The sequence below is a fragment of the Wolffia australiana genome, chromosome 3 (assembly GCF_029677425.1).
Source record: "Wolffia australiana isolate 7733 chromosome 3, ASM2967742v1".
In the NCBI taxonomy this organism is placed as follows: domain Eukaryota; kingdom Viridiplantae; phylum Streptophyta; class Magnoliopsida; order Alismatales; family Araceae; genus Wolffia; species Wolffia australiana.
In genome coordinates, this window is record NC_135837.1 from 5,960,600 (window position 1) to 6,032,688 (window position 72,089).

Sequence of the window (72,089 nt, forward strand, 5' to 3'; positions counted from 1 at the left end):
TAAGAAGAGAAAAGAGAGACAGGAGAAATAAAGAGAGGAGAGAGACCAGTGAGAGAGATATAGGGAGAGAAGAGAAAGGCGGGAAAAAAGAGAAAGAGGGGAGAGAGAGGAGAGAGTGGAGAGAGATATATATACAAGGAGAGAGGAGAGAAAAAGAGAGAGTGGGAGAGAGAGCGATAAAGTGAGAGAGGAGTGATAGGGAAGAGAGAGAGTGTGGGACAAAAGAGAGGAGAGAGATACATAGGGAGAAAGAAGAGTGAGGGAGGAGATAGAGATAGGGAGAGAAAAGAGAGAGAGAAAAGAGATAGGGAGAGAGAAAGGAGAGAGATAGGGGACAGAGAGAAACGAGAGGTGAGCGAGATAGGGAGAAAGGAGTGAGAGATGGGGGAAGAGAGGGAGATATGTGAGAAAGAAAAGAGAGTGGAGAGAGAAGAGAGAGAAGAGCGAGGAGAGAGGTGAGAGAGATAGTGAGAAAGAAGAGAGAGAGAGAGAGATAGGTAGAGAGGAGAGAGAGAGAGAGGGAAAAGAGAGATAGAGGAGAGCCTGAGAGAGAGCGAGCAAGAGGAGGTCGAGAGAGGAGAAAGAGAGAGAGAGAGAGAGAGAGAGAGAGAAGAGAGAGGAGAGCGTGAGAGAGAGAGAGACCAAGTGGAGGTCGAGGGAGGAGAGAGAAAGAAAAGAGAGATCGAGTAGAGAAGAGAGAAGAGAGAGAAGAGCGTGAGAGAGAGCGAATAAGAGGAGGTCGAGAGAGGAGAGAGATAGAGGAGAGAAACATAGGAGAGAGATATAGAAGAGAGATAGAGGAGAGTTATAAAAGCGAGATAGAGGAGAGTGGTAGAACAGAGAGATAGGGGAGAGAGATAGAGGAGAGTGGTAGAACAGAGAGATAGGGGAGAGAGATAGAGGAGAGTGGTAGAACAGAGAGATAGGGGAGAGAGATAGAGAAGAGAGATAGAGCAGAAAGATAGTGGAGAGAGGCACAGGAGAGAGATGTAGAAGAGAGATAGAGGAGTGAGATATAGAAGAGATATAGAAGAGAGATAGAGGAGAGAGATATAGAAGAGATAGAGGAGGGACAGAGAGGACATAGATATAGGAGAGAGGTATAGAAGAGAGATAGAGGAGGGAGATATAGGACACAGATATAGGAGAGAGAGATATAGAAGAGAGATAGAGGAGAGAGAGATAGAGGAGGGAGAGATAGAGGAGGGAGAGAGAGGATACAGATAGAGGAGGGAGAGAGTGGAGAGAGAGAGGAGGGAGAGAGAGAGGACACAGACATACAAGAGAGTAGGGTTTGACGGTCCCAGTCCGGTTCAGTTTTCTGGCATAGACCTAAACCTTACCTGAAGTTAGGTCCAGTTCCAGTCTAGTCTTGTTCGGTCCTGGTTCGGTCTGGTCCGACCGGTCCCCGGTCCAAAATGTCGAAGCCTACGAGAGAGATATAGAAGAGAGATAGAGGAGGGAGAGAGAGGACGCAGATATAGGAGACAGATATAGAAGAGAGATAGAGGAGGGAGAGAGAGGACACAGATATAGGAGACAGCTATAGAAGAGAGATAGAGGAGAGAGGACACAGATATAGGAGACAGATATAGAAGCGAAATAGAGGAGGAGAGAGGAGAGGGAGAGATATAGGAGAGAGATAGAGGAGGAGAGAGGAGAGGGAGAGATATAGGAGAGAGACAGAGGAGAGATATAGGAGAGAGATAGAGGAGGGAGAGAGAGGTATAGGAGATAGAGAGGAGAGACATAGAGGAGATATATATACTAGTGGGGTCCGCTCGTAATGCTCGCTTCGAGTAGAGAGAGAAGAGAGAGGAAGCAGGTCCGTCCTCATCCTGGGAGATAAGAATTTCATTATCTTGAATTTTTTAAATTATAAATGTTGATTTCCTGTTTAGATTTTGAACCCATGACACAATTTTCGATCTATTTTAAATTTCATATTCGAATATGATTTCCGCTGATTTCGTTTTTAGAATTTGAATCCAATACAGAATATAGCAGATGAATTGGAAATCTTGAATCCAATACACAATAGAGTTGCGTGAGTCAAGCCAGATTTTCGTAGAATTTGAAGATTTTATAAAATCGAAAATATATTTTAGATGTTCAATTTCATATTAGATTTTGGAATACACGATTTTTGTTTCTGTATTCGTAGACGTTGATTCAGAAGAATTCCATAGATTTCCATAGATTTAGAATTCCGTAGATTTCCATAGATGTGAAATTCACAATCCAATGAAATCCAGATTGAATTTAAGGAGCACATAACCATATCTTAAAGTAACAATAATCAACATGTACGAATCTAAAATTCACAGACGGATCTAAAATTCACAATAATCAATAGTTCAAAATTTCCCAGGTGAATATAAAAATCACAATAATTAGATGAATCGACATCTACGATTACACAATCGAGGATCCTATATTAGAAAATTGTAAAGGAAATCGAATGTCGAAAATCTATTTTTGAATTTACGAAATCTTCGAAATCTACGGAAATTTGCGCTCGAAAATCGGAAATCGATTGTGTATTGGATTCAAGATTTTCAATTTTTGTAGATTTCCGTGGATTTCAAATTATTGTACTGCAGTATTTCACTACCAAACATGTGGGGTACTCGATGGATACACGGAAAAAGATAGAAAAAAAACACAGTGCCACATATTTATTTTTGCTGCCGTACCTGCTTTTTGATCTTGAGTGAGCTCAAATAGAAAAAGAGAGATTAACTGTTCCAGGTCCGAAGTTTGTTGGATACGATGTTGTCTTTTTTCTTAGCATATGCAGATAAAGCTCCATCAAATTGACAACCATTTTTTGAATTGAAATCTTACTCTTCGTCCTTCTCCTTTCCCAAGCACTTGTGTCAGACAGTTCGCTCAATGCACCAAATTCTTTGTTTCGTTTGGAATGTATGAAGGGTACTATGTTAAACTGATGAACCTCAACAATTATGATCAGAGTGTTCTTGGAAGAATTCGTGATAGAATAGAAACGTGAATTTTTATGGAGGCAGAATGAATGTTTTGACAGATGGTCAAAATTCAACAACATCTGCCGTTGATCCATTCTCAGCAGAAGATAGATTCAAAAATAGATTCATTTTCAAAATTCAACGGCACACTTCGATCGGATCAAAAATTAGAAACGTGGATGGTCCAGATGAAACGTGGTCGACATAGAGAGAGAAGAGAAGATTTGGTCAGAATAATTTGGTCGAAGATTTCATTTAAATAATTTGGTCAAAATTCAACAGCATCTGCCGTTGATCCATTTTCAGCAGAAAATAGATTCAAAAATAGATTCATTTTCAAAATTCAACGGCACACTTTGATCAGATCAAAAATTGGAAACGTGTATGGTCCAGATGAAACGTGGGTCAACAGAGAGAGGGAAGAGAATATTTGGTCAGAATAATTTGGTCGAAGATTTCATTTAAATAATTTGGACAAAATTCAACAGCATCTGTCATTGATCCATTTTCAGCAGAAAATGCCGTTGATCCATTAGAAACGTGGATGGTCCAGATGAAACGTGGGTCGACAGAGAGACAGAAGAGAAGAGAGAGAGAACAGATGAAATGCTTTACCACTCCAAAGCATTGCTTACGCCCACCCGCCTCGTTCTTCCCCTAAATCTTTGTCGATCGTCATTCCGAGAGTATGCGGCCCTATTTCTCTTCACTTCCTGATGTAGTTCATAAGACCATTTTTCTTCTCATATCCCCTTCGATGCTCTCGAAACGACGATCGAACAAAGGCTTCTCTCTCTCTTCTCTCTCTCACTCTTTTGTCAGCCAACCAGAGGCCACAAGGGTACATGTATTCCTACTATAGTAGTAGATATATATATATTTAGGACTGAGATAGAGGAGAAAGAGAGAGAGAGAGAGTCCCGACGTCATTCGTATAGTGCAGGGAGGCGAACGGGACGGGACGTGGACGGTTTGGGACAAAATTCGTCCCGTCCTACGTCCAATTTTAGCGTAGGGACTAAGGACGGGACGGTTTTTCGTCCACCGACAAAAAGACCGTGTTGTCCAATAATCTAGGGATGTTTTTTCGTCCCATCCAGCCCTCCCGGGATGAATTTTCATCCTAAAATTCGTCCGGGACAAAAAATATATATTTTTAATATATTAATATAGATTAAAATAAAAGGACTTTGATGCAAATTGTTATAACGCGGCCACGTGGCAACATCTCAACCGTCGGATGTGAATCCGGCGGTTTTCCATCCAAATTCGTCCGTCCATCGTGCTGAGCCTCCGGACGGACGATTGTTTCGTCCCACTGGAGGAAAACCGTCCCGTCCGATGGTCTCCGGACGAATTTTCGTCCCGAAATTCGTCTAGTATCCTCGGACGGACGATTTTCGTCCCGGACGAAAAAACCGTCCCGTCCGCGTCCGTGCACTATGATACTCATTCGTAGGCAAGATCTGCTTGGCCGGATGACGTCGCATTGAATGGCCAATTCCTTAAATACCCGCAACTCTGATTGGTTCGCATCTGCTACACTCCAATACTTTACAGCTTCCTCTCACTTCCTCAAGAACAAGACCCCAAGATCAAGATCAAGATCAAGATCAGGAACAAGACCCAGATCAAGAAGAGGATGGATCTGAGAAAAATTCGATCTGGGTAAGCTTTCGATGCAGGAAAGTTCGAATCTTTCGCAATCCGCCATCGCCGGAGAAGGCCGGGCGATCGACCCTTCAACATCTATCCCATTACACGTTGGGAGAAGCGATAAATCGCCTCAGATCTCGCCTCCTTCTTCTCTGCCCGTTCATTCCGCGATGGCCTCCGCTCCCGTCGTCCGATTCCCAATTCATTTCGTCATTCGGATCTTCGGTGCCGCCGCGGCCGCTATGGTGCTCGTTTGGGCAGTTCGGTTCCGTGGGGGGATGTCCCTCTTCTCAGATAATAAGGACCTCATATTCAATGTAATCCTTCTCTACTCCCTAAGATTTTCTTCGTTGATTCTTTGTTTCATGAAGTTTCTTATCAAGTTGTGTGAATTATGTCATACGGGGGGGATCAGGTTGCGGTTTTTAGATTTCAGTGGCTGATCAGAACAAAAATATACTTATCGGGACTGGAGATTAGACATGTCATACCATTTCTTTTTAGGAATAATAGAGATTGAAATTTTAGTTCGAAGTTTTCGAGGTCTACGTCTGTCTTCTTGGGGAAACAAGTTGAATATTATCTTTTGATTGGTATTGCTTGTCATCAACTCAACTTTAGATAGTTTTTCTTATTTTCTTGAAGCTTGGTTCGTAGTTTTCCTGAGAAATAAGGACATCATCACCTTTATCCTTGGCATGAAATTTCTGTTCTTTCTCGATCCCTGCCGAAATAGAACCGAGCTCGAATTAACTAGAGGTCTTCTACCCTTTTATAGAGATCGTAACTCTAAGAAAGGGAGTTACAGTAATATCTCTGCGTAAAAGTTGTAATATCCTGAGCACATTAGATGATCACATTTTATGCGCATAGATTGGCATGATCCTTTATGCGCATAGGTTGGATCCAGAACAAGAAATGCGTTTTTTTTATTTCTTTTGAGCTCATCGGGAAATTTATTTTATAGGTTCATCCAGTTCTTATGGTCATTGGCTTTATACTCCTATATGGAGAAGGTATGTCGTTATCTTCTTTCCCTCATTACTTCAACACGATCTCAAAGCATTTTTTTGATGGATGAATAGATATAAAACATCAAATTATAAAGTAAATAAAAATGAAATTCTAAGTTATCAATAAGACAATGTCCAGTAAAGGTTAAATATGGTTGTACTTATTGTTCCTGATGATTAAATATCCTTCTATCCACAGCTATGCTTGCGTACAAGACAATTCCAGGGACGAGGAACTTCAAAAAGGCAGTGCACTTTGGCATTATGTTCCTCGCCCTTTGTTTGGGGACAATCGGTGTCTGGGCAGCCATTAAGTTTCACAACGAGAAGGGCATTGACAATTTCTATAGCCTCCATTCCTGGCTGGGCCTCGCATCTCTGATCTTCTTTGCCATCCAGGTCTGACCTTGTTACCCTCCCTTTCACCATCATCATTATCATCATTGTCGTTATCATCATCGTCATCATCATCATCATCAGAAAACAAAACATCATAATCAGTGTCAGTGTCTTCATCGGCAACTGCAGTTGCGTCATTCATCAATGACTATGATATTGGGGGGTGATGATAAATTTATTGTCTACATTTTCATCCTAATTTTTTTTCATCGCCATTGTCATTTATGGGCATCTTGGCCAAATGACAATGATGATGATGAGAAAATCTTTTTCGTCAGTCGGATGACAGACCAGATGGGTCATTCACCCGTGAAGGATGACTAATTTATCATCGTCATAGTCATCCATGTTTGGGCTTGGACGAATGCAGATGACAATGATGATTCATCACCAGCCAATGGATGGTGATTCAGCATCAACCAATGGATGATTTGGACTATGCCAATTCGTCGTCAGTCCAAGATTTAGTTGTTGTCCGTTAGTGTACAGCGGTTTTTTGTCTTTGGGATTGTCTTCTGGCTTCCAAGATGTATCAGTGTCATCATCATTCCTGCCCCAACCCATGATGAGGATTTTGTTATCATCATCATCATGAGTGACAACATCATCATGGTGGTTGCATATCATAATCCTTCGCGGTGTCATAGTTGTAATCATGAACACAATAGTTATAATCATCTCAACTGATCTTCAAACTTGCGTCTGAATCTTCTTCAAGTGGGCACTTGGATTTGCCACCTTCTGGTACCCTGGGGGCTCAAGGACCAGCAGAGCCTCCCTGCTGCCATGGCATGTGTTCTTGGGGGTCTACATCTATGCTCTTGCTATTGCCGCCACCGTCACTGGGATATTGGAGAAGGCGACATTCTTGCAGAGTAGCAAAGTTATCGCTCGTTACTCAACTGAAGCCTTCCTGGTTAATCTCCTCGGCATCTTCATCACCCTTCTCGGCGGCTTAGTCATCCTTGCCGTCATCAATCCTGTCGGCGCCAAGCCTTCCAGCGACATCTACCGAAGCGCAGCAGAGTAAACCTTCAACTGTTCTTAGTAGTTTCAGTTTTTAAGAGTCTAAGTCCACTGTGTCAGCCAATGCTTCAGAAACTTAAGAAATATTCATTATATGCATGAGGGGCCTAGATCTACACTTCTAGCACAGAAAGGAAATGCAATTAGACTATATTTTTATGAGTTTCTGGTAAGAGACCTTGAAGTTGGCCCCTAGCTAGGAAGGATCCTGGAAGGGAACAGAGAATGATAGAAAGATGAGACTGAATATGACCATGATGGCTATTCCCCCAGTTTATGTCTGTGCCCCCTTTCTAACTCGCCTCAATGCAACAACTTCTTGTCTTCCTTGTTCATAAGAGGGCTTACAGGTATGCAAAATATAATGATCATGCTAAAGGCCAATTACAAAAATATCCCTGAGAGGGGTTTGAGGATCCTATCAGTTTCTTAAATTCATGTCCATATTATATGGATTCAAATCCTTTCTCTGTTTCTTCTTTTCAGAGAAAAAATTCTGATTAAGAGTACAGTCATGGAAAAATCCAAAAAATAGACATACAAATTGGCATATTTGATGGAAGAGATAAAAATATTCATGCAGGTAGGATGATTCTTACTCTGATCATACCTGCAGTTATTGCATAAAAAATCATGTAAGCTGAAATTTACAGATTCGGGCGGATTCCCCAAAGTAACAAATTTACAGGTGTTGATTTTCCAACTCACGCATGCTTCATTTCAACTCTTGAAAGATATATCCAACTACAGTAATTTTTTGTTTAGGAAACTTAAAGAGCAAGGCAGTTGGAGCTTGATAATCTAGGAAGAGACTCATACAGACATACTTACACTGACTCTGGTACCAAAAGGCAAACAGAGAGGTATGATCTAAGAGCCCATGGCATTATCTCCTTAAGAAAATGGATGTATCAGAAAACCCATAAAATAAAGTGTTGCAGCCCTGGACACTAAGATATGTGAGAAAACAATAGAAAAATAATATGTCAGTTCTAATTATATTTCATGGTTCATACTCAAATAGAAAGATGTAATGTTGGGTGGACATTTATCATTAATCCTATGTTTTCATCAAAATATGATTTCGCGAGAAGTTCAGAATCACTATGTCAACACCACAAAATATAATTGAACTTATATTCAAGCAGCTGTTACTACCAACCACTTTTGAAATTTTCTTTCAATTAAGAAATGAATAAATAATTTAATCGTAATAAATATGTGGAATAACAATTGTATGAGGATATTAAATTATATTTTAATATGCACAACAATCTTCTTATCACAACAATCCATTGCCAATGTTCTCATTATGTACACATTCTTGTTATAATATTTTTTATTGATTATTATAAACTAAAAAATATGACAAATATCCCTTCCACAGAATCTCCACTAATATTAAATACCTAACTCTCGCCCTCTCTTCTACAATATAATTTTCCAAACCACCTAATATATTATTCTATTTCGACATGTGTTACTCCTCTTTTTAAATTCTCACATTATTTTATTATATCAATATAACTAATGTCATAACTCTCTCTTGACATCATCTGCTTTATATTATTGTATTCCTCTTTGTTTTTATTATATCAAAATTTTCATATTATTATTACATCTATCATAAAACTATAACATATTTTTCCATTCTCGACCTCTGATATCCTCTCGTCTCTTTAGATATATTTGATTAACAAATAGTTATCTCTTCAACCTCAGCTGTTCACTTTCAACCTGCTATATTAGTATATTTATTTATCTCTCTTATCATATAAATAATGCGTCCTTATCATCCATGTTATAAAAACTGCTGCTCTGTATTCTTAATATTGTATATGTCATTATCAATTTTCCTATCAATTATATATCCTAAATTACTGCATTCTCGATTTTTATTTTTGCACATTCCTTATCATCAGTATCATAAAGGTCTGATATGCTTAATATTATCCAAACAACCATTTTATTGTATTATTTATTATTATCTATACATAAATTGATATCCCTTACATCCGCATTCTTATCCTAATATCTCTCTATAATTTTTTTTCGTAGCTGTAAATTGATTTTAACTATGATAACCAGTCCATGTGGAATGACTTCTCAAATATGTCCACTACCTTGGCCAAGGATTTAATGCATCTTATCCCTCAAGTCTATCTCTTCTAATACCGTGGACAACAGACCACTCAATCATCTTCATGTACTTCTTGCTATACTTTGAGCTAAGAATTATTTGACTCCTATGATCAGAGACTTGCACATCTTAGTCAAAACGTAGTCTTTCATCCACATTATGTTCTTGGTGCCTCATGTCAACAGACCGCTCATATGATATTTACAATCGATAGTATGATCAAGACACCTGAGCTTTAATGATCCAAAACATTGGCATATTAATTAGGTCAAATGGGAGATTGTTGGTGTTGACATTCCTAGGTCATTAGGGTTTATTGAAGTTAAGGGGGTGTTAAGACTTGTCCCCTATGAAATAAAAACATCATTAGGGCTTCCAACATTTAGTTCAAGCTGATTACCTGTTCATCTAGGTCTCTTAGCAATGGAAGACATTTTTTATGGTACCCTCCTGATCCAATGCCTAAACCTAACAAAATTAAGGCAATACCTACTTTCCTCTTCTTACTTCCTTATTTTATTTATTATCTTTTTCCTCATATTCTTTTTCACTGTGAACCTCATCTAGTTATTCGTATTCTTATACTTTATCTTATTATTGCTATTATTAATGCTCATAGTATTGGTATTCCTCTTGTTCTTGGTGTCTCCATGTTCTATGATTCATTGCATGGTGGGAAGACACTTGCTGAGTGACTTTCTATGATTGTTACTAGGGTTTGAATTTCGGGAAACGTACAATTATACTTGGGGATACACATGTGAAGAAAGTTTCTACAAGTAGATAGAGAGGGAGGGTTGAACTCAAGTCATTGTTATTAGGAACAGATATTGGTACCGTTTATCAGCAAGTACTGTAATGATAGCTGATATTTCTTTAATGTATGATTCGTCGCCCATAACTGTTGAAGTAAGTTCGATAAGTAGATCTATAATCACATTTCTGAGTTAACATGTGTCACGTTGAATGCCTTTATAGATGCATTATTTTGTATGAATTAAATCGAAGTATTTTATGATATCTGGAGATCAAAAAACTATTGGTATAGAGAGAAACTGAAGCATGTCTTTATGACTCTCTCTCTCTCTCTCTCTCTCTCTCTCTCTCTCTCTCTCTCTCTCTCTCTCTCTCTCTCTCTCTCTCTCTCTCTCTCTCTCTCTCTCTCTCTCTCTCTCTCTCTCTCTCTCTCTCTCTCTCTCTCTCTCTCTCTCTCTCTCTCTCTCTCTCTCTCTCTCTCTCTCTCACTCACTCTCTCTCTCTCACTCACTCTCACTCACTCTCTCTCTCTCTCACTCTCTCTCGTTCACTCTCTCTCTCTCTCTCTCTCTCTCTCTCTCTCTCTCTCTCTCACTATCACTCACTCTCACTCACTCTCACTCTCTCTCTCACTCTCTCTCTCTCTCTCTCCCTCTCTCTCTGTATATATATATATACACCTCTCATATCTCTCTATCTATCTGTCTACCTCTCATCTCTCTCTATCTATCTACCTCTCATCTCTCTCTCTATCTATCTACCTCTCATCTCTCTCTCTATCTATCTACCTCTCATCTCTCTATCTCTTTATCTATCTATCTACCTGTCATCTCTCTCTCTATCTATCTACCTCTCATCTCTCTATCTCTTTATCTATCTATCTACCTCTCATCTCTCTCTCTATCTATCTACCTCTCATCTCTCTATCTATTTATCTATCTATCTACCTCTCATCTCTCTCTATCTCTTTATCTATCTATCTACCTCTCATCTCTCTATCTCTTTATATATCTATCTACCTCTCATCTCTCTCTATCTCTTTATCTATCTATCTACCTCTCATCTCTCTCTATCTCTCCATCTATCTGTCTATCTATCTATATCTCTCTCTCTATATCTGTCTATCTATCTATCTACCTCTGATATCTCTCTCTATCTCTCTATCTATCTACCTCTCATCTCTCTATCTCTTTACCTATCTATCTACCTCTTATCTCTCTCTATATATCTATTTACCTCTCATCTCTCTCTATCTATTTACCTCTCATATCTCTCTTTATCTATCTCTCTCTATCTATTTACCTCTCATCTCTCTCTATTTATCTCTCTCATCTCTCTCGATCTTTATATCTATCTCTCATCGCTCTCTTTATCTATATATCTATCTCATCTCTCTATCTTTCTCTCTTCTCTATCTCTCACTGCCATCTCTCTTTACATCGGACTGTTCCTCTCCCATCGCATGTCTTTGTGACCCTGTATTCTACTATTTCCTCATCGTTTCTCTCTCCCTCTCTCTCTACACCTATATAAATATATATCTCTAACTGCAACATAGATAAGACAAAGAATAATACCATTTAGGCTTGGGCCAGAGAAAACAAATACATTCTTAAAATGAAAGATACATACGACCATGAACATTTATGATATCCAAATTAGCAGTAAAGTTCTTTAATTCAAGCATGCAAGCATAAGGCGTCATGGCCGCACCCAAAACAAACCCAGGTGTTCTTATACCCCATTTCGAGCATACATCATCTTCATCGCCACCACCATCATCATCATCATCGAGAATAAGGGGTGAATGAGCCGAAGCGCGTTCATCGATCAGCTGGCCATGTCGCGAGCATGGCCGCGGCCGCCGTAACCGTAGTCCCGGCCGTAGAAGGAGCCCCTGGCTCGGCCGCCACGGAAGCCTCGTCCGCCGCCACGACCCGAACGATGCTTTGGGAAGTCCCCAAATGTCTGTGAATTCATGGGCATACACATCAGGCAAAGAAACACAGAGCAGACAGGGTAGATTAATATATTTTTTTATTTTTTTTTCTTTTTTTTAGATTAATATATAGATAAACGTATAGAAAGAGAGATTTGACAAGGATTTAGATAGTACACAAGGATGCCACATCATGTATAGAAACGTATAGAGCAACTGGGTAGATTGATACACAGATAAAGTTATAGAAAGAGAGATATTGACAAAATAGAGCGAGATTTAGATTAGAGAGTGTCGAAATCCGCTAAGGGTTTTCGCTTATACCAATTTATGAAAAAAGGCTGAAAGAGAGAGAAATTGAAAAACGGAGAGAGGGACTGTTAGGGAGAGAGATAGAACATATAAAAGAGATGGAAAAGATGGAAAATTTGGGGATGGAGAGAGGACTGAAAGAGAGAGAGAGAGAGATTGAATAAGAGAGAGACAGAATGAATGAGGGAGAGAGAGAGAGAGAGAGATTGAATAAGAGAGAGACAGAATGAATGAGGGAGAGAGAGAGAGAGAGTGAATAAGAGAGAGACAGAATGAATGAGGGAGAGAGAGAGAGAGAGAGATTGAATAAGAGAGAGACAGAATGAATGAGGGAGAGAGAGAGAGTGAATAAGAGGGAGCGAAAACGAAAGAGAGGGAAAGAGGAGGAAAAGGAGAATGGGAAGAGAGAGTTAGAGAGAGATTAGGGAGCTTGAGAGAGAGTAAGAGAGACTCAGAATGAGAGGCAGATAGACAGAGAGAGGACAGTGAAACAAGAGAAGAGAAAAAGAGAGATATAGAGAGATATAACAAGAAGGGCAATTGACAAACCTCGGTGTCGATCTTCATTTGCTCGGAGAACCTGACGCGGCCGTTCCTTGATCCTCCACCAGTAGCATTGGAGGAGAGAGAGTCAAAAAAGTCATCTTTGACATAAATCGGCTGAAAAAGAGAGAGACCACATCAGAGATCAAGACAGAGAAGTAGACAGGCAGCTGTGTGTTCTTTGGTCGGGACGGATGAAAGATAGGCCTGATGGAGATATATATAGTTATATATGTATATATATATAGAGAGAGAGAGAGAGGTAAATCACCTTGCTCTCAGCCTTGGGGCGGTCCTCGGGGTCCCTCTCCAAGTTGATCTCTTCGGCATCATCCTCGACCGGGTTCCCTTCGCTGTCCCTGCTTTTCCCCAGATGCCCCCACACTTCATCCTTGTTGAACTTCTCGTTCATCGCCGTGAAGTCAAAATCTTCAGTGAATTTCATCGCCGTTCGAGAGAACTGCATCTCAAAGAAATAATAATAAATCATATAGAGTCACACAAACACCAGCGTTCATACTTAGAGTTAGAAATAGGGCGACAGGAGTCGTCAAGAGAAAGAAATAGCATAGTGATAGGTAGAAGACAGAGAGAGTTACATATAGATTCTTATGGAGACAAACAAACGATTCGTCTCCAGAGATAATATGGAGAAAGATAGAAGCGAGATAGAGGAGAGACTTAGAGATGGATAGAAAGAGAGGAACAAAGAGATATAAGAGAGATAAATACACAGATAGCAACAGAGAGAAGGATTATACCGTTTGCCCTCTTCCTCTTCCACGACCCCTGTTGGCGTGATGAGAGCTGTGAGAGGGAGCTACGCCAGTCTTCTGTGGATCAAAGAGGGAAGCATTTCAATAAATGAAGGGAAACATGCAAAGTAACAGAAACTGATCAACCGGCACAGAATAAAATAGTACTAAATCATATACCAAAGTGACAGATGAAAACGTTTTTTATTAAGAAATTAGTATATATGGCTAGAGACGTTGTTGCAGTCTCATACTGGTAATGAACCTCATTCAGAAAAAACATGTGCAACTTCAACTATCAGATGAATCATTTCCCCAGAATCAGCAGATACAACTATCCGACGCCCACAGCATCCTGACATCATAGAAGATCGAATTCCCACAACAAACTTCAACTATTTAAATCACAATCTCGGTAATGAGTTACCTACTAGTTTACCTGAGATTCTTCCTGAGGTGAAAAATATTATGTGTTTTATTTTCGTCATTCAGATCAAAAAGTAACCAATTAATACAACCCACAGATACAAAAAAGTAGCCAAATTTGACATCCAAGAAAGTTAAGAAAATAAACTTCAACAAAAATAAGATCGAACAACTTCATATCAACAAACGCACACCATATTTTCATGTACCTTCTCGGCAGAATGTACATGAAAACATACAATACTTTGAAATATTTTAAGGTATATCAACAATTACAAGCAATATGTTAATATCTATATAGAAAGAGAGAGATAACAAGTTATAACAATCACAAATCAACAAGCGCAGACCACGTTTTCATGTACCTTCTGGGCAGAAGGCGTGGGCAAAGGAAGAATTGGATCCCTGGTTTCAACAGGACCCTGGCCCTGCACTTCTCCGGAAAATGGTTTAGGAGCTACAGATTTGCCACTCGCCTTGAAACGCTGCGTCTGCGCAGCATTGGAAGAACCAGATTGCCCAAGTTGACCAGGCGTAAGCAATGAAGGTTTGGCAGCATCAGGAGGGCTTTGAAACAAAGACGGCTCAACAACCGAGCTAGCAGCAGAAGTAGTAGTAATAGTAGTGCTCTTGACAGAATCAACCCCGATGGCAGAAGAGGGCAGAGAAGTGACAGGAGGTTTAGATGATGGCAAGCTACCCGCAGATGCGTCAGGAGCGGAGTTAGTGGTCAGGGATGAACTGGGCGGCGGGGCAGATGACAGTAGAGGAGGAATCTCAGGTAAGCTGATGGAACCAGTTGTGAATGGCATGCTCAATCCAGCCAGAATGGGCGGCATGGATGGCAAACTTGGAGGAATTGGCATGTTTGCCCCCGGTAATGATGAAATCCCAGATAGGGAAGATCCATCGTGTAAGGGTAAACTCGGTAAACCGGAAGATGGCAAAGTGGGATTGAGGCCTGGATATTGCATGGACTGCTGTTGGAGAGGAGGGACTGCTAGTCCCAACGGGCGGAGTAAAGACGGCTGCTGCAGATGAGGAAGGCTGCCGGACGGAGGCGGTTGCAATCCGGTTGCCGCAGCCGAAGGGCCAGCCAAGGGCATTCCTCCAGCGTAGTAGCCTTGCCAGTACATTGGCATGGCGAGCCCTTGAGGGTTTACTGGCGACGGAGAAGACCCCCATGAAGGGAGGCTACCACCGGGTTGATATAAAGGCAGCCCGGCTGGATATGCAGGCCTCAGAGGGCCCAACTGAGCCGAAGGAGGAGTTATCTCAGTAACGTTGCCGCTTACAGTCGAAGGCGAGGACGTAGTGGGAGGAGATGGAGCAGCAGGACGGGGATAGTGCGACTGCAGAATATATAAAACAGGTTAACATCTCTAGATGCCACGGCACGATGCAAGAATAAAATTAGAGGAAGGGATTTTCATTACTTGAATAATTGCTGGGTCGCTGTGCATGGGAGCCGCAGGTTGAGCAGGTGGGGACGATTTCACCTGCAAGTCCTGCAATCAACGTAAAAGAGAGATTACTACGATGAAATGTGGACATGATGGGAGGAGATAAGTCTACCCCGGAACTTAAAGTGCACGAATGAAAAAGAGTAGTAGTAGTAGTAGGGCCATATATTATAACACACGATGTCACTCTAAAGACATGACAAAAACCTTGACCCAAATTAAAATAAGACTATCTACTACCATTAACATGTGAGGAGAAATTGAAGGTCAAAGTGTTCAAAGTTTGAAGGAACAAAAAACAGAGTTTTTCTATTGTAACACTTATTAACAAGGGAACGGGGTCCACAGAGGTTACAACAAGTGCATTATTAGAAAATCAAATTACTGCAAGTGTCGAATATAGAAATCCCTAGGGCCTCCAACAAGAGTTTAAGTTGCCTAGAGCTGAAGCTGAATCTTTAGAGGTAAAAACAATTATGCTAAGCAACCGTTTATCATAAATGGAATTAGTAGAACCAACCAAAAAGTGGTAAACCATCATTTCTTTTAACTTCGTTCATCATCTGGACGATATGTTACAGAGTGCACCTGAAAATAACTCTCTTCTCTTCAACTTTATGCACTTCTTTTTAATAAAAATGGTCAAAAGGGTTTGACGTATGAGAATATCGAAGAATATTGGTCCCCCAAGGGTAATTCCAGTTGCAGATGGAGGTCCACCGCATCACATTCAAACAGAGTGTTCATGGCCAAGAAATTGGTCACAAATCAAACTCAGGCGTAGTGTTTTCATCAACGCTGACTGATTAAAAAACCCTAACCCGACAGGGAACCCCAAAATGGCCCAAAAATAACCGGTGAAATTACACACAATAATGTTGTTTGTATACAGAACATGTTCATCAATCTTCTGCACAAAAACCAAACCATGTTTCCATAAAATATACATGCTGAGATATGTTACGATAATTGAAGCACACAAATTTGATGTCATAATACTATCGTTTCCATGAATCGCACACAAGAAGACGTCAAAAATTGGCAATAAAACACAGTTAATTACATACAAAAGAATGCGTGTCACAGGTCAAGCTCTTGTGGCATCAATAATATAATATGAGGCGAATTAGGCGGATGAAAACGGCCGTAAATCATGAGTAAAACTTGACACGAACTCATACAGTCTAATGACTTCAAAATTCAAAGTACTGACTGAGAGAACACAAACAGTTTATCAAAAAAACTTCGATGTAGATACTTAAAGCAATATCATAAAACCATAACGGGGCGATGGACATAACACGCAAGAAATAAACCATAAATAAGAAGCACTCTCTGTGGTAATTGTGCAGAAAGCCAACCAAGTAATTTATCAATACACATTAGAGAAATTCACCTTGATATCACTTCCTCGAAAGAGGATATACTCGTAGATCTTTTCACTAGGGGGAACTTGTTGTCCGTCCTTCTTTCTACCTTCTGTGCCAAACGACCTCACTGCCGCATCAAGAAAAGGTGGAAAAAAACAAGTAATTAACCCATTTTCTTTACGGAAATTATTGGAAAGTTAAAGAAAATTTCAAGCCCGTCATTAACATGAAAAAATTTGCTCCATCTCTTTATAAAAAATTATCACCAGTACCTCCGTTTAAATCTCGGAAAAATGAAACGGCTCTCTATTATGGTAAACTTGTCAGGTCGTAAAATGAAAAAAAGAAATTATCCTTCATTAGAAAATAGACGCCTTCTCTCCGAAACATCCAACACTTTCCTGACGTACGTACTTAGAATGTTATCCCAGATGAAAAGGCACAAAATTTCAAGAATGGGATGAACAAATATTGGTTTCCGTTTCAAATACAAAGGATAAAGTAAACCATGCGAGGATCAAATAAGGCAATGCAAAAAGGCACTAATGGGGTTTCGAGAAACAGAAAACTAGATCACAGCTTAACGATCGTAGAAACTGAAGACAAAGCCTAGAAAAACGAAAAGAAGAATGCTCACTTCGAATTTCATTAGGGTTAAAATACGAACAAAAGTTTCGTAACATAAATCTAAGAGTAGTAAATACGAGAGCCCAGCCCTGGTACAAAAACTGTCATCAACGGACTTGAAACTGACCATGAAAAACGAGAGAGAAGGCAATACCTAGAAAGACAAATGCGAATGCTCATTTCGAATTTCTACCCGGGTACATCAAGAACAGAAATTTCGTTACACAAATCTAAGAGCAGCAAAAAACAAGATACCAAACGATTATCACAAACCGAAAGATCGCACATCACAAATCCACCAAAAAAACTCTCATCTACGAGACAACAAACAACCGAGAGAAAGTTCCAAGGACCATTTCTCCAAAGCCCGACGCCTTTCCAGAAATACAAAAATTAGGGCAAATCGAAGGCACCGTTTCCAGATTCCTCAGCGTGGACATCCAAAAACCCAATTTCATTCCACAACCAAAAACGAGAAAAAAAAGAAGGATTAGGGCAAAAAAAGGGTACCATTTCTCAGGCCGATGCTGGATTCCTCGGTGTTGATGTTGAACAGGACCCCTTCGTAGCGGATTTCGCTCTTAGAGGTCAAGCTGATGAGGCTACCGATGTAGGAATCGGCCGAGGGCTCCGTTCTCGAGGGCTTCGTCGCAGCAGTCGCCATGGCCTCTTCCTTGGCAAGAGAAGGGGCAACTGTAGAAGAAGAAGAAGAGGAAGTAGCAGTAGTAGTGGTAGTAATCGTAGTAGAAACGGGAAGCAGGACCGCCACTGCAGGCAGAGCTCGGGCGGCTTCGCACAATCTACAATGGAGGAATGGGCGACGACGGGGTCGTAGATATAAAGAAGAAGAAACCTACTCCCAGGAGAGAGGAATAGAGAGAGAGAGAGAGAGAGAGAGATGGAGATAGAAATAGATAGAGAGAGACATGGAGATGGATTTATACATATAGATGGGAAGACATGTAGAAAGAATAAGAGAAAGAGAGAGATATACTTATAGAGAGAATGAGAGAGACATAGAGGGAGAATAAGAGAGAGATATATACTTAGAAGGAGAACAAGAGAGATATATATAGAGAATGAGAGAGAGACATAGAAAAGAATAATAGAGAGATATATAGAGGGAGAATAAGAGAGATATATATAGAGAGAGAATAAGAGAGATATATATATACAGAGAGAATGAGAGATAGACATAGAGAGAGAATAAGAGAGAGAGATATATATAGAGAGAATAATAGAGAGATAAATAGAGGGAGAATAAGAGAGAGAGAGAGACATAGAGGGAGAATAAGAGAGATATATATATGTAGAGAGAATGTGAGATAGACATAGAGAGAGAACAAGAGAGATATATAGAGGGAGAATAAGAGAGAGAGAGAGACATAGAGGGAGAATAAGAGAGAGGTATATATAGAGAGAATGAGAGATAGACATAGAGAGAGAATGGTAGAGAGATATATAGAGGGAGAATAACAGAGATATATAGAGAGAGAATGAGAGATAGACATAGAGAGAGAATAAGAGAGATATATACAGAATGAGAGAGAGACATGGTGGTAGAATAAAAGATAGATATATATATAGAGAGAGAGAATGAGAGATAGACATAGAGAGAATAAAAGAGATATATAGAGAATGAGAGAGAGACATAGAGGGAGAGTAAAAGAGAAATATATAGAGAATCAGAGAGATACATAGAGGGAGAATAAGAGAAAAATATATACAGAATGAGAGAGAGACATGGATGGAGAATAAGAGAAAAATATATAGAGAATGAGAGAGACATAGAGGGAGAATAAGAGATATAAATATAGAGAATTAGCCAGAGACAGAGGGAGAACAAGACTGATATATAGAGAGAATGAGAGAGAGAGAGAGACATAAAGGGAGAATGAGACTGATATATAGAGAGAATGAGAGAGAGAGAGACATAGAGGGAGAATAAGAGAGAGAGAGAGAGAGAGATATATAGAGGGAGAATGAGAAAGAGACATAGAGAGAGAATAAGAGATATATATATAGAGGGAGAATAAGAGAGAGACGTAGAGGGAGAATAAGATATATATATATATATATATGGATAGAATGAGAAAGAGACATAGAGAGAGAATAAGAGATATATATAGAGGGAGAATAAGAGAGAGAGAGAAACGTAGAGGGAGAATAAGATATATATATGGATAGAATGAGAAAGAGACATAGAGAGAGAATAAGAGATATATATTAAGAGGGAGAATAAGAGAGATATATATAGAGGGATAATAAGAGAGAGAGAGAGAGACGTAGAGGGAGAATAAGAGATATATATATATATATATTGGGAGAATGAGAAAGAGACATAGAGAGAGAATAAGAGATATACATAGAGAGAGAATGAGAGAGACATAGAGATAGAATAAGAGAGTGGGAGAGATATATAGAGAATGAGCGAGACAAGCTTCCACTTGTCATTTTTCTCGAAGCCCCACATCTCTACTTCCATAGCTAATCTCCAACATGGATCACCAAGTGCCTCCTCTACCTGTTCGAAAGCTTCTATACTAAAGTCCCAGCTTCTAATATCATACAAACTATCCAATATGATACATTTTATCCATCTGGTAGTGACTCACTCTTTTCCTTGAGGCAATTGGCCATCCAAATTCGTCCTCCACTAGCACTAGTGTATTGTCATGTCCTCTTGGTCATGAGCATCCTCGACGCATGGCCGAGGATCTCCATTCGTAAATGATAGTTCCTTATTGTTTGCCTCACCTTCAATGGCAACCAGAAGTTGATCCACAATTGGCTTCGCTATCCGTTACTGTATAGTTGTTGTGACTCCCCCAAGTTCTATAATTCTCAATTATTTGCCTTCAGTCTGCTCATTGTATGGTTGCTTGTCATATCTTTAAAAGATAATTTTTTTGGGAAGACATAGAAAGTTAAATTTCCCAACACTGCTGTCAGCTATTAACTCACTCTTGTGTATCTGAATTGAGGAACATTATTTACAATTAAACGTAACATCCACCAAGATAAAAAATTGTGAAGAAAAATAGTTATAGTGATATCCTTTTTAAATGATTAAGGCTTACCGCATTTTAATGAAATGCCTAAGTACGTGTTTTGATAAATGTTCAAATGAGATTATGCAAAGTCAACCTTCATTCAATAGGTTTACATTAATTTTGACATTTTCATGCATTTAAGAAACTGTGCATAAGAAGATAGCCTACTATATTTGGTTCAAACTATGCAACTCACACATGCATTGGATGACTCCCTTCGTAAATATAGAGACATTTGATGTTTGTGATGGAAAATATATATGTGTTCGGCAAGCCAATCACACATTCCACATATTGTTCATTGTTCATTGATATGATGTATTCATTATAGCGCATGATGCTTATGAGGAAGTCCTTGATTACATTTCCCGACTTTGTGAATAATGATGAGATCCATAATATGGAGATCACTTGTCTTTAAGAGTGTGTTATAAATACTCCTATTTAATGGATACCCAAGAAGGACATCGAAATATCCATATATAATACACCATCTAGTATCACTCATATGATGAGTATGGCTGGTCAAATAGCCATCAGTGTGGAGACACTACGAATAGATAGTGAGTGCTCTTTAGTAGAAAGAGTTCACTGAATGGTATTATGACAAGCTGTTAACCAATTTGACTCACATCCTAGTTGTGTAAGTGGTCCTTAGACTTGAGACACCAAAGACATATTGTGGATGGACATCAGTACTATGATTATGACATACGGATTTTTCATCATAGAATTCTAAAAATTCGTAGTTTGGGTACAACAAGAAGTTCACCAAAACAATGGAGTGGTCAAGATGAAATCATCCACCCTTAGTATAAGAGGAGACAGCTCACGGAAGACGATGTGAATAAGTCCTTGGCCAAGGCAATAAAATATTGGAGAAGATTTTGCTGATGAGTTCTAAACACATTAATACTAACTTTGATGATCCATTGGGGTTTGATAGTCAATAATACCCTAAGTCATCTTGGGAATGTCATGTGGATGAGGGACTCAATGCGTGTGTTAAACAACGAGAAACATGTTCCATGAGTGAGTCGATACACACTCCTTTGTATCTTCTAGAGCATGAGGTGTGGCTTCAACCAATATATCATTAATTAATTTATTTGATGTTTAAGTTCATTAATATGGAAGGCCAATAAAGGTTATTAGGACATTGTATTCATTAACTAGACTGACACATGAACTTAGGGGGTCACACGCAAATGTCTTTTTGGACATTAGAACATATAATTAAAGTAAGATTATTTGCTTTCATTGTTTTCCTATTTTTCTTTTTCTTGTCCTTTTTCTTCTTCTTTTTGTTATTATTTGTATTATTATTCTTCTCCTTTGCCATTTATTGTTGTTCATCATATTTGGATTATTATTATTCATCTTTTCATTATCCTTGTATACTTCTTTTTCTTCATCTTTTTATTTATTTTATCCTTCTCCTTCCTTTTTTCATATTATTTTTCTTTTTCTTTTTCTTCTTCTTTTTACCATATTTTTTTGTCCTTTTCTTCTTCTTTTTTTCCATATTAGTTTTTGTCTTTTTCTTCTTCTTATTCTTGCATATTACGTATTCACCTTTCTCTTCTTCATATTCTACTTTCTACTCTTCCTCTCTGTCTTCATATCTTTTATTTAAGTTATTATTTAAGCAAGTGGGCACACTCTAAGATATGTCCACGCGACTCAAGTGACTTGGATTTGTATTTTGGGCCAGAGTCCACAATAATTCAACATAATTCTACTTAATAAGTTATTATTTAAATAATTCTACTAAATAGGCCTAAAGTTTAATGTCAAACTTCAAAAAAATTTAATACACACAAAACCTTAGATGAAAGTCATTGACACCATCTACTACCAGTCTTGTTGACATGACGATGACAGTCGTTTTAGTACATGATGCGATTGATGATGATAGTTTCTCATCGCCACATCAATGTCATGTCCAGCCATGCCAAACCCTTGTGGGAGCAGGAGGTAGGGAGCATTAATGTTCACAGATGGGTGAGATATAGCATTATGAGATGGACAAGATGGGATGGAATGGATATTTGGTCAGTCATCCATCCACTTGTACTTTTATCATCCCATACAGTATCATCCGTTACTGTCTCACATCCTCAAACAGTTCCATCCCAAAAGGTACCCATCCAGGAATCGATTTCTATGCATATCATGATGCCTATGAAAGATTAACTTTAAGACCAAAATGGCAAAAAAAAATCATCAAAATATTTACCCTTTTCTTTACAGGCAGCCATCCCAATTTTCCATTCACCAGTTGATCCATAGTGCCCAGGATTCTGACACGTGGACAAGAGAGAGAAATGAGAACCCCAAGTGGGAACCCATCAAGACGACCTCTTCAGAACTGGGGATGAGAAAAGCCGGCGGATTGATATGATTGGATCATTGACCTGCACCAAAATTACCACCTGTAAGAACTATGAACATGGGAATTAGGGCTTATTTCATGAAACCTACCTCGTCAGACGAAAGCGGCAGCCCAACAATTGGAGAGGACTCATCTTTGACCAGGGTCTGCAAAGTCAACTTCCAGCCTGGCAAGTTCTTCTCTCTGGAGGCAATCCATGGGCAAAATGGCCGGTGTTGCCCAATTGGGTCAAATTTGTTGCCATCGTCAGATTTATTGGACATTAAACTTCTCTTGCTGCCTGCAATTCATTAGAGAAATAATCAATTTCTTGCTTTTGGCGATTAGGTGAAATTAATAAGCCCTTCATTCCATCTTTATGATAACTTGGTTAAAGAAGCTGCACATCAATACATGGAAGAGCCATCAAAACATTATTTCTAATGAGAACTTGGATTGTTTTCCCAATTAGCTCAAACGTGCTTTCATCTTCACTCTTATGAGAAGAAAGTTCCGGTCCCATTTCGAGATATGAGACCTAAAGTTTGGTCCAGTCTGACATGATTTCGGTTCTACAGATCCAAATCACAGTGAAAGTCAAAGTCGGAGTCAATTTCAGTGTAAAAAATAAATGCAATTAAAAAAATCAATATCAAGGTAAAAAATAATGATTCCCATGATCGATTCAGAGAAATAATAAACTCTCCATGTCTTGTTTCAGATGATTAGCTGACATTAATAAAGCCCTCGACATAATCTTTTATAAAATAAAGTTAAACTCACTGGCACCATCATAGATCACCCATCGGCATCATGCTTCATCACCCATGGTGCCAAATGGATAAACTTTCAATTCAATCTATTAGTTTGCTGGGTCAATGTATTGCCATCGACATACATCACCCATGTTGCAAAATGAATGATCCTTCAATACCTTTTTTTTAAAACAATAGATCCTTCAATACCTTGTTCCGATAAAAATGCTAAACTCTTTGGGCATCACCATACATCAATGAAGTCGCTATATGAGTTACTGAGCCTCATCATACCTAATCCGTAACACTAAATAAATGGGGAAAACCCGTTGGCATCATCATTCATCACCCAAGTCGATAAACAAGTAAATCTAAATATCATAATACATCACCCAGTCTTCAACTTAAATAAACCCTACAACTTAAATATCATAATCCTCATTTTGGAAAACTAGGGCATATTCGTCGGCATCATCATTTTGTAAGAGATCCTCGATTAAGATGAAGATCACCCCTCCTAGAGCCACTAAACCACCAAACACCAACTAGAGTTTTAAAAAGGAATATCTCGATGGCTCATTAGGGTTGGCCAGTTCAAATACTGGTATTTACACCTTGACGGGCCAAAGCCCTATAAGGCACTCATTATTCACATGAGAATAAGTGACAGAACATTTGAGCCAATTATACATGTGGCTCGCTCTAGTAATTATTCTAAAGTGAGAGAATGAATAACTAAACATAACAATAGAATGAGGGGAATAACGAAGACGCGAGCCAACTATAGAATGCAACTCCCTTAGAACTATCTATGAACCCCATTTTACCTTTTTAGGCAAGCCCAGAGAAAGTAAAACGACAAGATAGAGTTATTTCTATAAATAAAAGATTGTAATGGAATGTACCGGCGGCCTCTTCACTTGTGCTTGCACCAATTCCTTCCGATCCTCCCTCGTCTATCAAGCGAGTCGAAGTGTCATCCGTGTTAACTGACATGTTATGAGAAGTCGCATCTCCATTCAACTGATGATCATCAGACAAAATGGGCCCACGCTCTTGATTTTCTGATAGGATCATCACAAAGGGAAAGAAAATGTTAGAACCCTAGTTGTTGATCTGATCATGGGCCGCTAGGTAGGGCCGGCCCACTTTTGTGAACCCTTTGGGTGAAGGAGAGTAAATAAAAATAGGGGAGAAGTTTATGAGCCAGAGGATAAGATGGTCTCCCCACTCTATATAGAGGTAGAAGCCTTTCAAATGATACCAAACCACATTGAAGATTTATCAAAAATAAGAAAAAGAAGAGAGAAAACTAGATGAGAAGCTAGGATGGCCTAAGCCTCAAGAATTTCCTGATATGGATATTATTGCCCTCAAGATAACCGAATACAGATAGCTAGAACCTAGAAAACCTCAAACGATCGTTCGACTGATGTGTCTTTCAGTACATTATTTGTATTCATAACCGTCTGGTGAAGCCTCGAGGCTACAAATTTCCCACCCGATTATTAAATGAACATTTATGGGCCTGTTTGGTCCTTTGATGCGTTCGTAATAGGACTGTATCATCAAACCGCCACCTTACCTATGTAAAATCTTGTTCTTCATATCTCTCTACATCCATCAATCCCTTTACACCCATCCCACTAACTCGGTCAGTGTCTTAACGCACCTTACTCAACCCCTTTAGGCACGCCCAGAGAAAGTGCAACGACATGCACTATTTCATCAAGTAAAAGATTGTGATGAGACATACCGACAGCATCTTCACATGCACCACTTGCTTTAAGTCCCTCCTCGCTCACCAAACAAGATGAAGAATCATCTATGTTAATTGTCACATCAGGACAAGTTGCATCTCCATTCGACTGATGATCATCAGACAAAATGGTCTCCCCCTCTTGATTATTTGAAGGGTTTTGATTGGGCTGATCTCCAATCTGTTGATTCTGGGCATGGCTTCTTTCCACAGCACTGCTTTCAAATACAGCACGCAGATTCCGGGCGACAATGGGCAAGGAAACTGTGGGTTTTAAGTTCTGCTTTGTTGGCGGGGGCCCACCGGCAATGGTCAAAGTCAAACTTTGATTTGATGGTTCTTGCTCCTGTGTTGGATCCTCAGGAGACTCAATCAAGTTGAAAAGCTCAAGAGGTTGCGACACAGTAGCGAAAGCCCAGAGCCCAACGCATGATCCACACAGTTTGCACTCTAATACTACAGATGACGGATCATACTTTTCTTCAGATGCTGGATTATCACATATCTCATCATCTCTCCGGCCAGATATTCCTGAAATCGACATGACGCCTGCAATCTTTGGTGAAGAATCTGCTGTGTATTTGACAACATATGGAACTGGGCGTGGTTCCCATCCACATAGACTGAGGATCTTGTGAGCCTGTAAATAGTATTCTTTGGGTTAAAATACCTATGGGTGAGAGGAAAATAAGAAAAAATAGTGACAGTGAGTAAGCTGACTGCGTAAAGGAATAAGGCTGGAATATGCATCCTTCATCGCGAATTGTTCTTTAGGTTAAACTCTTGATGATTGTGAGAAAAAAAACATGGCTTAGGCAAAAATATAAGAAAAATTGGTGACAGCGAATTAGATGGCTGTGCAAATGAATAGGTAGTGAATATACATTATTCATTGTGTACGGTATACAGACAAAGTGACTATTTTTTAAAGTCATGATATTATTCAAAACATTTAATGCTTTATGAATGAAGATAGATTTATCACATGATCACTATGAGAGTCTACGAAAGGAGGAAGCATTGAGGACAATAAAAGAGGTTCAACAACCTAGAGGAGGACACGGGCACAGGGGGTGCTGACCTGGCAGAGTAACTAGCAGTTCTTGACTTGTAGTTTAGGTAGGAAAAAAAGGAGACTATAAATAAACGAGGAAAACCAGAATGAGGGATATGTTTGGACAGAGGGATTTCTTGCAGTAAGAAGGTTCTTGGAGGACAGGGTTCCATTCGGCCTAGGCATCCTATTAGGGTTCTTGATCCATCTTGGGAGCTCCAGTCAAAGTTGTGGAGCACATTTTTACAAAGCTTGAGTGGAGCGGAGCTCCATATTGTAAGTGATACATTTCCGTTCTAGAATTCTTACCATTTTGATACAAAGTATGTATTGACTTACCATCACGGAATGTGTATAGCTCATCATCATTGAACAGAAGAAAAAAAACAGAGAACCGCTCTAGGATAGGGTTTCATATCCAGGATGACTATGACGAGAGCAGGATGATGAGTTGGTCATTGTCCTCATCACTCATCAGCCCCTAGGATAAAGACCTATTCGGATGACTACAACGATGGACGATGCCCTTCATTTAATATAATTTTTCCTAAATTATGACTCTCTCTTGATATCAAGGATGACAATGACAATTTTTTTTCGAATGAGACAAACGAAATGACGATGATAATGAATAATGAGTCTCATCCTCATCCATAGGTAGTTCGAGATGACGGTGATGGCTCATCATAGCCATCACTGTCCTAGCCGCAGACAAATGATGAGAACAACTATGATATACGTGGGAAGCATATGAAATATAGACAGCACTAACATCCAACGCCACTCTAGTTTACAAAATATAGATAAACCTCATACAATGAGAAGAGGTGGGGCTCCTTGACTTCACAAATTACCTTAGAAAATAAGGAAACCAAAAGAGTATGGCACATGAAAATGACAAACGAATCAGACAAACCTGAATATACAAGATGCTGTCGCCAGCATCATCAACTCCAAAAATCAAGCTTCCTATGTTTTCCGTCAATTTCATGCCACCATCTAAATTAAACGTGGATACAGCTTGCTTTGTCAGGAAAATTTCAAGTTGAGGGCTGTTCATAAAGTCAATCGCCATCGACGAGATGACGGGGAGTGCAGAAACCCGAAGCCAGGCAGCAGAACGTTCTTTAAAACCCTGAATCAATGTTGGAGCTGGCGTAGGAGGAAAAAAAGCCAAAGCTTCCTCACATATGTTATCTGTCCAAGGGCAAAGCAGCTTATGCCCACTATCCAGTTTTAAGCTGAATACAGCAGCGGCCTTCTCAACTGAAATCAGAGAAATTTATTGGTTAGATCCCCAACCACAGCCAAGGGTATTTCTGTATTTTTTAATACTTTCCCTTAAATTGCACTCCTCTAAGGAGGCCAGACAAGAAATTGCTGTTTTTCTTTGAACTATAACGAGTGATGAACACCCGACGAATCGGTGAACCTCCCGTCAGGACCACACAAGCCCGTTACATGCTCATCAGTCAGCATCAAAACCTCTGTCGTTTCATCATGCTTATCAAAACCTCACAAGAAGTTGTTGTTGACTATAGTGTTTGGAAAATCTAGAATTGGGAAATTATGAGAATCTCATTGTCAGATAAATAGCTGTCATTGACATTTTCAGTAGCAGCTTGAGTGACAGTGTTGATTTTGTCATCGTCATCCTGCCATAGAAAAATGATGATGGTGATTTCAAGATCATCACTCCTCATCTGAGAGAGGATAAGTGTTGTTGAATCATCATCGTCATTCTGATGAGGACAAGAGACAAAGATGATGACAAAGGATGTATGACGAGGATGATGACGAATCATCATCCCGCTCATGTCCTTGTTCTCTGTGATGGATGACAATAGTTGAATCTCCCTGGGAAATTCTCCCAGAAGAAAATTCACCCCGTGACCTTTGTTTCACTCTCTCTCTACCCTTACAAGATCATCCCAACAGAGAGCTATCCGAGTTCTCTATCATTACCACTCAATAAAAGAATTAAAATACATTGATACAGATTTCGGTGCTGAAACATAGGTAGTATAATAGCCATTAACCTTGCTGCAGAGTCCATGATGAAGGATTAGAAAAGAGAAGACGTGCCCCACATGCCTCGCACGCGAGAGTATCCATCTCAACGTTTATCCATCCTCTTCTCGCACAGTTCACTGGGTCGATTGCCTGTGCCACGTAGGTTAGGACATGAAGAGAACTGAATACCACCAAAAAAGTACATTAATGCCATGCACCAATTCAAAATGAACTAATTCAAGGCATGTACTATGTCACGATCATATATATCAATAATAATTCCGGGTTGACCACCAAGTTTTGGGTGGGCTTCCCTCTTTTAATTTTCAAAAAAAAATGAACTAATTCAAACAAGAAAAGGATCTTTCTTATTCTCGAAGCCCAAGGTGAGGGCCATAGGAATTGATGGAGAAAGGTTTCTTGGTCTCATTCATAATATCTTGGTAAGTAATCTTCTCCTTCGCTCATAATAACAAATCTAATCAATTGTATCGTATCTTTTGTAGTCAAAATCGTCTAATGCTTTCAATAGTTCTGCTCCAGACATTCTCCAATAAACTATTATCAACCAGACGGCAAGAGGGAGGTGTTGAGATAGATCTCTTATTCCAATATCGTGATTTCATTAGCACATCTTGATAAATAATCTTCTTCTTCGATGATAACAATAAAATGGAAACCGTTCAATGGAACATTTCTTAGGAGAATAATCGGCTAGTGTTCTCAGTAGCTCAGTACCAGACAATCCTTATCGAACTATCAGTAACCAAACCGGGGGAGGGGGAGAGAGAGAGAAAGAAATTGAGAAAGATCTCTTGCTCTTATTTATAATAATGTTATTTGATCGACACATATTGGTTAATAATCTTGTTCTTGAATCATAATCAAAAACTGAACCACTTCATTTGCATCATATCTAAGGTGAATATCATCTACCGCTTATAATGACTATGCCCCAGACATTCTCCAACGAATTATTAATAATCATACGGAAAGAGATAGAGCGAAAGAGAGAGGACCTTGGGTTTGCCGAACCAGGTCATGGCCTTGAAGGTGGCCAGCCGTCTGATCAGATCTCCACGGTCCCAGGGACGACACGGCGATGGGCCCTCCTCCCCCCTTGCCCTCCTTACCGACCTGTTCTTCTCTAATTCCACTCCAAGCTCCCATCTCCGACGCTTCAATGGCGTACCCATCTCCTTCCCAAAACTACCATTCACAAAACGAAGATCCAGACAACAACCCATTTAAAGAAAACCAAATCGGAGGAAAACCCAGAAGAAGAAAACCCATAAAACTTGAAGGAGGACGAACCTCGGAGAAGGCGGGGAATGGTAGAGCTTGTCCATGATTCTCTTGAACTTCTTCTCTGTTTCTTCCGCCATCTTCTTCCTCGGCTTCTTCTCTGCTTCCACGGCGATCGTTCACTGCTCAGGCAATCCTTCTCTGCTCAGACTCCATTGAAGCTCTCTCCGATGGAGCCCACGATTGCCCATCAGACCCTCGAAATGAGGGAGGACGACCCACTTTATACCGACCCAAGAACGCCCTAAAAACCTCAGCTTTCAAGAATTTTGACGTCGGATTTTGTTACACGTCAACGTCGTCGTCTGTCGTTGACGGTGACGATGACGACAACCATCAATTTTGCTAAATTTCAGTTAAAATAGTCAAATAGTTGATGAATTTGGGATCATGGATGATTGACGTCAATGTCAACTGTTATTTCTGAATTTAGAGTTCATCTGCTGGAGCCAATCATATACCCAGAAGGCCCTCGAAATTAGAGTTTATCCACAGTAAATATTTTTCAGCAATTTCTCACTATGAATTTCATTGCTGTGTTTTTAGCTCTCTATGTCTACTTGGTACATGTATTATTGTTTATTCTATAGTACATGTTTCGCAGTTTATTTTAATGATTGATTAGCATTTTTAGTTTCTGTGATTAGGGATGACCGTAATCTAGTTATTTCAAACTTCTCCTTGCCATCGGTCCCTAGTTATTTCAAACTCCAATCAATATGTCAGAATAAAAATCTTAGATCCTAGAAGGTCATATGATGTTTATTCAAAATACTAACTTTTTGTTAGCATACAGACATATCATGTTTATTCCTACCATTTAACTTGTTGTTAAATGGTAGAACATGTTATCATGGGCTTGGTCAATGGGACACGGTTTGACATACTTAGTTGTTAGGCTTATCGTTAGGTTTTCATTTAGGGCTCCAAGTACCTCAGGGCCAGATAACTCATTGTATATTATAAGTGAACCCTAATCAAAGAGATTGAATATCTATATTTTTCTCATTGTGTTCTTCATTCTCCCCCCACCCCGTTCTATCCTTTATGGAAAGGTCCCCATTCTTGAATCAGTTTCATAGCCTAGGAAGGATCAAATTTAAGGTTTATGGAATATTTACTTCAAGCTGATCACATTCTCCAACTCGATGACTCTTTGCTTATTCACCATGTTCAATGAGAGAGACAAAAGTCATCTTCCATCCCTTGCTTACATGACGAGTTTGATCTTCTGATTGATTGAAAGCAGGAACTCACTGATACTCCACTGCTATAAGAAGGGCTTGTAACTTCTCTGGCACCTTCTCTACCATGCCCAATTAACCATGATCTATTAGGTGCAGTTTCCCCTACTACATTTGTGGATATTTTTTTCATTGACAGGCTCAAACTTGAGCCCCTTGGGAATTGCCACAACTATGGGGATGCATGGCTTCGCACGTGTAATAACTTTCTACATACTGATTGGGGGCAGGCATGCCATCTTCATTTTTGTTCTCCTAACTAATTAGGAGGTGACACACTCTCTTTATTCCACAACATTTTTTCTGTAGATACATCTTGGTATGATTTCTCTACATGGGTGGTCCTGCTTCCTTGATTTTTCTGTCCCATATGAATATTATGTCTATGTTGCATATATTTTTATGGCTAAAGAAAAACTGAGTGCTACATCCACTTGTGCGGGTTAAAAATAGTAGACACCTGATAACTTGCAAATTAACATAATTAATTAATGAATTTTAAATTATATTTATGTGTTTTAATGACTATATTTGCATGTTATCATATAAAAATGAAGATAAATCACTTACACTTTGATTTTACTATTATTTCTGATTTTTTATCATTTTTACATGGAATTTAACCTCATTTCAGTGAAGAAATATTTTTTACAGGGCCTTAAATACTTGGCTAAAGGTTGGTAAGGGCTTTCCTAATTTTTCTGGAATTTTTCCATATTTTTATATAATTTTTTGACCATTATATAGCCAAGAAATGATTTTTATATATTTAAATAATACATATTTAATTTATTTGGAATTTTATAATATATTAATATATTTATGAAAGGGCATCCACGTCATTCGCCCAAAATTCGGGTGAATAAATGGATGTATTTTATTTAAATATGAATAGAGAGAGAGAAAATGAGCATTATTGGCTCATTATGGCATCGCAAATCGCGATGCCATAACGAGCCAATCATTAGCTCATAAGTAAGTCTATGTGGCGCGCAAGGCAACGAAAAAAAAAGAAATAAGTTTTTTTTAATCTTCGTGCAATAAATGCACACGGAGATTCTCCACGTGCATTTATAACTTATCTTAGTCGTTAGCGCGTGCATTTAATGCACGCGCTAACCGACATTTTTTTTAGGAAATCGACGTTTTACGGCGTCGATTCGCCGCGTGCATTAAACGCACACAGAAATCGATGCCGTAAAATGTAAAAAAAGGGACGGTAAGCTTACCACATTTTTTATTATTATTTAAAAAAACACAGGCCAAAAATTACGGCTCAACGGGAAAAATAAAGAGAAGGGGGTGACGTGGCATATTTATTGCCATTTAAATATAAGAATCGATTTCCAATCATTGCGGGCGGCGGACGCGGACAATCACGTGTCGACAACGTTATCCAAGGATGTCGAAAACAACGAAATAGAGGCTCAGCCAATAAAAAAATTGGTTTTTCTTATATTGAAATGTTCTAACGGCCTAGATTAATTTGCAGTAAAATGACGATATCTAGAGATCTAGATGTCCGATTGGGCTGAAATTTTGAGGGCATGTTTGTCTTTTCCCCCTCTAAAATCCCTATGGTTGAATCTTTAAATAGAGGTCTGGAAAAGGGCGAAAATCACTTTTTGAAGCTCTCTCAAAGGATTTGGCTAGGAAGGACACAAGAGTTGCTTTGGAAGTCGACAGTTCTTGATTCTGCACTCAAATTTGTAAGTTTCTGATTTGTATTTCAATCTTCTTCTTGAACGATTCTAAAATGCCAAGGCATGGGCGAAATGTGCATGCCCTAGAAGTTGTTTTGAATGAAATTAGCACTAAATTTTGATTCTGATTCAAGATCTGGTTTTTGATCTTTAATTCTATATCAATTTTGAACATTTCTGCATCATTACATTTTTAATTTAGGGTAGGATTTTTTCCCCAAATTCTTCATTTTCTCTCTCTAGGTTAATTTGTCTAGTTTCTCTCTCTAGATTTTGATTTTTATTGTTCAGAAATCTAATTTAATATATTTAGTGATTAAGGGTATTTATAAATTTTATTGTATAAGTCTAAACATCAAATCAACGACATATTTACACACATTTTTAGGCTTATCAACACCACTGCTTCAAACTGCACCAAGAAACTTAATTCACTTCCAAAAATCTGTAACAGATATCAAAATACTTTGTGCTGGTGTTCAACTCCTTCATTTGACTGATGATCCACCTTTAGATGCCAATTCTAGGGACCTTAAGTGGCAGTGTGAAGAAGATGTCCTCTTTACATGCGTCTTATACTCCATGGTTCTAGGCATTAGTGAAGTTTATGCAGATCACAACAATGTCAAAGAAATATGGAAAACCATTCATCAACGATAATCCACGAGGGACCACAAATCACACCTATTCGATCTAGTTAATCACACTATGCCAGTTCTTCGATAAAACTATACTACTTCAGAATATCCAAGTGAAATTAAATCCTTCTGGAAGTAAATTGATTTCTACATATCACCTACATCCAACTCATTAGTGCTAATATGTATTACATGATAGGGTCCACTGGCACCTAAAAGGTTGTTGGCACAAATTTGAATTGGTTTGAGCCCAAATATACAAAAATGAACATAAACTAAACTTTAATGGCAAAGTTCAACATATTATAAAGGAGGAAAAGAGAACGGGATTTAGTTCTGATTGTATTGCTACCACACTAACTCAAATTTCAACATGTAGTGTCAAGCCCATTCAGTTGTGCCTTCCATTCAATCACAAATTGACCACAATCAATAGGGAACCGAGAAAAACAAACCTAAGGGACCAAGTGGAGATGAGAAAAATATTTTGTGGTAAAACCATTGTTGATGAAAAAGATAATTTATGGGCAGTTGGCATGACTTAAAAATATCAATGGAAGGAGTAACATCGTAGTAAAAATGGTATAATATAGGATGGATATTAAAAATCTTATTGAGTCAACAAGTGATAAATTGTGTAGACTTCCACATCTCCAGAGAAATCTCAAGGCCACAAAACTAGTTGTATATACCTCTCTAGCAAACTATAATACACTGTTATGCTTCTCAATGATAAGCAATTTCTTCACAATTATGCTATTTTGATATTAGACTCATGAGCTACTGATCATATGACCGTGGCGTAATCTACATTTAAACAATATGATAAGTGGCATGCTTCTAAGAAATTTCAAATTGTTGATGGTACATATTGTTTTTGACATAGGAAGTAAATGTGTCAAATTGAGACTCTAGATGATGTCTTACACTCTCATGGACTCTATGTTACTCAAGTATATGTTCAAAGATTATATGGAATTATATCTCATATACTTGTATTTGACAGAGTTAATGCCTTCTTGTGTGACAAGATCAAACGCCTCACGCGTGGTCTATCTAGAATCAATGATTGAACACAATACTAAGGCTCTTCCAACCAAGGCAAATCATGGTTGGTGTTGATAACAACGGAGGCTATGGTATCCAAATATCCATGTCAACCACTAAGAGGCACCAATTATGGATGGTTGATAAACAATTGGGCCATCATTCATTCAAATGCTTAAAATATGTTTTCTTAATATTTGTCACGAGATATGTATGGACATCTTTAGGGTCCAAGTCTTTGGTTTGTCAAACATAAACGAAACACTCAAATCTATTTGATTCTTCAGCCAATACTCTATTTAAGTTAATCCACTACGAGGTGTGGGGGACAGTACACTTCACTGTTCTACGTGGTTTTGTTGGTTCCTCTCCTTATAAACAATTTTAGATGTTTTACTTGTATCCACTTCATGAAACATAAAATCAGATATCTGTATTCTTATTAGGGAATTTGTGGTTGTGATTCACAAATTTTATGGTACACTAACTACGTGTGTATAAACTGGTGATGGCAAAGAGTTTAATTGATACTGAAATGACCACAATTTTTAAATCATCATGCCCCCATACAACTCATAAGAATATAAGAGCATAAAAAAAACCTCAATAATTGATCCTTCAAGATTACAATGAGCCCCAATACATACAAAAAGGTATTTAATCGTCCATAATGACATCTGTGAATCATCATGCCCCCATACAACTCATAAGAATATAAGGGCATAAAAAAAACCTCGATAATTGATCCTTCAAGATTACAATGAGCCCTGATACATACAAAAAAGGTATTTAATCGTCCACAATGACAGTACCCTTGAAAATACAACTTTATTGGGAAAAGCAATACTGATAAGACAAAAGAGAATCCTGGAGGCCTAAAAATCCTACTCAGAGATATTCTAGGGCTTGTAGAGTCTGTCGTAAGATATTATGTGGCGCAAGTAGATTCTGACAATATAAAACAGAAGATATGTACCTCTGAAAGGATGTAACAAATACTCATTATATATTCTAGCATGAGAATAATCCATTAAAGTATTCTGGCACATGAATAAACTATAGAAATGTTTTATGGGTGTCTAGGCACTTTTTTGCACATTTTATTAGTCTCTAGAGGATTCTTCATCTTGAACCACAATAGAATACTGTCCAAGGTCCAGTCTAAATAATACGGATAGTAATCTCGACGAAACCAAGTCTTTCCTACTACCACAATATCTAAGGCGCTTTTTTAGGACCCGTCTTCAATCCCTACACGATATTCCAATTATCTTATGACGTTCTATATAACTCAGTAGGAGATATGGTCATAAGTGTATATGCAACTCTATTTCCCTTAAGTCGAATGTTAACATTCCAACATGTTTTCTCTACACATACAAGTTTCTTAATGCAACTTCAAAAAATAAATATTCCACTGTCATTCCAAGAGGTGTTCATACAACCTTTTTTTATAGAAGCAATAGATATTGAGATGGACGCCATATGTACTAGTGACATTTGGGAATCGCTTCCTCTGTCATATTAGGTACAAATGGATTTACACAAATGTTACTCATATGGTCAACTAGAATGTTAAAAAACATGAGTTGTTTCTCAAGCATGTACCTTAAATAGATTTGAGCGTATGAAGACATTTGCTCATTTCAGTATATTTTCTCATTTCAGTAGCCATGGTGTATGATTGGAACCTTTTATAGTTTGATTTTAAAAATCCTTTCTCCGTGGACATATCAACAAAGAGATGACCATGAAACCACTGAAGGGCGATGACATACCTCATGGATGATTTTGTCACCTTTGGATGGCACTATATGGACTTAAACAATATTGTCGGGCATGATTAAATGATGGACTCAAGCCAACCAAATATTAGGTTACCAGAAGGATATTGGGGATCATACACTCCTTTATCTTTACTCAACTTCTATTACTCTTATGATTATGTATGTCGACAATATTCTTATTATGGGGAGTGATATTGCAGGTATTGAAACCTTTTGCCTACAATTAAGTACACAAATTGACATCCAAATACTGGGAGAACTTTAATATTTATTCGATATTTGAAGTTCCCCATCCATCTAGTGGTATTACTCCTTCACAACACAATATAAATAGATCTACTAGATGAAACATGTACCTCCATTCCAACTCATGTGGATTCTTATGAAATTAAATCTTACACTTAAACTTGTAAATAATAAACATGATAAAAACCATATGGTTTAATGATGCCATGTTTATTAAGTCATGTATCTAAGTGACATGAGACCTGACATCTCTTATGTTGTCAACATTCTTAGTCAGTTTATGTGTAATCTTAAAGTACCCCTTTTGTCAACAAACCATCAGTTTATGCAAGCTGCCTATCGAATACTCCGATACTAGAAAAGAACCATCAATCTCAGCCTCAAATTTTCTCAAGGTAAGTTTTTGCCTTTTATGATGTATACTTACTTTGATTGTGCTCTTTCACAGGTATGTAGCAAATCTATCACCAATTACTGCTCACTTTTGATTAGGAACTTGGTAAACTAGTGTAGTATGAAGCAAGCAGTAGTCTCACTCTGAAGTGGAATTTTTTGCTCTCTCTACGAATATTTGCGAAGCACTGCATATTTATGCAATTGTCAGAAAATTGGGATTCCCTCCAGCTATAGATCCGGGACGTGGATGGGATGAATTTGTCATCCCGGGACAAAAAATTCATATCGTCCGAGGGCACGGACGACCGGACGAGACATATTTTATCCCATAGAATGAAAACTTTGTCCGTCCGGAAGACTCAGACGGTGGACGGACGAAAGGTGGATGAATTTTGAATTTAATATTTTTAAAAAATTCCAATAAAAATTTTTATTTACATTTGAAAATTTTTAAAATTTGAAATTTAATCCATTATAACTAGCAATAAAAATATCTTTCATACATGAAGTTATAATCGTATTGTAGTAGTTAATTGCGATATTTGTTTACTTTACCAGATAAGTAGCCTAAATTTTGATTTTCACATACCCTTTATCCTTTAATTAATTTCACGAAGAATGCAATAAATCTTTTGAGAGATGTAAAAGTATTATTTAAAGCCCACCAAAGTATAAAATACTGATTTCGCAAAAATTCATTTGATTGTTACATAGTAGGAATTTGAATTTAAAATTCATTAGTTAAATTCTAGATGAATGTCGATAGTTCATTATTTGATTCCCAACTTTATCAATCTAATGAAATAGTGTCTTAAAAATTTTATTACAAATGAAAAAGATGGGTATTCCATCATGGAATTTCCTTGCTTAAATATGCCAGATGTATGCATAATTGATCAGTTTTCTTAAGTACTCTTATCTCCATCTTACAATGAGATGAGCAATAGAAAATTTCATATATTTCTTACGATTGCCCTTCAAGATGTCCATTGGAGTTAAAAGGATAACACACGAACTAAAATGGAAAAGAAATTCAGAGTAGGGCTAGACGTGGGCATGTGGCGTTCATCAGTCACAGCAAAGGTGAACCAGAAAGTAGGGAGTGTTTTTTTAGAACCTGAGATAGAATATTGATGCAGACTTCATGCAGCTGTCCATCCAACTCGCTCAAAATCACCTTCACTTTTGGTGTAGAGTGACGGTGTTGAGATGGCCATCTCACCATTCACACTTTTACTCTGTACACACTGAAATCAAATCAAAGTCGTAAGGAAACAATGTAAAAATGTTATTTAAAAAAAGAAATCGAATGTGATTAATGGGTAACAAGACGATGCATGCTCGAGACACCTGAACCCTTATAGCTTCACCTTCGTCTTGATAAGAAGATATAAACAACAACATTCAACCGTAAACAATAACCCAAATTTGTAAAACCAATCACATCGAAGAAAACAAGGTCATCGCCGCCTACAAACTATAAAGAAAAACTTAAATCACAGTCTTTTCTCATAATTTGAAAAAAAAAGAAAGGAAAGACCAAAAAAATTTTGAACCCATATTTAGAACCAAAATAGTAGAGCGACGTACCAATCAAAATGGGCAAACCCACCAAAAACAAACCAGAGAAATGCTCTATGATGAACCGGTGTTGCCATTTTTTACAGCCGGATTGAGGGAAATAGAGATTCAAGGGTAACCCACAAGAGGATAAAGGATCAATTTCACTTAAGTATAAGGAAGAGAACTATCTCCCGCCAAAGTGATATCTACCTCCGAAATTTTCAAAGTCTCACAGCGAGAACATTCGAAATTCTAAATTACGGAAGTGAAGATAAGTGACACATTCGAAATTGCGGATTTTGAATGGTAGTGTATGAATTCAGATTATAAACGGAATTTTGAGAAATGAAGATAAGAGCTAAGAAAACTAAATTCAAAGTAACACATCTAAGAGACATTCTTTGCATTCCATATGGAAGACAAATATCTGTTTGCAGCAATTTGGGAGACAATTGTTTGACAAAATTTTACCTCAGAAATATTCAAAGTCTCAGAGCGAGAACAAAATCTAAAATAGGTAAGTGAAGTCGAGAGATGTATTCAATATTGCGGATTTAAAATGGAAAGTTCTACATTCACATTAGAAATGGAATTTTGGGAACATAAGATAAGAGCTCTGAAAAAAATTCAAACTAACGCATTAGAGAGAGATTCTTTGCATGCATATGGAAGACAAATATCTGCGTTCACAAATGGGGAAAGGTGTATAAAAGCAGGAAGGATGAGGTAGAAGCATGACTTACAGTAAAACAGGAAGGATGTAAACCCGTCCACCGCCTTCATGTTTTTCCCCGCTTACGCTATTACGTGGAAAGGAGAGAGATAAGAAAAATAAGCATGCTCAAGCAAAGGTCAGAAAGCGATAAAACGTAACTCACCATTAAAGGAGCTGTCGTCATCAGCATCGTCATCGGAGTTAGACGAGTGCTGCTCTACGTGATGGAACCATGCACGAAGCATCATCAACATCTCAACGCTCTCTACATCTAGGCGTGCTCTTCGATATGTGGTGATGCCTCGGCCAACTAAAAAAAGCCGCTCCACTGACGCACTAGTCGGGCTTACGGCAAGAAATTGGGACACAATTTTTGTCAAGTTCGGAAAGTATCGAGTTCTGAAGTCCTTCCACTAGCTTGGTGGACTATCTTCCTCCTCACTGCACGGGATTTTTAGATACTTGTCGAACTCCTATCTAAGTGTTGAGCATGGTCATTGACTCTTGCAAAAAAATGTATATTAGTGCTTGGAGGATACAAAATGTTGTGGACGACGTCTTTCAGATGGTTCGCCCTGCTCCGACTCACATTCAGTTGCATATGTATTACACGCGCAGTCTAAAAAATTTCCAGGATAAGAAAGCATGTCTTGGCGATATGATGGATGCACAACATCTATTTTGGAGAATGGATCCAGTGTCACTGCCGTCGCCACAATATGATTGCCCCAAAGTACCGTCGCGCACTACATCAACTTGTTATGCATAGCACTACACGTCGAGCGCAATGGATCCCTCTGGTCGACATCCAAAATTGCCCCAGCACTGCACATTGCCTGCTCAAGTTGAGTCTTCATGTCCGCGATCAAAGATGTTACTTCAGTGATTGGCAATTTCTTCGCAGAACACACATAGTCGGAACCCTAATACAGTGGCCCAAGGATACACAGATATTCTTCAATCAACTCCCAGTCCTCCAAACATAGGGCATAATCTTTAGACGACATTGAAAGGAACCTCACGGCCATATGGTCCAATACCTCTCTCTTGGCAAGAGCGCGCTTCAACATAATGAAGGTGGAGTTCCAGTGCGTTGGGCAGTCAATCTTTATCTTGATTGAGTTTGGGAGCTCAAACATTTTGCACATATCAACGCATTTCTCTATTCATTGTGTGGACCCCTGAATAGCATTGATGATGGCTCGTACACATGAAACGACTATTCCCAAGGGTGCAGCCGTCGTTGTACTATATTTGTCGACTTGTGATTCAGTTGGTTCATCCGTGTCCAATGCTGCATATGTGTGAAAATCTTGGCCTCGTAGCGTACTACTTGCTGGTGCCTTAGGATTACGTATGATCTTCAATCCGGCCTGGACTACGAGGTTGAGTACATGAGAAATGCATGGTACGTGTCAATCGATAGTGAACGGTCATAGAGGCCAGCATTGTTTTGTTGTTAGACTCATTGTCCGTGGTGATGGCACAAAGCTCGATTCCATATTCATATGCAGCTTCCACGATGATCCTCGCCAAGTTGGTGCCACAATGGGATCCCTTGATCTACCTGATAGCAAGGAGTTGCTCATAGAGCTTTCGGTCGACGTAATCCAGTGGGCAGTGACACCTAAAAGGGCGAGATTATTTTGCGATGTCCAAGCATCCACTGTAAGGGAGATACTGTGAACGTCATCAAACATCTCTATTAATTTCCCTTGAACTTCTGTATACATGTTAGAAGCCGTTGCTTTCAGTGCATCCGGACCAGGGATGTCCCCAACCACTTGTGTCACGTAGAACCATAGTCTTTGGAACGACTTCTTCTTGACAAGTTGCCAAGGAAGGTCGTTGTCACAGATGAACCTGATGAACCCCTCCTTCGTATGCTGTGTGGTGATGCCGCGTAAGTATAGCTTGTGGGATACTAATTCATAATGGATTATTGATAAGCCGAAAAATCACGTAAAATTACGTGGTCGTTGCGCTTTTTAGACTTATGCAATAAATTTATAATTCCCTTAATTACTAAATAAGAATATAGAGCAAGAAGGGGTCGATCCGCAAGGAGGCAACAATTCAGAATTTTCAAACAATTTTTATGAATCAAGTCAAGTAATTTTGAATTTTGCAATATTTAATTCAATTAATATTAAATAATATTCTTAAAATAATCAAAATTAAGTAAAACTTAATTTTGATTTCAGTCAGATAATTCCAGATAAGAATATTATTATTATTTTAAGCTCATAAAAATATAAAATATTAATTTCCCAATTTAATAAAATTTATAATAATTTTCAGAATTAAAATTGGGAAATTAATAATCAAGAAAGTGATTTTTGAATTGGAGTTCAAAATGGATGAATCTTCGGTTCAAATTTTATTTTTGGGTTTTTTATATATTAAATTAAATTCCTAAACAATAAAAACCGAAATCTAGAGAGAGAAACAAATCAAATTAACCTAGAGAGAGAAAGTGAAGAAATTGGGGAAAGCCCCAATTTCGACCCTAAATTAAAAATGTAATGAAGCAGAAATGTCCTAAAATGATTAAGAATTAATTATCAAAAGTCAGATCTCAAATCCAAATCAAAAAGAAGTGCTGATGCATTCAAAACATGAATCTAGGGCATGTACATTTCGCCCATGCCAAGGCGTTTTCGAATCGTTCTAGAAGATGATCAAATACAATTCAGAAACTTACAAATTTGATAAAGAGATCCAGATCTGACGACTTCCAGAATGCCTCCTGTGTCCTTCCTGGCCAATTGCTTGGGGAGAGCCTCCAAAAGTGAATTTCGCCTTTTTTCTGACCTCTATTTAAAGATCCAACCGTCCAGATTGTAGAGGAGGAAAAGACGAACCTGCCCTCAAAATTTCAGCCCAATCGGAGTTGTAGATCTCAAGATATCGCAGTTTTAGTGAGATCAAATGTGGGCCGTTGGATCTCTTTTATTTTCTCTAAAAAATCGGAATTTCCTATTGGCTGGGCTTGATTTTCTCACTTTCCGTGTTTCGGGACACGTGCACCCTCGTTGTCCGCGTCGGCCGCACTTTCTGACTTTTCAAATCTCTCTCCTCCTATTAAATATCTTTTCTTCTCTCTCCTCTCTAGCCGCTCTACTCTCTCTCCTCTCTCTTCTGCTTTTCTCTCTCTCTCTTTTATTCTCTCTTTTTGACTTTTTTTATCTCTCTCCTCTCTTCTCTCCTTTCTTATTTTTTTTATATATCCCTTCATTCGAATTTGAGCTTAATGACGTGATATTCATTTAAAATGCATTTAAAATGCAAAATAAATAATCAATATATTATTTAATTAAATAAAAATCATTTCTTGCCTAAATAATGGTCAGAAAAATTCAGAAAAATTCATAAAAATATGGGAAAAATTCAGAAAAATCAGGAGATGAATTACTGACCTTAAACCAAGCAAATAAAATCATGTAAAAATATTTCTTCACTGAAACAATGTCAAATTCCATGTAAAAAATGATAAAAAATATGAAATAATAGAAAAACGACATGTTAACTGATTTCAATGTATTTTATCATGATAACATGCAAATATGACCATTAAAACACATAAATATAATGTATAATTCAGTAATTAAGTATATTAATTTGCATGTTATCAATTATACTTCTTTGATTCGTTCGGACGCCCTTGAGTTCATCATGAAATTTACGATGAGATTTCTCTAGATGTCTCCAAAATACATTTATGCTCTTATCTTTATTCCTCTTGATGATGACCTTATGGGTGGGGTTCTGCGCTTGAAAAAGCATACATTGGTACTCGTCCGGGCCAACTTCAACAAATCGATCTAGAACTTTAGATCGATTGCGTCTTGCGGTTTGAGTTGACGCATTATCATCGACCTCTACGGCATAGCACTCCGCGGATGGAGTAGCCCTAGCCGTTGATTTAGGAGTGGTAGCAGATGTGGAATCCATATCTGTATCAAAATTGTTCACAATATGCAGTCATTCGTACGAAGTGTGTGACGTGCAATTTGAATGCTGTATTGGGTTGACATTCAAATATAATAAAATTAATGGAGACTCTAATAATTGCTTTTGACACTCCAGGTTCATAAAAGACAAAAACACAATAAAAAATGCTGCCATATTACAGTATGTCAGTTGAAGGACAATTACACCAATCATAACAAACAATCCATCAATCATATTTACTTCGTCGATTGATCGACTCGTAGTCCACTTAGTAGAATGGACTGATGGATCCATTACAGTTGTACATATTCGAAGGAGTATGGGTGGAAAGCACCCATTTCTTATTCATATTGTCAAATCCTTCTAGAGAAGACCAACGATATTAATCTCAAATCTTTAACCGATTAACTAAAAATAGATTGACATATCGATAAACATTATAACAGACTCAAACATGATAATCACTTAACACATGCTACATAATGATATATACACAATTAAAAATTTTGAAAAACATTCTAAAGGACTCAAACACGATAAAGTACGAACAATTGATGTATATATATGTGACCAGTTGGTATAGACGTACCTCTTTTGGGTCGACGACAAATATGCCTGCAATCAAGAAGCTTCAGAAAAGATGTGTAGGAATTATCTGAACAATACGTGAAAACAGCTAAATTAAATTATATTGGGGCCTACTAATTTTAAATTTAATGTTATGTGGAAATAATCCAGGCATGATTAAAGGTAACATTAACCATATACTTTTAGTACATTGGACTACATGATATGGAAGCAGAATTGTTTCACTAAACGCTGAGTTGCAAGGGGAGAATATGACAACTCATTCAAAAACTCATTCAAATAAATCGACGGTGAGATAGGTAGATAGATACACAGTGAGATTGTTAAATCAACATTTAGATACATCAATAGTGAGATAGATAGGTGGACAGTAAGATAGATAGATCGACAGTGAGATAGATAGATAGATAGATAGGGGGAGAGAGAGTTCCACATCGAGATAAATAGATAGATAGATGGATAGATGCAGAGAGATAGATACGTAGACTGATTAGAGAAATAGAGAGATAGGGCATTTTCCGGCATTCAAAATTAGCATAGGATACGCAAATCTTACTCTAAGATACATAGATAGATATTTAGGTAGATGGTGAGATAGATAGATATATAGATAGATAGATAGATAGATAGGTAGACAATGAGATAGATAGATAGATAGACAGTGAGATAGATAGATAGATATTGCGATATCTATCTATCTATTTATCTATCTCATTGTCTACCTATATATAGATATCAACATTGCAATAGCAGGGGTAGACATTGAGATAGATGCATCGACAGTGAGAAAGATAGATAGATACACAGTGAGATTGATAGATCAACATTGCGATAGTAGGGCTAGACATTGAGATAAATAGATCGACGGTGAGATAGATAGATACACAGTGAGATTGATAGATCAACATTGCGATAGCAGGGGTATACATTAAGATAGATACATCGACAGTGAGAAATACAGATAGATACATAGTGAGATTGATAGATCAACATTGAGATAGCAGGGGTAGACATTGAGATAAATAGATCGACTTTGAGATAGATAGATAGATACACAGTGAGATAGATGATCAACATTGCGATAGCAGGGGTCGACATTAAGATAGATACATCGAAAGTGAGAAATATAGATAGATACACAGGGAGATTGATAGATCAACATTGAGATAACAGGGGTAGACATTGAGATAAATAGATCGACTGTGAGATAGATAGATAGATAGATACACAGTGAGATTGATAGATCAACATTGCGATAGCAGGGGTAGACATTGAGATAGATACATCGAGAGTGAGATAGATGCATCGACAGTGAGATAGATAGATAGATAGATAGATACACAGTGAGATTGATAGATCAACATTGCGATACCAGGGGTATACATTGAGATAAATAGATCGAAGGTGAGATAGATAGATAGATACACAGTGAGATTAATAGATCAACATTGCGATAGCAGGGGTATACATTGAGATAAATAGATCGAAGGTGAGATAGATAGATAGATACACAGTGAGATTAATAGATCAACATTGCGATAACAGCGGTATACATTGAGATAAATAGATCGAAGGTGAGATAGATAGATACACAGTGAGATTGATAGATCAACATTGCGATAACAGCGGTAGACATTGAGATAGATAGATCGACGGTGAGATAGATAGATACATAGTGAGATAGATGATCAACATTGAGATAGCAGGGGTAGCCATTGAGATAGATACATCGACGGTGAGATAGATAGATAGATACACAGTGAGATTGATAGATCGACATTGAGATAGCAGGGGTAGACTTTGAGATAGATACATCGACACTGAGATTGATAGATTAACATGGAGATAGCAGGGGTAGACATTGAGATAGATGCATCGACAGTGAGATAGATAGATAGATAGATACACAGTGAGATCGATAGATCAACATTGCGATAGCAGGGGTAGACATTGAGATAGATACATCGACAGTGAGAAAGATATGCAGACATTAAGATATGCAGACAATGAGATAGATAGATAGATAGGGAGATGGATTGGTAGACAGTAAGATAGATAGATCAACCGTGAAATCGATAGAAAGACAGTGAGATAGATAAGTAGACATTGAGATAGTGAGATAGATAGGTAGGCAATGATAGATGATAAACCGGATGGCACATACCTGGACGATGGGGAAGTGGTCTTCGACTATGCAAATGGGCGTAGAGGGCCACCGACCTGGTTGATCGGGGGTGTGGGGGGGGGGGAGTATCGTACTGCGCCAGGAGGAGCTGGGGAGGTCTTCTTCTTCTGATTTTGAAGAAAACCAATAGGGCGTGCTGGTTCTTTCAAAAGGGACTATGAAATAAAAAGTTATTTAAAACATAAACTTTTGTCCGGGACGAGGGACGGGACAATTTTTATCCCGAACGGGATGAAAAACCATACGGGAAGTATTGGACAGGACGGTTTTTATTCACAGGACGAAAAACTGTCCCATCCTTCATCTGGGGGAAAATTCTGGATGTCAGACGGGACAAAATTTGTCCCGTCCCGTCCATCATCCCCGTCCGGACGATCCTGATCTATACCTCCAGTGTCACCAACCACACTACTATCCAGCAACAAATGTGTCGTTAGCTTGGGCTATGATTTTGTGCAACATAAGCATATCAAATAAACAGAGATCTATTGTCACTTCATTAATGAAAAATTGGAGTAGAAGCTCATTATGATTAAATACATCCTGCTCACCAGAAACTTGCCACCCTCCTCACAAAGAATTTCTCCTGAGATCAACATGAATCTATTTTCTCCAAGCTGGATATGCAGGACATTCATTCCTATGCATGAAAGGAAGTGTCACGACATGTTATCACGGGCTTGGTCAATGACACACAATTTGATATACAAGCTGTGAGGTCAATTGTTAGTTTTTCCATACAGATATGTAATTAACTCTTGACGGAATAACTCATTGTATATATTGTTGAACGCTAATGAAATAGATTGGCAGTCTACTTTTTTGTTTTTTGTAATGGCTGGAGGAGGAAATAGATTCATGTTAGTGACTACATACTTGTGGAAGAGAAAAATATATAATACATACATTCATAATGCATTTATTAATGATGTTGATGTATTTATCTAATGGGTTTCTCTAAAGTCATAATGGCTGAAGGAGAGATCTTGAATTCTAGAAGGTCAGATGTTGTGTATCCAATAGAATGTGATCCAATAGTTCTATCCAATGTTAGTAACTTAGAGCTTTCCATTCAACTCACCATCGTTTTTGGTAGGATATTCAGAATGTTGTTTTTATTGGTCATGTGGTGTTTTCATAGTTATGAAATTTAACCACTTCATTTCATGATTTTGTATGAGGTGAGGATCCCAAACTCCTTAAACTTTTCCATCACAATGTTGTATCATACATTAACAACAAACAAATGTAGGGGGGTTCCTCTGGGAATCGCGTAAATAGGCATTATAATATTTGATATCGTGGATGACATATTTTCCTTGTTTTGATAATTATGTTATCTCCTTATTTAATTATTTACCTTCTTATTTCGATTACATGTTTATTTTGTGACTTATTTACCTGCTTATTTTTATGCATTTTACTTTTATCTTAAATTTAAGTGCACAACTTATTAAGTTGAAGCCATGTATCAACGTCGAACAACTCCCTTATACTTTAATTTTTTTGTTATACATTTTAAATTTCAAGCTGAAAAAAGAATTACTTGGGTTGGTAATCTCTCTTACCCCCCCCCCCCACTTTAGAGTTATCCATGAGGATAATTGCTATGATGTGAACTCCACTTATGTGTACGATGTGTACTTATGAAGGATTAGTGTCCCCTTTATTACACGCATGCAATGTGAATTTGAACACACCACACTTTACCAGGAAGGAACAAACCATAAGAAGGAATCCACAAGTCTATCACCTGTTTTAGCCAGATCTTACTACCTTTTACAATTATAATTTACTCTCAACCCCACCCCATGAGTCCTGTGTTGTCCATACTTGTGCCCCAATTGCAAACCTTGAACAACTCAGCAGGGTGTGCAACAGCAAAACACCCTAGGCTTGTTTCTTGATGGTTTTCCCATCCTCCAATTCACAACAATTCAAAACAAGACAAACAGTGACAAAGAAACAAACATCCAATGGATCCACAAAAATCCAAATTTTGATTAATGTCACATGGTTAAGGCAATTCCAAGATGAAGATAGAAATATGCTATAGCTGGTTAGAAACACAAGTCACCTTTCTCCTAACACAAAAACCCAACCGATTAGCTTCCTCTGTGCTGTATATTAGTGATTCTCTAGTCTAACCTGCTGTGACTTAATCTACTACGAAATGAAGTTGATGGATTTTTTAAGGATATTCCCTCTAATTTGTAGGGTCCATTTCCCACACTTACTCGTGCCTTGAACACATCGCCTTCGTGAGATGTGTCCTCCTAAATTATATTAGGAGGGTATGTGTCCTTATAATAGGATTCTAAACTACTAGTGGTTAAGTACCAATAGGAAGGCATTTCTAAATTCATATTGCTAAATATTAGATCCAAGTTTTGATACCAATTTGTTAATATCCTCATAGTATTGAACTTACACATGGGTCAACTGCCTCTAGGTAAAAAGTTGTATGGGCCTAGGTTTAACCCAGGCTACAAGTGGCCATATATTTGTATAGCGTTCCATTTTCTATGGCTAAGTTGAAAAATGTTCAAACATCTCGCATTCAAAAATTTAAAAAGGATGAAACAATGAATGCCCATCCTTACATGGGGTAGCTCGATCTTCTCCCTAAAAATTATCAAACCCTCCATAAGTCCTTGGCAAAAGGATGGAGAAAACTTAGGGGTATTAATTTGTCATTGTGATTAAAATTTTAAATGGAATACTATTTATGATATTTAAACTCACGCGGGGATGAACAGAAGAGAATGAGGTTGTCTCCCCAGGGGTTGATGGTTAGATACAGACTTGACTAAATAGTTAGAAGGGAGAAAGAATAGTTATTGAGATAATAGTACCAGTGAGGGATTATGTTATTATTATTTAACTTTTAGATAAGCAAATGTGTCAATATATATGTATAGATGGTTGGTGAGGAGATAAATAAGTATTAGAGATGGGAATAATTATCAGAGAAATGACTGCACGAGAGTTCTCAAGTAATTTACTTTCTTGACACGGGCCCATGACATCTTTGTAATTTTTCCTCCCCAAAACCAATCTTCACTTTTTTACTGATAGAATTATCCTACATCTGATTTATGCGAGAAGTTATGTGGACAAGTGGTGCAGACCGAAAATTTCACAATTCAAATCATGATAAATGGTTACATGATTTTAATCACGAAAAGGTAACACGTTATGGAATAGGAGATGTCACATGCAGAAAATAAGAATGAATAAGAATATTAGACTCACATTTTGATAAAATTCAAGGACACACTTAGATCTACATTGAGCCGTGGCACTAACAACTCTCGATTAGTTTCATACTACAATTTTATGGGCATCTTCATCTCTCCAAAATTTTAGACTATACCCATTAGCACCCTTGAATGTATAAATAGACCTCATGTATCTAAGTAAAAGACATCTTTGATTTTCTCCTTCATCCAGAGGATTTGTGAAAGAAAGTGAGTTTGAGATCCATCAAGTTTCATGGTGCATATCCTTGATTGAACTTATGAGACAAAAGAGGAGTCGAAGCTCTTCTTCACTAGAGAATCATCTTGATCGGTGAGTTCCCTACAATTGCATTGTCGTCTTTTGTTCAGCAACAATTCATCTGAATACATCCGAATACACTTTCTCCATTTCATCCATGTTCTAAATCCTTCATCATCATTTTCTCATCATTCCACCGTGGCCCCTAAACTACGAAGTTAGTTTATATTTATCTTCCTTCACGTCTCTTCACCATTTCTCCACTTTATCCCTTGTCTATCTACTATCTTTATATTTTCCCTCATTCCAAATTTTATACATCAACTCTCTTTCATATTTTCCTCCATTTCATATCACCATTTTAAAAATTCATTAATTCGCTAATGAGATGACCCTTTCTCGTCACTATCTAATCACATTTTTTAGAGTAAAAAGTATTTATAAATATTAATAATTAACTCAATTATTATTTAAAAATTCTACACCTTAAATTTTGAGTTCATTTCTAACTGTGGCAAACATATACGGAAGCCACAATTAATCAAATTGCACAAGAAGTGCATGTTCAAATGAGTAATATTTAGCACAATCGAACAGGAGAAGATAGACATCAGATTTTGTGAAAATCAATAAGTGACAAATGGATCCAGATCTGGTATAAACCTTGCAAATGTAGCTCATTAATATTTAATTGTAATGGCACTAGTCATCAGATCATCCTCACCTTCTTCTACTTTGAGCATTGTCACACCCACATATGCGCCATCTACCTAATATGATGTATAAAATATAGGTATGTCTTCTTTATGCTATATTTATTTGTTTTCCAGTTTTCTTTGGCCTAAATGGAAGACGTTAGGAATTTATCGATGCCAAGTAGAATTATTAAAATATGATGTATCTACGTTTTTCATACACAAGGAGAATGTAAGTCAGTTATGTAGTTTCTAAAGTGAATTTACAACTCCAGCTTAATGCTTTGCTACTGCCAAATCGTCCGGGGATCAATTACAAACCACCAAACGAATGCATCGTAAAGGAGGAGAAGTCCAATTTGGAGACCCAATTTATTGCCATTTCAAGTCATTGAGTGGATATTTGAATATGATTTGTTAAACACCATTTATGATCCCCTAGAATATGTATTGCTTCCATAGTATTATAATTCCCAGATAGTGCCCATCCTAGGACCACTTGGAGGCCAGACTGTCCACTCTTCAGGGCTGTGGATGGGACCAAATGATGACTCGTCATCCGTCCACGAATACTACCCAAAGTATGGTTAAACGATGAACATCTGTCGTTGGTGCTCACTTACCTCGGCGATAATAATGTAACAGATAACAATTAATACCACCATTTTAACTAAATTTATTTAATCATCACCAAGTTAACACTACGCTGTCATTAACATTGTCCTCCGAACAACTACCTGTGACGATGACGTTGAATGATGATGTCGTCATCCACAAAACATCAATGACTCGTCAACATGACATCTCATCTGAGTCCAGACATGCCTCTGTAGAAGACTTAAAGACATCGCCTTTCTCACCATCATCAGTCATCCATCCTGACCTCGGAATACGAACGTAATCTACTCCAAGTTTATAATCATACTCCATCAATTTCATCATCTGGTCCGTCTACTAGTGCGCGGAGGACGACGTAACAACACTACCATATACAGACTCCGTGACGAAAGACCAACAAAGACGTCATCCGTCACCAACAAGTCGTCATCAGTCATCCGTTCATTACAAGGGGATGAAGCTGGTGCCGTTTTGTCCTCTGGTTCATAGAAAGTTTGGAGTCCGCGCTGGTCTCCGGTTCAAATATAGAGAGAGAGATCTCTGGCAGTTGCTCAGGAACGAGGAGAAAATTGCATTAATTGCTCGAAAGTATAAATAAAGATGCCATCTTGGAGAGAAATAAGTAAAGGTAGGCCAGAATAGGACGGATTTCGGGTTTTCTCACCCTATCCTCCTCGAATCTCGATCCCGGACCAGAAGGGTTCGTTCTAGGGTTTTCTGGGCATCTGGGTAGTCGCTAAATCGAAGAATTTTTGTTGGGTTTTCTGGATTTGCGCGTTTGATCTTGAATTGGGCGCCTGGTCGAGGAGATTGATGAGCGTGGAATGATGTTCACGCCGCAGTCGCAGAAGAAGGGATGGTTCCTCTCTCCGAGGGCTGCCGCGGAGAAGAACGGGTCGGCGGCTTCCCAAGGAAAGGGCAAGGAACGGGCTTCTCTCGACGAAAACGGAGCCCAAGTCTCAGATGGGGCTCGCGATGCTACCGTCTGGAAGAGATTTCAGGAGGCGGGTTTGCTAGATCAAGCGTCTTTGGAGAAGAAAGACCGAGACGCGATGATTGAAAGAATTTCCAAGCTCGAGGCCGAGGTTAGTGACACAATCAACTTATTCTGTTCGTCGCATCACTGTTTGTCATGATTTATTCTCGACAAATTCCTTGAATTGTAAGGTTTTCTTTCAACCATTCGTCGCATTTCTTCTTAAATATGAGTGATTCGTTAATGATTACTAGTGTTTGTTATAATTTAGTATGATTTTTCAGCTCTATGATTACCAGTATAACATGGGGTTGCTGCTGATCGAGAAAAAAGAGTGGACGTCCAAGTTTGAGGAATTGAGGCAGAGCGTAGCCGAAGCGGACGAGATTTTGAAGAGAGAGCAAACTACGCATATGATTGCTTTGTCGGAAGTGCAGAAGCGGGAGGAGAATTTGAATCGGGCCTTAGGAGTGGAGAAGCAATGTGTCAGCGATGTATGTTTTTTAAATTTAATACTTGCTTTTCAATTTTTTATTTGTCTTATGATTGGATAAATATTGTATGTTTATCCATGAATGTGGGTTTTTTACAGTTTTATAGTAGGGCTACCCTTGAATGTATCTGTATCTTTTAAATGATAAGCCGCATTCAAAGATCATGTTTCCTGTAATGGTGAAAATAGTTACTTCTTTGCGCTTGAACAGTGTCAAGTCTTCAAATTTTCTTCGCTCCCAATTTCTGATTTTATGCTTCTGTGATCAGCTCGAGATATATATACTGAGTGATAATTGATCTAGTTTTGCTCTTGCACATTTATTTTTCTAAAGAGTTCAGTTTTTACTTGTAAAGTGTGATGAAACTTTTGCTTGATCTGTTTTTGGGAAAAATGGATCTTCATTTCCCTCTGTTCGACGGATTGTTAACTGCTCCCTCAGGTTTTAACGATATACCATGACTGACTGGGTGGGTATTTTGTTTTTTTTTGCATGATTATAGTGTAATGCATGTACTATTATTGAATCTTTTTCAGCTTGAGAAAGCTTTGAGTGAGATGCGTGCCGAATCAGCGGAAATCAAGTTCACTGCTGATCAGAAGCTTGCAGAGGCTCATGGAATGATGTCAAGCATCGAAGAGAAATCTCTGGAGGTGGATGCAAAGCTTCGCGCCGCCGATGCCCGGCTGGCCGAAGCAAGCCGGAAAAGCTCTGAGATAGAGAGGAAGCTGCTTGATGTGGCCACACGAGAGAGCTTAGCCCAGAGGGAGCTTGCAAGCCTCAATACCGAGTATGCCAATGCACCTTGATATTCCTCTTATTTTCTTGTTCATTAAATGTGCTTAAATGTATTTAGTGGATCTAGAGTTCCCCTCATCCAGCTGATGTGATGCTGGACGTTGACGTTGACGGACAGTTGATTATTCGTCGGCAACATCGACGGTCCATCGCATTAATTTATTTTAGTCCACTAGGCGCAGTTGATATTGACTTTGATGCGATGCCGCCAGGGTCAACTCTATTTTTAGCAATAAATTTAAAATTAACAGCTGACACAGACGTATGACATCAAGCATATGTGATATCCCATCAATGCTTACAGTGAATGATAATCCCATAAATGTCAACATCATCGTCAACCTCCATAAATATCATCAACTGTGTTCAACGGCGTCAACAAGGGTAGATGACATCGGTGGTTGACAGAATTGACGAAGGCCAAACCCTTTGTAGACCCTTGGTCTTAGTAATTACTAAATTCTGAGTTGTTGATCGTGGGTTTGAGCAGGAAGCAGCTCGTGAAGGAGGACCTTGATCGGCAGAGGGAGGACCTTCGCACGTGGGAGAAGAACCTGAGAGAGGGACAGGAGAGGCTGATCGAGAGCCAAAGCCTTCTGAACCAACGTGAGAAGAGATCTAACGAGCGTGATTCTGCTCTTAAGAAGAAGGAAATGGAACTTGAAGGAGCAAGAGAGGTGGTCGAGAAGAGTAATATCTTGTTGAGAGAGAAGGAGGAGGATATGAACGTGAGGCTGGTGGCATTATCTGCTAGAGAGAAGGTGATATTTCCTTCTCCGCAATCGCCATCGCTTTGCATTTTTTGGTTTAGTAATGCTTCCCTTTTTTGCTACATGCCTAGTTCGTATTAGCATTACACCTTAACCGTTTCTTGATGGTGCCCTTTTCTCCTTGATCTCTCATATCGTTGTATTTTGCAAATTTGCGCTACTTTTTGTCTTTTCCTTCTTGATAAGTGGTTTGATGAATTGGGGATATATCCATCACATTTGACTCCATCGATTTAATTACAAGATGCAAAAGTGCCAATCTTGTGCTGGTCTTCTTCCATTTCCAATTTTTAGCTAGTGCGCGGGTTCCTAAACTAGTATTTTCCATGTGTCAATTTTGTATATTGATTAAATCGTCTGGAACTCGGAAATAGGGGTGTATTTATGTGCGCCGCATTTATTTATATGATCAGTGGACAAGCACTTGAGTTTTATCAGACCTAATCTGACTGTAAAATTTTTGTCGTTTAATGAAATCAATTTCAACTTATTTATTCTCTTTCATTTGATTATCCTCGTCCCATCTTTGTTCAACGAATGATCTGTAGACATTGTCGTCATTCTTAAAATATACTATTTCAAATGCCAAAATCTAATGGGAAAAGCTTTGATCTCTTTCCATTTTGCTATTTTGATTCGTAACTCATTTCGAATGCACGACTGAGGTGTTACTATGTTATCTTCTGATGGGCGTAAAATCAGGAACTTGAGTCTAAGATGAAGGAATCAGCGAAAAAGGAAAGCAGCTTGATGGTGCTCGAAGAACAGCTAAATGCCAGAGAACAAGTGCGCACCTTAAATAAACTCACTTTCATTCATCGTCTCACACCTTTTTTTCCCATTATAAAGCATATTTCTTCTTGTACAGGTGGGGCTGCAAAAGCTTCTAGATGACCACGCTGCCTCTCTTGAATCAAAGAAGCAGGAATTTGAGCAAGAGCTGGATAAGAGGAGAATCTCGCTGGAGGGGGAGCTGAGTGCAGAGCTCAAATCCGTGGAAAAGAAGGCCAAGGAGCTGAGCGCAAAAGAGGAAAAAATTGCCAAGAGAGAGCAGACTTTGGACAAGAAGATTGAGAAACTGAAAGAGGACAAGGGAGACCTTGAGGTGAAGTCCAAAGCTCTGAAGAAGTGGGAAGCTTCCCTCAAGGCCAATGAAAAGGAGCTCGAAAACCAGAGTAAGGAACTTGCAGAGAGGAACCAACATCTGGTGGAATTGAAAGCCGAGCTCCAGGCTCGGACGGCTGCGGTAGAGGAAGAAAAACAGAGAATTGCGGCAGAGAAAGAAAGTCTGAAGGTCACCGAGACAGAACGAGCGGAACATAACCAGTTGCAGGCACGGCTTAAGCAGGAAATTGAGGAAAACATGGAGTTCAGGGCATCGCTGGCGCAGGAGCGTGAAGAGCTGAGGCAGGAGAAGGAGAGGTTTGAGCAAGCTTGGGATACGATGGACGAGAAGAAGGCCCAGGTGGAGTTAGATCTGAGGCGGCTTCAGGAGGAGAAGACAAGCTTTGAGAAATGGAAGGTTGCAGAGGAGGAAAAATTGAAGAGTGAGCACCAGAAGGCTATGGATCAGGTCAAGAGAGACCTCGAGGATCTGAGTCTGAAGATCGAGGATTTTGAGAGGACAATGTTGCACGAAAAATCAGAAATGCAGAAGACAATCGAGCGGGAGCAGGCCGAAGCTGCTAGAGCGCTAGATCTCAGGAAGCACGAGCTTGAGATCGGCGTCCAGAATAGGCTGCGTGCAGTAGAAGATGAGTTCAGGAACAAAGTGGCAACATTCGAGGCGGAGCGGGACGGAGAGATGCAGAGCATCCGCTCACTTCGTGAGGAGGCCCTCTCGGAGAAACAAAAGGCGGCGGGAGAGCAGAAAAGGATTGAGAGGGAGAAGGAGGAGCTTCTTGTACAGGGGAAGAAGCTGGAAGAAGATCGCGCCGAGATGAGGAGCGACATCGAGGCATTGCGATCTCTGAGCCAAAGCCTCAAATCCCAGAGAGAAGACTTTGTCCGAGAAAGAGACAGATTCCTCGAGCTCGTAGCAGAGTACAAGTCTCGCAAGGACAGTGGAGCAGCAATCGCAGGGTTTGCACCCAGCGAATTTGAAGAACATGGCAACCTCCTCCTCGCCAGTATCTCAGAGAAGAAGATCAAAGCATCGTCAACTCCTGGAGCTTCCGCAGCTGATGGTAGCGGCAACAGCGCTCGGATGTCTTCCTGGATCCGCTCCTGCACCAAGATCTTCACCTTCTCCCCTGGGAAGAAACACCCAAATCTTGAAGACCAAGAGCGAGGCCCAAAGGAGCCAGCAGCGGATGAGGCAACGCGCGCGACAGAGGAAGCTCTTCCAGGGGAAGGGGAAACTGCCCCGGCGCCCGAGGAACGAGCACCGGCGATAGAAGAAGCTGCAGAGACAGCAGTGGAAGAAGCTCTTCCTGTGGCTGAAGAGTCCATGGCAGAGGCAGAGGAAGTTAGTCAAGCTGAAATGGTGGTATTGCCGGCTGTGCAGAAGGCTAAGCCAAGGAAAGCCCAGGCGGCAAAGAAAGGGAAGCAAGCATTGAAGAGGACGCACTCTGTCCAGGCTGTAGTTGAAGATGCCATGGCATTTCTCAAGACAAAACCATCAGATGAACAGCAGAGGGAGGATGTTTCCCCCGATGTTGACCAGAGCCAGGGGGGTACAGTTCGTACTGACGGTCGCGGCGCTGCAGGCCAGAAACGGCGTCGGCCGCAGACGTATGAAACCGTGGCGACGGCGGCAGACGAGGAGGACAAGAGCGAGGCCCAGTCTGAGAGTATTTCCTTGGACGGGCGACGCAAACGCCGCCACACTGCCGTCCCCGGCGAGAGACGGTACAACCTCAGGAGATCCACTGTGTGAGCTCCCCTGCCTCTGCCTCTCCTCACTTTGCTTAAACTTTGTCGTGGGCATTGACCCTGGTTTGTGTTGCAGAGCAAACACGGAAGCGTCGACGCAGGCTACACATGCATCTAAGGCGGCGGTGGCAGCAGCGGCAGAGGCGGCAGCGCCACCAGTACCACTACCCACTGGCAAAGAGGTTTCCGAGAAGGAAGAGGTTGATAAGAGCCGGCCTTATGTTATGGTGTCGGTCAGTGATCTTAATGGCTGCAATGCCCATTTGCTGTCTGAGTAAATCTGACATGTCTTTTATGTGGAATTCTTCAGAGCAGGGAGGTGTCTATGGAGATTCAGGAGGAGGTGGAAGTCACAGGTGCCGCCTCTCGCGAAGAGGAGCAGAGCAGCTTCAGCTCCTCGGAGGAGGCAGAAGATAGCTCAGACTCCGAGGGCAGCCGCCAGGGCGGCGATGGCTCTATCAGCAGGCGGCTCTGGAAGTTCTTCACCTCGTGATTTCTTCACCATCATTGCTTCCCCCCCCACTCTCTCTCTCTCTGTTCTCCTGTGTTGCCATGTATCAGTATTAAGCTTGTATGTCTGTTGGTTTGGTGTTGTAGGGACATTAATAGAGACTAACCCCCTTCCTCTACCCTCACTGTGTAGTTTGACCCCATTGTTTCTTAATTGGATGTTCTTTTATTGCCAGTTGGCTCTGAATTGCACATCATTGGGGTTCTAATTCCTTTAAATCAGAGTTCTGCGCAATGAGAATTAAAGATTGACGATGTGGTGAACATAAAATTGATTATTTCATTGCATTGTTCTCCTGTTACTGGATGTGCATCACTGGACGAATTTCCCTTCTACATGAAGTTTTTGGCACAAAATTTACCATTGAACAATATGCGCTCTGAGCTCTATTATTGTTTGCATACCATGGATAAACCCTGTTCAGAAAGAGGCAACCAAGTCAATATCTTAACCATATTTGGTCTAATGAAATGAAAAGTAGTTGATAGTTGAGTGATGGAGGTCGCAATAAGTCTTTTCGAGTCAACAAATAAGGAATTTATTCTGCATTTGTATTCTCCCTCATCTATTATAAGTTCAATTCCTATTGTACTATTCTTCATGCTAATTAGTATCATTTAATTATTAATTCATTATCTGTTTTATTTATTGTTTTTATTTAATGTGGATCATTTACTAGTATTCATATTTAAACTTAAATAGGACAAAATAGAGGTCGGTCCAAAGTTACGGTAAAAAAAATCTGATTAAAATGTACTTCTTTAAACCATATTTTTACACTATAATGGCACAGAGGATAAGAATATGAGATATTTGGGTCACTAACCCTGGATCAACTCTTAGTCGATCATCTTGACCAGATTTACTGTTGAAATTATCCAATAATGTAATAACTGATTCATCAGTAATGAATTTATGAATAAGATATGAGGGAGGGAGAATAAAAAGAAAAGAGTACTTGTCAAACAAAAAGTAAAACGAAAACAGCCACCATACAAAGAAGGTAAATACTCTCATGATTGGTCTACAATTAAAATTTATAAATAACTAAAAATATTTTTGGTGACTAGGCATCCAAATAGGTAAATTGCATATGGATAAGCATCTGAAAATGTTTATCAATACCCAATTCATAAAAAACTGGTTTATGCTCATTGTAATCCAACAACGTATCCAGTTAGGATTAGTTGTTTTCTTCCTAATTTGAACTCTATCATAACTTTTTAGTATAAGATACACATTGATAGAAAATTAAACCTCTAGTAAATATAATTTGCGACAGACATTGAAGTGAAATAACAGTTGTTTAGAGTCCCAGAAAAATACAGTCAATTATTTTTATTGTGAAAATTGATATTCTAAGATTAACATCACCAGTGTTCTTGCAAAAGATGTCTATGTAAATGGACGATAAATGACAAACAAAGAACGAAGTTACATTACGTATTGGAGTTAATTCCCCTATTCATATTAACTTGAATATTGATATGATCTATCTAGATCATCAAGGCGTTTATGCAACTATTTTATTTAAAAGACAAAATATTCTACCTTTCAGATGCTACCATCAAACTCAAGTGTGGCATCCTGACTGAAAACTCAAATGTTAGGTGTACTTGTCGTTGGTATTGGATTTCATTCAATATTATTTAAAAGTATTTGGGCAGGATGAATGTACAGCCCACTGGAAAAAGGTATAAAAAAAGGAGACGATGATCCCAACCGGTCCCCAACCCATCCGAAAAGAACAAAAGAAAAGTATTTGAAAAGCTGCCGCCCTTCTGCTCCCGCGCCTTGCGCCTGAGGTTCTGAAAGTACGGAAAACCTTTGGAACCTCAAACTCTATATGATAAAGTGTTAAAATAATGAAAGGTCTGGTTGATCTTTTCTTATCGGTTTCGAATCATAATCCCTGTCATGGGACTTGAGGTTCCACTGGAATGTGACTATTGAATCATGAACAAGGGTTGCTTCCATAGGGAAATTAAGAATTTAGTACTCTTTAATTGGTGATTGAGGTGGGAAGGGATAGTTATAAGGTAAGAGCTGGCAAGAGAGGGGAATCGGGAGGTGAGAAGGTGATTTTTAATATTTTTAAAGGGAATACGAAGATTAATATGAGATATTGAGTATAGAGGTTGTGGATGTAAGGAGAATGAGAAACAAATAGATGAAGAATGGAGTATAGGAATGATGGAGGGATGATGAGTATAGAGATATATGGATTAGTATATGTAGATAAAAGGATGTGAAGTAGGCATAAAGATTTGAGAATCTTAAAATGACAAGAAATGGTGATATGGAAGGCCTAGAACGTGGATTTCATTTATTTTTTCTCTCCTCATCAATGCTGCCAATGCATCATTCCTAAAATTTATCTTCCTGATTGGCTTTAATTTTTGGGGTCTTTCTCGATCCAATTTTTTGTGATCTTGCACATCATTCATCTGGTATCCGATGCATGACATGGCAGCAGGTCTAGTGAATGCCACATCAACACATTTTCTCTGCTCAACCAAAAGAATAAGACTCTGTTTTCACAATTATCAGGATTTTTAGAGCATTTTATGGTGATTTTAATCACTAACTGATCCTATTTGACCACGTCTTTGCTTTCAAATCACATTCATTTTGATTTTAATGTTGTGTTTTTCTCACTGTGCCTATGTCCTTGTGCATTAGAAAAGTAAAAGTTAGGTCCTGGTTGGTGCATTATGGCATATTAATTTGAGATACAATAATGAAACTAGTCATTATTGTGGAACTAGTAATTGGAAGAAATTAATGATTGGTCACCATCATTTATACTTGGTTTAAATGGAATTTTCCGCTATGAATCAGGCTCCAACCAGTTTCATCCTCCAAATAAACTGGACAGAATGAACAGAGGTATTCTGGGCAGACGGCTATGACTACATGTGCATATAGTGCAGTGTCTTGGAGACAAGCTACCCTGACCCTCTTCTGAAATTATAAATAATTTGCAGATTAAATGCTTCCTTCATGGACTGCGCTACATTCAGCCATACCACAGTAATATCCAAAGCTCTATGGCCGAGATGAAATCCGACAGCCAATTGCTGACTCTGAATAAGTAGCCCAACAATAAGCTCAAAAAGGTGCCTACGCAAATTGACATTCCGTCCAACCTACTAATATGTCATCTGCCAAAAGCAACCAAAACATTCTTCGATGAATGGGGGAAATTTTGAAAATTTATATTTATGTGAATTACATTTAAACCAAATATAAAATTTAACTAATTGTGATAAATTTTATTATGTCTTAGAAAATTAATATCTATGTAAATTCTATGCCAACAAATTCCAGAGTATACATCATTTCCAATTGTAGTCCTTAAATGGTAAAATTAATAGACTGAGGGTAGTTTGAGTTCATGGCAATGAATCACATGTTAGTCATGAGAACCTGATTGATTCAGATTTTGACTACTTATTTCTTGGTCAGAAGCTAGAATCCTCAGTGGGAAGATTGATTAATTTTCCACTAAAAAGGAACATAATGAAAGGGATCATTTTTATGTGGCCTTTTCAAGATGCATCATCTTCTTATGCACTCTATTTTATTGTATTCCCATAATAATCAACACAAAAGCAGTCCAGAGTGATGTGACACTGCGATGATGCCGCAAATGTTAAATTTTTACATATTTTCAAGTAAATTTCCATTGTCCACTCTATTTGGAACTAGTTTATCATTGTCCAAACATTAGTATCAATCTACATGTCTATGGCCCTCGTTGACATTGATCATATCACTAATGTTGATGGACATTATGGTTCCTTTAGCATTGACAATGAAGTTGACCAGTTAGTCATTGGTGTTGATATTGACAAGTGTGGGGATGGGTGAGGTTGATAGCATTCATGAATGTCTATAAAATAAAAAAGAAGAAAAAAAGAGAATAAAGGGGAGAGAAAGAGGGATGACATGAGGTAGAGAGATATAGAAATTAAAAAATAGAGATAGGAATGGAGGGAAGAGGAAAACAAAAGTTGAGGGAGATAGAGAGAGAGATGGGCAGTAAGACAGAGTGGAGATAGAGAGGAGCAATAATCAAGAGGGGGATTGAGAGAAAATCTTAGAATGTTCATCATGAGATAATCCCAATTAAGTGTCTGAGTTACACAGAGTAATAGAGCTTCATTCTGGTAACAAAGAAATGTTAAATTTTCATAAATGAATGGGGAAAAAATAAGTTTAAATACATATTTTAATCTTAGGAACTATATGGTGTCAACAATAGGTAAGAGATATGTTGTTTTAATTGGTTTTTTAGATGGTAAAATATGTTTACTTGATTCGTGCGGTATTTTGATGCTTGATACACATTCAAAGTTGATATTTTATTATTTTAAGTCACAAGATTCAAATAAAATTTTGAGTGAAATAGGACATAATATTAGCTGTATGATGTGTCAGAGGTATCAATTGATTAAAAAATAAGGGATCTTTCAGTCCTTGAAGGTTCTAAGCTTCTCCATTCACTAATTTCCTAAGACAACACCTACAAAAATGGGGCCAGGGTCTCACCTATGAAAGAACCAATTTTGATAGGTTCAAAAATGGGAGCCATGGTTTACTTACCTAGTTCACTCGCAAGAAGTAATTTTTTTAATTATTCATTAACAAAATTGACTATTATGTCTCCCTTGGGTGTCTTGGGAATCATAAAAATTAATTATATCTAGTTACTTTCGTTGCATTTATTATATTTAATTTCATGAACTATGAATTACATCATAGAGATGCACATCATGACTGTTCATTTATATCCTCACCTTACAGGAATTTATGATTCATTTCATTATTAATCTAACCAAACTCAACTTATCTGAATTGAGGTGCTATATTATCATGTTTTCATGTTTTTATTTTAGCGCAAGGGCATGGGTGGATTTAATATAAAATTTTAGAGTAAAAAAGATATAAAAGATATCCCCGCCACTACCAAGCCTAGAGGAAGAGGCCAAAGACACAAACATGGGCGTTCGTAACTGAAATACGAATATATAGGTGCCCACAACTTGACCAAACTATGGATCTTTTACTCCTTTAAAAATTTGGCTCCTAATATTCATTTTAATTTTCCCAAGTATTCATGTGAGGGCAAGGTAATATCCTGCAAACCTACTACTAGCCCTCCTATTACGAGTGGCAGAATGAGCGAGAATGGAGGGGGTTGAAGACCTACTTATACTTTCTTTATCCATTGAAGAGCAGATGTTTGGTTCACTCTCTATAAGGCCATTCTTCATTCTTTTTTTCCATTTTGTAGAGGTTTTTTTGAGGAAATTGGGACATAATACTGCTTTACAACTGTTGTAATTGGAACCTAATTATTCTGTTTCTCATTATGAGCATACAAAAAACTAATATCTACCATATTGATGGACATTAGGTGGACTTCAATCCAACCACACTCTTATGTCTCTTTAAATTCCTTGAAATAACCATTTATTCTCGTGCGATATTTATAATGTAATGACTAAGTAATGAGATCATAATTCAGTCATCACGGTTATTTAAACACGTACTTTGAATACTCTTGTTCAAATGATAATTGAGATGCACATCTAAATGTCCAGATAAAATAATACTATACAATTATGCTTATCTGATAGTTATGGATGATCATGTGTCCATTAGTGTAGAGACAATAAAGATAGAGGGTTGATATTATTTAGGAAAATATTTTATTAAATGATATGGATTCTTAAATGTTATTACACCCAACCTGCAATCAGATTTGAGACAACAAAGACACATTGTGGATGGACAGTTGCATTTTGACTAAGACTTGAGAGTCTCTTGTCATCATAGTCTAAATACTAGAGGAGTAAAAGAAGGTGATTAGATGGTAAATCTTGAAGAATGATGAAGATGAACAATCATGATACATTCAGGGAAGAAAGAAGAGAACAAATAGAGAGAAGAAGAAGAAGAAGGAGAGGGGGAGAGGAGATCATGGAGATAGTGGAGGTGGTTGTTGACCATGTTCACAAGAGAGAGAGAGAGAGGGAGAATTGCTCTAACATTCCCCCTCAAGCTGGAGCGTAGATGTCATATAGGCCCAGCTTGCCTGAGAAGATGTCGTAGGACGTCACACTTAGACCTTTAGTAAAGATGTCTGCAAGTTGATCTGCAGATGCTACATAAGGTGTGGAAATAAGTCCTGTGACGATGCGGTGGTGATTCACATGGCAATTGATTTTGATATGCTCGGTACGCATGGAGAAGGTTTGATCGTTGGCAATGAACATGGCTGATTGATTGTCACACATCATTGGCATAGCTCCTTTGACAGGAAAACCAAGTTCATATAAAAAATTACGTACCCATAACATCTCTGAAGACGTCTCAGCCATCGCTCGATATTCTGCCTCTGCACTAGATATCAATGGGACAGATTGCTTGTGACTTCGCCAAATGACCAGATTACCACCCACATATATACAGTAGCCTTCATAGACTTACGGTCCTGACGATCACTAGCAAAACTTGCATCAGAGTACCCAACAACCTGTAGATGACTATGTCACCTAAAGATAAGTCCTCGGCCTGGAGCATATTTAAGATATGCAAGCAAACGTAGAGTGGCTTCCCAATGAACGTCTCGAGGGGAATTCATAAACTGGCTCATAACATTTACAGTAAAGGCAATGTCAGGACGAGTCAGCGTAACATAGATAAGCTTCCCAACGAGACGCCGATATCGTTTGGGATCGGTATACATGGAGATGTGGTTCTCCAAAGTTGAGGTTTACTATCTATCAGATATGCATATGGCTTGCATCCAGATAAACCAGCTTCTTGTAAAATATCAAGTATATATTTGCGTTGATTAATGACAAGACCACCCTATCGAGATGCAAATTCAATGCCAAGGAAATACTTAGGTTTCCCTAAGTCTCGAATATCACGATGCTGATGTAGGAAGGTCTTGATATGTTGAATACCCATATGATCCCTACCCACGATAATCATGTCATCCACATAGACTGCAAGAATAATACATCCAGCCACGGTAGTCTTGCGGAAGACAATGGGCTCCACATCACAAGCCGCTAGTCCATACGTTGAGATGAGTTCAGCGAACTTCTCAAACCATGCTCGCGGACTTTTTTTGAGCCCATAAAGAGCACGGCGAAGTAGACATACCTTATCATGTTCCCCCTCAATCGAAAAACTAGTAGGTTGCTCCATATAGACACATTCAGAAAGATCGCCATAGAGAAAAGCATTAGAAACGTCGAATTGATGCAGAGGCCAGTCATGGTTGACTGCCATGGAAAGAAGCATACGAATAGAATTAAAGCGAACCACTGAAGATAAGGTTTCCTCATAATCGATGCCATGAACCTACGAGAAACCCCGAGCAACCAACTGAGCTTTGTATAGATAAATAGTGCCATCCGGATGGTACTTAAGGGTGAATACCCAGCGACAACTGACAATATTTGTAGAGGTTGGTTGGGCCACGAGCTCCCATGTACCGCGACGAACTAGAGCTGAGTACTCTTCTTCCATTGCAGCTTTCCAGTGGGGAATCAATAATGCAGCCTCAGGAGATGAAGGAATAGACTCCGCAGCCAAAGCCACGGCGAATGCCCGATAAGGAACAGATAGTCTGGTGTAGGAGACCACATTAGAGTAGGGATGTAAAGTACAAGAATGTGTACCTTTCCAAAGAGCGATCGGAAGATGAAGATCATCTGACGGTGGACTGGAGGAGGGCGCAGATTGGTCTTCAACAAGGAGCTCGGGTGAGGATGAGCAAGGAGCGGAAAGAAGAGGAAGAGGTGAAGGCGTCGAAGGTTACGATGATAAAGCTGGGATAGGAGTAGAAGGTAGTGGAAGAGGCAAGTTAGGAGGAGGAGAAAGAGTAGCCGGATCAATAGAGGAAGAAGGAGCAGTTCCTACATGTTCGCCAGGAGATGAAGATGTCAGAAAGAAAGGGGTCGTCTCATGAAAGGTAACATCAGCAGATACAATATATCGTTGACTTTCAGGAAGATAGATCCGGTATCCCTTCTGCATACGAGAGTAGCCAACAAACATTCCCTTAATTGCCCGCGAAGCCAGTTTAGATTTTGTGGCCGAGTGGTCATGAGCAAAAGCCACAGAACCAAATATACAAGGTGGTAAGGGAAAAATTTCTCGCTCTGGATGAAGTCAATGAAGAGGGACGGCACCACCAAGAGGTGTAGAAGGAAGGCGGTTGATGAGAAATGTCGATGTCATTATAGCATCCGCCCAGAACTCATGTGGGACGTTCATCTCATATAGGAGCGTACGAGTCATGTCAAGAAAATGTCAATGTTTCCTCTCAGCGACGCCATTTTGTTGAGAAGTATGGGGGCACAATGTTTGGTGAATAATACTAGTTGCCGCACACAAATCTTGAAAGTCACTTTGAACAAGTTCTGCCGCATTGTCCGTGCGGATGATCTTTGGAGTGCACGAGTACTGAGTCGAAATATCATGAAGAAACTGGCGGATCATCAGAAGAACATCGGTGCGGTCGGTGAGGAGATAAACCCAAGACACTCGGGAGTAGTCATCAATAAGAAGCATATAATAGCGAAAACCAAGTTTAGACGGTATGCGTGAAGGTCCCCAAATATCGCAATGAACTAAATCAAAAGCCTTCACACTAATAGATTCAGTAATTTGAAAGGTAGCACGATGATGTTTTCCCATCTGACATGACTCACAAACAAAATCTTTAACAGTAACCCAAGGAAGATCTTGACGGAGCTTCGTGATCCCAGGATGGCCAAGACGACGGTGCCAATGAAGAGAGGAAGAAGAATGGGAGACGTGATAAGAAAGTCCAGGGGAGGGGTTATTAGAAATGAGCTCGTAAACCCCCAAGTGTTACGCCCCAAACCAATCTGTGCGCCAGTCCTCAAGTCCTGAAACACAGAGTGATAGGGCAAAAACGTCACAGAGCCTAAATAGCTTCACTCAATGTACTAATAGATGTAAGGGTGACTGGAAAGCCCGAAATATAAAGAACATCATGAAAAGGAAGCTAAGATGTAGGAGATGCAGTACCTTTCCTAGTAACTGAATAGGATTGCCCATCCGCAACAAAAATTGATTCAGGGTGAGGAAGTGTGGCCAGACGAGAAAGAATAGTGACGTGATTGGAGGCCACGGAGTCAATAATCCAAAACCCGGAAGAAGTAGAAGAAGCAGTACCTAGACCAGAGGGAGAAGTACCAAGTGTAGCAGTGCTAAGGGCTATGAGATTGGCATGAGAGCCACCATGCAAGGCGATCGGAGGACCACTATGGGAAGAAGCCTAAGAAGAAGACGAGACATGACAAGGATGTCTAGGTGGATAGCCCCACTTCTGATAGCATTTAGCAGACGAGCGCGTTGGTCGAGAGCAATGGATTCAAGGAGGGCCAACATACTTGATGCGACGACGATTAGAAGGGTGATGATATGATGTTTGAGAAGTGCCATAACTTCTTCCAAGAGTGGCCAGAAGTGCAAGGGCGGACGCAAGAAGTGCCGAGGAATCAGATGATGCGATAGGGGTGGACGAAGAAGGTCCCCGGGCAGGAGTAAGGCTGTCTACTCATTGCGCCACATTAAAAACATCAGCTAGAGAAGGAAGAGTCGCACCACTCAGGATAGAGCCCCGTATCTGAGTACTAATTGCAACGGGAATGGAGTTAAGAAATATAGAAACCTGTAACTCCTCCCGATAATGTCGTTGCTCTGCGAGATCCAAAGTATATGGCTGATAAACCTGAAGCCGAGAATCATATACTCGAAGAGTAGCATACACCGTCTTGAGAGAGCCCTCTGAAACTTGAAGTTTAAACATCCGCTCGAAGATGTCAATGGTAGAGGCAATGTTACTTTTCAAGCCATATATTTTGAAGAGCTTGTCCCATATCTTCTTTGTTGGGGAGATAAGTTGGAGTGAGTCAGCGAGATCTGGAGAAAGCATCTTTAATAACCATGCCATAGCAGTACGATCATGGGTAGTCCAATGTGTATACTGCGGATCATCGGGTGACATTGGATCATCCGTCAGAAGGGACTCATGTTGATGTATTTGGAGAAATCGACAAAAACTCGCCAACCATGTGATATAATTGGAGCCCCTTCCGGAGAAAATAGAACATGGCGCATGTGACTGTGAGATAAATGGATTGACGGGCCTTGTATTAGCCGGTGCAGACATATGATGAGACGTGGGAGAGTCAGCAGAATATTCCATGATAAATTGCTGGAAGACGATGCGCTGAGGATAATCACGTCAAGGGGGCCGCTGCCGTGAGGAAGAGGAGGTAGGAGGCGCGAAGATTTTGGAAGAATGAAAACCCCCTCGAAGAAGAATGAGGAGAGGGAAATTGGGAAGAGAAGAAAGAATAAGAGGAAAGTAGAATACCCGGTCTGGAGTAAGTCCGCAGCCGGGAAGAGAAGAGAAAGAGAAGATGAATGACAAGAAGGATTAGAAGAGGGTGAAGAAGAGAGATCGTCCATGAGATGAAGGGACAGGTGGGAAGAGATTAGAAGAAGGGGGGGGCGGCCAAAGAGAAGAAGAGAAATGGCCGTGGAAGGAAAAAAAAGAGAAATGGCCGTAGAAGACGGAAGGTAGAAGAAGAGAAATGGCCGTAGAAGGGGGGGAGGGGCGGCCAAGGAGAAGAAGAGAAATGGCCGTGGAAGGAGAAGAAGAGAAATGGCCGTAGAAGGGGGGGAGGGGCGGCCAAGGAGAAGAAGAGAAATGGCAGTGGAAGGAGAAGAAGAGAAATGGCCGTAGAAGGTGGAACGAGAAGAATCAACGAGAAGAAGAAGAAGAAGAAAGGGGATCCAGCACCTGGAGCTCTGATACCATCTTGAAGAATGATGAAGATGAACAATCGTGATACATTCAGGGAAGAAAGAAGAGAATAAATAGAGGGAAGAAGAAGAAGAAGGAGGGGGAGAGGAGATCGTGGAGATAGTGGAGATAGTGGAGGTGGTTATTGACCATGTTCACAAGAGAGAGAGAGAGGGAGAACTGCTCTAACAGTAAATATGAAATTCTATGCCATCAATATTAGAGGAAATTTACTCAAGGAAGAAGACATTTAATTAATTAGCCAAGGAAGTGGAAATATTAGATAAGTTGATCTTGATCGATCTCCATTACATAATAGTACTACCTAGAATAAATGATTATCGTTTGTTAATTAACCATACCCTAAGTAATAAGTCAGTTTCATGATGATGAAGGATTGTGCGTATATGTTGACTAATGACTGTAAATGTTAGTTGGAAGAGTTGGTATACTCTTTGGGATCTTCAAGACTGTGAGGTGTAGCTTGATGTCGTATGTGATGACAACTAAATCTATCGATTTGGTTAAATCGATCCTTAATTTATTATATGTTAATATAGTTCATGAGGTTTATTGATATAAATTATCTAGCATTAACGTTATTAAATATATTTATACATGAGCTAGACAGCTTTATGAATACATTCTGTTTGGTGAATTTAAATAAATCAATGAATCGGGTTCATTTATAAACCCTTGAAAATATCTAAATAAATTCATATATATGTATATTCTAATAGGTGAATTTAGCATTATTTGATTGCGTATAAATACTAGAAATAGCGAAAAATCAGTAAATCATCGTAAAAATGCTAAATATTTAAATAGAACATGAAATATATTTTGGCTTTTAAGTAATTTTATTTATGAATATAATGTCAGCAAAATCTGTTAAAATACCGTGAAATCAAGAAAAACCAGAACCTCGTCATAAAATCAATACACCATTTTAAGCTCTACTATTATGCATTTATGATTGTTTTAATGAAAACATGCACATAAAATTCTTGAAATTGACATTAAAATAGCACATTATATGCGAATATGAATGTCTCCCCTTATTTTGTAGTTTGCATGATTGCTAAATGCCACATTTATATCCCTTGTGTTTTACATGTCCTACAATTGCATCTATCCATTCTCCGACCACTCTCATCTTACCTTTGTTCTGCAATTTGCAGAATTTCTTTATATGCACAAGAAAATAGACTAGCTGCCTGAAGTGCCATCTTTTCATTCATGCACTTTTGAGTGCTTTTGTGTTATAAAACATGTGTATGGGTCCATTCTTCCTTGTATTTAAAAAAGAAACATTATCTATATCTTTGTACATATTTTTACAATACGCATGATTTATCTGAAATGTTTCTCTCTTAAACTTACCGCCAAATTCTCAAATATCTATTAAAATATTAAATAAATATGTTTTATCTAATTACATATAAACTTTGATCCTTACATCCAATCATCCTTAAGCAATCTCAGTAGCTTAGATTCTCGAGAAACCAAGTCGGAAATGTATTGAGAAGAAATAAAATTGTTTTCTATGGAACCTTATAATTAAAAACAACCATATACAGCTGATATATAAAGCTCAACATGCCTTCTTTTATTATAGGTATTCAGCCACATAGCAAGTTTTAAGAAAGTCTTACACTACACATTTGCATGTGTGATGATTCAAACTTGAATTTATATATTTTTCAACAAATTTGTACCATTGTTATTGTAAACCTCAATTCTTATAAATTTTCCTCCCCTTCAAACACTAAGAATAATTTTTCTCTTCTAATCATTTTTATATATATGATTAATTAATATATTTTAGTTTAGTAGTATTTTTTGAAGAAAATAAGTGCAACTAATCCTAATGTAGAGAAACAGAGCCTTAACTAACAAATGTAAGTTAATACATAATTGATTATAATATAGAACTGGATAAATAAAATGATGAAAATCACTGCAAGTGATTTTTAAATAGTAGTGGAAGTATATGAAAGAGAGAGAATGGGGGGGGGGGAATTGGAAGTGTACTGGTGAGAGGACAGAGGTAATAGATATGGAAAATGTGAGAAACATGTCTAGAGATGACTGTCACTATGCCATCATGAACCTTCTTCGCTGGCATCCGAATGACATCTGAGTAATGTGATGTGATGAAAACATTTTTCAATGGGGGCATGTGATGTGATGGAAGATGCCAGTTGACATTACAGTTGATGGTCATCATGGTATTTGCATCATTGTCAGGCCACTGTCACACTTCTTCATATTCCTATCCCATTTAAAGGCATCAAACCCTAGCAGATTTACTAATTATATTTAGTTATTATTGCATTCATAATTATTAATGGACTTAATGTACCTAGTAGTTATACAATATTCCAAGTTATGTTAATAAATGAGATTTCAAATATTATATGAATTTATCAAAATTAGTGTTTTTTACCTTTGGAGTACTTCACAAAGAATAACAAGTGATAATACTAGTAATAGGACACCACACACAATCCTGAAGATTACACCTTAATCGGTGCCCCCAAAAGCAATGATAACATGCCAATTGATAGATAAATATTATGGGTTTTATATCTCTATTTGCACTTAACTTCTTATATATATGTTTTGTCAAGCGTAAAATGATTAGATCTATTTTTGGGTATTTTTACGAATTTTCTAGATATCATATTCACAACAAAAATAATTTTCGAAGTTGATATGTATATAATATTTTTCCGACATTAAAATACATTTAAGCGACAATATATATATGTATTTTATGAATTAAAATACATTTCTGGATTGTTTAATGTAATTTATGTTTTTTTCTAAATTTATAAAATTTTAGTGTCACAGTGGAAATACGACAACAGAAAAACATAGAGAGAAAATTGGAGGGTTGGGAATTATTCAACTTCAAATCCCAAATCAGACAATCCAAAAGGATTTTTGTTTTGTAATGTTGGGTGTACCTTTTTCCTTTACTCCTCTTCCCATCCGTACAAATTTTTTTTTTAATGGCAAAAAACATGGTGCCAGGTATCGCCAACCCTGCGGTTGTGCCCGTGGACCAATCCATCCGTGCCCTGGATGCCACCCAAGGGGAGTTTATATATAAGTGGAGTGTTTATAAGTGTTTATAGGCGTGGAATGAGTATAAATATCCCAATTACACTTGGATCCCACTCGTCCACGCCCATGTTAAGAAAAGGAAATGGTACATAAATGATACCTTGTAGGTGCTCGGAGAAGTATTTGCGTTGTCATCCCTAAACGGAGCCCCCCGCCATGTCGATGATGGAGCAGTTGTGAAGATGCCCTCGCCTCCGTCAAGTGGTATCGATGTAGTGCGTGGCGAGGTCTTCAATCGAGGTGGGCACAGTCCACCCCTCCAGCTTGAGATGAGAGATCGTCGAATTAGGCAAGAGGTTGAGCGCTCCCACTTCGAGTGCTCCACGCGATCCTCCATTCCCATGGGGTCGTAGGCGAGAATGTCCGACGCGTACGGAGGGTCGGCAAGCCGAGACGATCAACCCAGTAACATCCCTGAGCTGTCGGAGGGAGCGCCTACCAAGAAAGAAAAAGAGAAGAAGGGAGTCGTGTGTGTACCGCATGGTTGGCAAGAGCACCTGCTATCTGGTTGCCTTCTCGCAACTGATGTCGAACGCTAGTTGTGCGAGGGAGGAACCGCATGATGTCCTGCCATACCTGGTGTAGTCGCCACTGTGAGCATGTACCTACACACAACATGTCAACTAACACCTGTGAGTCCGATTCTACGACGATATTATGAAGGTTTCGTTCCTCACAGAGGAGTAAACCATTATGTATCGCCATAGCTTCGGCTACTGTATTAGTCTGTATGCCATAGAAAGAAGATAAAGCAAAGAGAATGCTCCCTATATGATCACGGAGGATGCCCCCTCCCCCTACTAGACCCGGGTTTCCTTTGGACGCCCCATCCACATTCAGTTTAAGGATGCCGATTGGCGGTGGGAGCCAATAGATGACCCGTAGCTGAATGCGGATGGGGGCTACGGTTGTCGGGACTCCTCAGGAGCAGAGGAGGTCGCATGCGAGTGGTGAGCTGCAGGCGCGAGGAAGGATGAGATGATAGGTACGCCTGAGCCACATCTTGACTCGGCGCATGATATCCACAGCTCGCATGGGTGTACCTGCAAAAAGAAAAGAATT

The 72,089-nt window shown here is 38.9% G+C and overlaps 4 protein-coding genes across 10 annotated transcripts; 2 read left to right on the forward strand and 2 right to left on the reverse strand.

The window, feature by feature from the left end:
* The first annotated feature begins 4,531 nt into the window (after positions 1–4,531).
* On the forward strand, positions 4,532–8,049 carry CYB-1 (cytochrome B561-1). 5 transcript variants are annotated; one of them, XM_078572263.1, is made up of 5 exons: positions 4,532–4,960; positions 5,611–5,659; positions 5,856–6,055; positions 6,774–7,081; positions 7,832–8,049. In XM_078572263.1, exons 1-5 carry the CDS (start codon positions 4,667–4,669, stop codon positions 7,884–7,886), a joined length of 906 nt encoding a protein of 301 aa, XP_078428389.1. In that variant the 5' UTR covers positions 4,532–4,666; the 3' UTR covers positions 7,887–8,049. The 5 variants fall into 5 exon arrangements, with proteins under 5 accessions (XP_078428389.1, XP_078428391.1, XP_078428392.1 ...); XM_078572265.1 differs by having other exon boundaries at positions 7,847–8,048; XM_078572266.1 differs by lacking the exon at positions 7,832–8,049 and adding an exon at positions 7,698–7,740.
* Positions 8,050–11,538: 3,489 nt separating this feature from the next.
* On the reverse strand, positions 11,539–18,229 carry LOC144700760 (protein decapping 5-like). Its single transcript, XM_078572268.1, has 8 exons — positions 17,923–18,229; positions 16,812–16,912; positions 15,389–15,460; positions 14,318–15,304; positions 13,533–13,604; positions 13,043–13,231; positions 12,778–12,888; positions 11,539–11,945 (listed from the first exon to the last, which is right to left on the reverse strand). The coding sequence occupies exons 1-8, from the start codon at positions 18,074–18,076 to the stop codon at positions 11,808–11,810; spliced, it is 1,824 nt and encodes a 607-aa protein (XP_078428394.1). The 5' UTR covers positions 18,077–18,229; the 3' UTR covers positions 11,539–11,807.
* A 4,448-nt stretch (positions 18,230–22,677) lies between these two features.
* On the reverse strand, positions 22,678–29,932 carry LOC144700761 (C3HC zinc finger-like protein). Its single transcript, XM_078572270.1, has 8 exons — positions 29,735–29,932; positions 29,440–29,629; positions 28,447–28,570; positions 27,324–27,673; positions 25,351–25,993; positions 24,500–24,658; positions 22,950–23,140; positions 22,678–22,882 (listed from the first exon to the last, which is right to left on the reverse strand). Exons 1-8 carry the CDS (start codon positions 29,803–29,805, stop codon positions 22,817–22,819), a joined length of 1,794 nt encoding a protein of 597 aa, XP_078428396.1. The 5' UTR covers positions 29,806–29,932; the 3' UTR covers positions 22,678–22,816.
* A 21,286-nt stretch (positions 29,933–51,218) lies between these two features.
* Positions 51,219–57,219, forward strand: LOC144700762 (uncharacterized). 3 transcript variants are annotated; one of them, XM_078572271.1, is made up of 8 exons: positions 51,219–51,690; positions 51,866–52,075; positions 52,612–52,865; positions 53,364–53,634; positions 54,346–54,429; positions 54,512–56,517; positions 56,594–56,750; positions 56,828–57,219. In XM_078572271.1, the coding sequence occupies exons 1-8, from the start codon at positions 51,430–51,432 to the stop codon at positions 57,008–57,010; spliced, it is 3,426 nt and encodes a 1,141-aa protein (XP_078428397.1). In that variant the 5' UTR covers positions 51,219–51,429; the 3' UTR covers positions 57,011–57,219. The 3 variants fall into 3 exon arrangements, with proteins under 3 accessions (XP_078428397.1, XP_078428399.1, XP_078428398.1); XM_078572273.1 differs by having other exon boundaries at positions 56,594–56,717; XM_078572272.1 differs by having other exon boundaries at positions 51,881–52,075.
* Positions 57,220–72,089: the final 14,870 nt, after the last annotated feature.

What these genes read in the sequence shown, in the direction of transcription:
- CYB-1 (XM_078572263.1), top strand. Translation starts at nt 4,667, where the DNA reads ATGCAGGAAAGTTCGAATCTTTCGCAATCCGCCATCGCCGGAGAAGGC. An exon ending in ATAAGGACCTCATATTCAAT is followed by an intron (nt 4,961 to 5,610) that starts GTAATCCTTCTC and finishes TTTATTTTATAG; the next exon opens with GTTCATCCAGTTCTTATGGT. An exon ending in ATCTACCGAAGCGCAGCAGA is followed by an intron (nt 7,082 to 7,831) that starts GTAAACCTTCAA and finishes ATCCAACTACAG; the next exon opens with TAATTTTTTGTTTAGGAAAC.
- LOC144700761 (XM_078572270.1), bottom strand. Translation starts at nt 29,805, where the DNA reads ATGGCGGAAGAAACAGAGAAGAAGTTCAAGAGAATCATGGACAAGCTC. An exon ending in ATCATGGACTCTGCAGCAAG is followed by an intron (nt 27,674 to 28,446) that starts GTTAATGGCTAT and finishes CTCTGATTTCAG; the next exon opens with TTGAGAAGGCCGCTGCTGTA. An exon ending in TGCCGCTTTCGTCTGACGAG is followed by an intron (nt 22,883 to 22,949) that starts GTAGGTTTCATG and finishes ATTTTGGTGCAG; the next exon opens with GTCAATGATCCAATCATATC.
- LOC144700762 (XM_078572271.1), top strand. Translation starts at nt 51,430, where the DNA reads ATGATGTTCACGCCGCAGTCGCAGAAGAAGGGATGGTTCCTCTCTCCG. An exon ending in TTTCCAAGCTCGAGGCCGAG is followed by an intron (nt 51,691 to 51,865) that starts GTTAGTGACACA and finishes ATGATTTTTCAG; the next exon opens with CTCTATGATTACCAGTATAA. An exon ending in GGCCTTATGTTATGGTGTCG is followed by an intron (nt 56,751 to 56,827) that starts GTCAGTGATCTT and finishes GGAATTCTTCAG; the next exon opens with AGCAGGGAGGTGTCTATGGA.
- LOC144700760 (XM_078572268.1), bottom strand. Translation starts at nt 18,076, where the DNA reads ATGGCGACTGCTGCGACGAAGCCCTCGAGAACGGAGCCCTCGGCCGAT. An exon ending in TTCGAGGAAGTGATATCAAG is followed by an intron (nt 15,461 to 16,811) that starts GTGAATTTCTCT and finishes CGTTGATTGCAG; the next exon opens with GACTTGCAGGTGAAATCGTC. An exon ending in GAAGAGGAAGAGGGCAAACG is followed by an intron (nt 13,232 to 13,532) that starts GTATAATCCTTC and finishes TTTGAGATGCAG; the next exon opens with TTCTCTCGAACGGCGATGAA.